Here is a 72,089-nt window from a genome sequence, read left to right on the forward strand (position 1 = left end):
AATGGATGACGGCCATGTATCAAACGGCTACCCATGAACGAGTGATTTATAACCTACAGGACCAAGCAGAACAATTTGAGGAGGTCTGGCGCCCATTCTTGAAGAGACCATGAAGCGGCTGGTGGATGACCAACGGATGATCAATGTTCAATGATCAATGATTAGGGAATATTTATTACCAATCACCCTCTGAGAATCCTAGACTCCGGAAACACATTTAATCTCCTACTGTCCCCTCTCTCTCTCCCTAGCTACGCTATCCTCTCCCCTTTCTCTCTTTTTTCTCTCTCTCTATCAATCCACAGGCCTCTAATTTTGTCATATGCACTAGACCCTGAACTAACCAACATAGTAATACAAGTCGCTTCCTAACGCAAACAAGGACTGAGAAATCAACTCACATAAGACGTAGACACTCTCTAACCGACCTTACCATATCTAACATACATACTATCTACCCCTAGATAATAACTTGCTACAGACGGAGCAGTACAGAACGATCTACTCTTAGGCCTGAACAAGCTAGTCTCAGGATACAAAGACCCCCTGCCTACCTCGAGTCTCTTCATTCTACATTCCCCCGCGATTACCCTTCCTCTTTCTTCCTCTTTCTTCCCCTTCTCTCCCCCTCCCCATTTCACATGACTATTTCGTCTCTCCCCTATACCAAGATCAACCCCTCCCACACAACCCTATCCTCGCTCCCCCTCCCTTTATCACCCCCCCACCTGTTCTCCACTTTTCTTCAAAATAAGGGTACAAAACTCAACTATGCAACTGGGAATTTTTACTTACCTGACAGTACATGCATATATGCTCACAATGGAAATAATTGTGGTAAAAGAACAAAAACAATGTTTTGAAAGCTAAACAGTTTGTTTATATGCTGTATGTATCGCCTTATATATTCTTAATAAAACTTTTGAAACTTAAAAAAAAAAAAACTCACTTGTTGGAACAGGAGATCAAGGCCTTGAAAAAGCACTGGAGGGGACAAATATTCGCCACTACCCACTCAGCGTTTGCGAGGGGAGTGTTGATATGGATCAGACCAGGCGTCCCATTACAGGTTCTCCATACCTTGATCGACACTGAGGGGAGATACGTAGTGATTTCTGGTAGATTGGACGGGAAAGAGGTAACTCTTGCGGGGCTATACGCCCCAAATCACGAATAGGGAAGATTCCTAGACAGACTATCACTGGTCATGAGCACACTTCTCACTAGCACTACATTAATAGGAGGAGACTTTAATTGTGTAATGGATACCGCAATGTACAGATCGCACCCACCATTGTCACAATCCGTAACCCATAAAACAGCACTGCACTTCCAGCAGTGGCAAAAACACTGGCAACTAACGGATTGTTGGCGCAAACTTAATCCCCCCAATAGAGAATACTCTTTTTATTCAGCAGTTCACGACCTGCATGTACGACTGGACACCTTTTTGGCATCTCCAGAGGTGCAATCTGTGGTGGCGAAGGCCGAGTATCTTGGCCGCACCATCTCAGATCATAGTCCCTTATTGATTTCTTTGGCCTGATGCGGCGAGAGACCTTTGATTCCCACTTGGCGTCTGAGAGCAGAGTCACTTGAAGACGAGGCTTTTAGAGCTCAACTGGGCACGCAGATCACGGAATTCTTTGAGAACAATGCTGGAACTGCTTCGTCCAGATCTGTCGAATGGGAATCCTTTAAAACAGTGATCAGGGGATATTGTATTAGCACAACTGTGGGAGTACGGATGGTGTTAGAGATAGAACTAGGCATCTCGAGAACTCCCTTAAGGATCTCGAACGTAAGCACCCAACACAACCTGACCTTTCAACACAACTAGAAGAGACAAGGGCTAGAATAACAGAAACTAACACTAGATTGTCTTGTTTCGATTACAAGCAATTCTTGCAGAAGCAACATACAGATGGCGACAGTGCAGGTGCCCTACTGGCCTGGTTGGCCAAACCACCACAACATCAAACTATAGTGGTGGAGTTAGAGACCACCCCGGGTATTAAAGTATATGGACAGAAGGAGATCAATGCCACCTTTCTTAAATATTACTCAGAGCTATATGCCCCTCCCACCGGAGTACTCAGCGACGCTCAATTACAAGATCTGGGGAGCCTCAACCTCCCGGCTCTGAGAGGGGAAGATAGAATAGCCCTGGCGACTCCCATATTGCTTACAGAAATAAAGACTGCAATCCAGAGTATGGCAAGGGGCAAGGTACCAGGAGCAGATGGTCTCCCCTTGGAGTTCTACCTTACATATCAGGATTCATTAACCTCCCAGCTCAGCATATTATATGCAGAGGCTTGGAATAACAACAGCTTGCCTCCTTCCACTACAGAAGCCATAATGATTCCCCTTCTGAAACCCACCAAATCCCCCACAGAAGTTCGATCATACCACCCACTATCAATGTTGAACTTAGATTATAAAATACTAAGCAGGGTGCTAGCTAACAGACTTTTACCATAAATGTCCTCATTGATCCATCAGGACCAATCGGGATTCATTCCACAGCGAAGCACTGCCCAAAATATCCGTCGATTGATTTCACTCCTTCATGCCCTGCCCTCTGACGCAACTAGAGCAGTAATCATCTCGATGGATGTCGAGAAGGCTTTTGAAGCCTACGTTGGGACTACCTAGAACAAGTGATGTTGCAGCTAGGACTAGGGGAAGGGTTTGTCAAATGGACGTGGCTTCTCTATACAAACCCCACAGCGAGAGTACGCACTGGTCGTACAATATCCCCTTCCTTTGCCATAGGTAGGGGCACAATATAGGGCTGCCCGCTATCACCTTTGCTTTTTGCGTTGGCAGTTGAGACTCTCGCCCAATCAGCTAGGTACCAGAGGTTCTACGAAGGCATTACAATCAATGCTTGGACACATCATATTGCTCTATATGTGGATGACATGTTACTCTTTCTCCGGAACACAGAGACCGGTCTACCAGGAGCAATGACAATGTTAGACAACTTTGGGGCTGCATCTGGGCTCCGGATAAACTGGGGGAAGTCGTCCATTTTCCAGTTACTAGGGGCATCGAAGAACCAATGGACAATCGGGGTCTCCCATGGTCCCCATCCACATTCAAATACTTAGGGGTTAATATCTATCACACCGCTGAGGATCTACTAGAAGGGAACATACAGAGCACGATTAGGAGTATCAAAAACAGCATGGTATTCTGGCAGACCCTTCCACTAGCGGTCACTGGGAGAGTTGGACTGATTAAGATGATAGTATTACCTAGAGTCTTATATTACTTCGCAACCATCCCACTCATTATACTGAGGGTGGTATTTAAAACAATTTCGTCCTTGATCACAGGATTTATATGGGGAACCAACAGACAAAGGATAGCATTGCGCACCCTCCAGAGAACAACAGCAGAGGGTGGTTTGGCTGTTCCTGACTTTGAATTATGCTATTGGGCGAGCCAACTCCAATGGCTGGCGCGATTCATCAGAGCACCCCCAGTGGGGGAAGCACTGAGAGCCCCTCTCCACTGCTCCCGAGATAGAATTCTGGGCATTCTGCTAAACCCCAAGAAACAGAATAAACCGCTTCCGATAGAATGGGAGGCATTGCGTCACTGCTGGGAACAATACCTAAAACGAACACACACCAGAACACCATACTCACCAGAGGCCCCCCTGATCTGTATGGGAGCCGTCGCAGGAAATCACGTGATAAGGGGTATCACCCAATTCATGGCACTTCAGATTGACACCATAGGGGCTCTATATAATAATGGGAAACTGTGCTCCTATGCGGAACTGCAGGAAAGGTTCCAGCTACCACCAGGGCTGTTCCTAACCTTTAACGCAATTGCCAGAACTCTTCGTAGACAATGGGGCACAGGACTAGAAGAACCCCCCAGACATACTACCTGTGACCAAATATGCACTATAGGAGACCAAGGGAGGTTGATATCAAGGATATATACATCTCTACTAACCAGCATATGCCTTCCCTTAAATAAACTTAGGACCAAATGGCAGGGGGAACTAGAGGTTACAATAGATGACGCACAGTGGACCAGAATAACCTCACACATATATACAGTTTCCAGAAATGCCAGGTTTAAATTAATAAACTTATATGTCTTTCACAGGGCTTACCTAACCCCCTATATGATATCAAAGATTTATGGTGTAGAAAATGCCAGCTGCCCTTGATGTGCAGAACTAACAGCAGAGTTTTCGCACATGCTCTGGAGTTGCCCACTAATCGGGGAATACTGGACGGGGATATTTGAGGCACTCTCCACTTGCACGGGCAGAACATTACCCCGATCAGCCATGGTGGCGGTTTTGGGAGATTTCCCTCGCCCTAGCAAGCATAAAATTACAAACTGATTCATAGACCTGGCCCTGATACTAGCAAGGAGAGAAATAACCTCACACTGGAAAGACCCGAATGGCCCACAGATAAATCGTTGGAGAAATGCATTAATTAAGTGGGCGGAAATTGAAGGGACAGTACTACTAAGGGAAACACTCAGGGGCCTAGGAACTAGAGACAATGCTCAGCATTGGAACACGATACTGGACAATTTTAGAACACCCGACACTTCTAACTCTGATGCAGAGGCAAATTTATCAGAACCAGATCATGTATAGCTGACTAAGATATTCCTGTTGAAGATTGTACAAGAGACCAAATAAGTAATTCATTTGTGAACCGAACAAACACCTTTATATAATTGATGGAAAGTGCAAAAGGGAAGAGGGAAGGGGAGGGGGGTCACAAAAAGATGTGAAGGTTTGTTGTTCTGTATGCATTTTCATGCAATTATAAAGCAATAAAAGAGATCTTAAAAAAAAAAAAAAACATTCAAGACAAACCTCAGCTACGCAAACTTAACAAAATATACAAATCATGAATCAGAAAAGTTTTCAAAAGGTACTACTCAGACAGAATTCAAAATGCTGTATCTGCAAATAAAGATTTTTTTAAAATTCTCAAAAAAAATTGAAAACCTAAATGCATGGAAGGAACTCATCCCATTACTCAAGAATTCACAGACAAACTGTCAAATCATTACAAAACCAAGTCAAACACACTAGACTCCTCTTTAAAACAAAGGAAAATTGCCAGCACCAACCTGTTTCCAAAAATCCCCTCCAAGAGTAAGTCAACCCAGCCCCTGCATTCTTCAAACAAATATCAAAAAGTGAGTTTATGGACCTGGTCAAGGGAAGCAGGACTCCCGTCTGCCCTTCCACCCCTTGCTCACCACACTTTATTATGAACATTCATTTATCAACCTCTGCTGCCACACCATTAGGAAGAATCATCAATAATTCTCTAACTACAACAATCTTTTCCCAAGGCCTTAAAAAGGCATACATACGCCCATTATTAAAGAAAACAAACCTGGAGCTGTATGACCCCAACAACTACAGACCAATGATAAATTGACTTTTCTTGGGCAAACTGATAGAAAGAGCAGAGCACACTTCATTGAAGATAGCTCCATACTTTCAGACTACCCAACTTGATTTCCCCTAGGAAGAAGCACTGCATCTGCCCTCATCGCCATCTGGGATGATCTTAAAACCACAATAGACTGCAATGGAGTTGCTACACTTCTCCTCCTGGAGCTCGCAGCTCCCTCTGACACAGTTGACCCTAATACAAAGACTCTGTGATGCTACCAGAGAGGGGACTTCTCTTGACTGGATCATATCCTTCATCGAAACAGAACAAATGTTATCCATACTCCCCCTTTCTTGTTCAAACCCTACTTCACAAAAGCAGGGGTCCCTGAAGGTTCAATTATCTCACCCATGCTTTTCAACATCTACATGATGTCATTAACGACTATGATCAATACATTTCAACTCACATGCTACAATTATGCAGATGACACACAAATACTCCTTAAACTAGAATGCCTCAAAGACATTGGAAACTCACAACTCTTCAGTTGCTTCAGAGCCGTTACTTGGTCAATGATGTAGAGCTATCTCAAACTGAATGCTTCCAAAACTGAAACACTTATATGTGGCGACTGGAAAAATGATGACCCACTCTGCGCCTGGCCTGACGATCTGGTATCACTTCCTAAAGTATCTAAGGAAGTTAGAAACAGTGGAATTACCATAGACTCCAAATTAACCATGAATAATCAAGTGGACAAATGAGCAAGATCAAGCTTCATCACTATTAAAACTCTACACGCATCTCCCCCACCTTAGATTTCCACACAAGGTGCAGGTTGCTATCTCTCTTGTAATATCTAATCTGGATTACGCCAAAGGCCTATTCCATGGATTATCTCTATCTACTATGAAACAACTACATCAAATTCAGAGCTTGGCTACCAGACTACTCCTACATGTAAAGCCACAAGCCCACATCTCCCCTGCCTTGAGGGCAGTGCATTGGTTACTCGTTTCCATAAGATCCACCTCCAAGCTGCTTTGTATCACCGATACCCCATACAAGCAAAAGACAATATGTGGTACATCATTCTCTGTTCAAGTGGCAAAACTATGCAACTCCTAACCCCAAATATAAGATTCACGGATAACTATCTTATCTTCAGAAGACTTCTCGAGAGTTTACTCTTTCCTACATGACCACCATACTCAAACAGAAATGGACTGCATATCTCTGTGTATGTAAACATCTATAATTTGATTAAATGTATATATCTAGACATGTGCATTTATTTGTTCAAATATGTATAAGAACTATTTTATCTTAAAATATGTACATACTCTTTAGGCCTGTTTACCAAATGTATGTTTTACTTACACTTAACTGTGTATAATATATGTATTCATATGATACAGCTTTAAATCTCAATATGTTATATCCTTAAACATATATGTCCTTACTATGTAATCATGCATCTATATATTTACTACTTTAGTCCTACTATACGGGAGGAAAGAAAATACTCCCCTGAAAGCTTCACTCTGTCTTACCATCACCCTATACCTCTATCAATCTATCTTCCATCTCCTCTCTGTGACCCATCTCAAATCCATTCTACTACTATTATCTCCAAAATAACCCTTACTACCCTCCTCCACCCCTCCTGGCTCACCCCAAGTCTCAGTTTACTACTATGATCTATCAAACAATCCTACTAAGTTCCTCCTCATTTGTCTCTCCTTTGACTCATTCCAAACCCCATTTTAGTACTATGGTCTCCCTAATCCCCTTCTACAGACTCTTCCCTCCTCCATATCGCCTTTACTCATCCCAAACCTCATCTTACTACTATTATCTCCCAATTGACACTTTCTGGATTCTTCTCTTTTCTATCCTTCCATTATTCTATTCAATCCAACTTACAGACTCACATGTCCACCGCTCAAATGAACTCATATTTCACTACACTTATACTAATACTAATAATAATACTAATACAACTTGTATATTTCCCTATACTAATCCACCACTAATCTTTTTGGTTAACGGAGTAGCATGCTACTCACTGAACAGCACTTTGACTTCAGCACTATATAAATACAATTACAATTGTAATTGCAATTACAATAACATACCATAAAATAATATAACGTAACATTACATAACATAACATAACACAACAATACATAACATAACATAGCAATACTTCTGATGGATTTAATTCAATTATTTTCCATCTTTCTGGATAAACTGAAAAACAATATCATGACAGCATTTCAGAACCTTTCACCCGCCTCCGCTCCACCGGGATCCAAGGCCAGGCCCTGGACTGGATCGCCTCCTTCCTCTCAAACCGTTCCCAAAGAGTTTACCTCCCTCCGTTTCGCTCAGAACCCACCGAGATCATCTGCGGCGTACCCCAAGGCCCGACACTCTTCAATGTCTACATGAGCCCCCTCGCCAACATCGTACGCAAGCACGACATCATCATCACCTCCTACGCCGACGACACCCAACTTATACTCTCCCTCACTGAGGACCCCGCCAGCGCCAAGACCAACCTACAAGAGGGTATGAAGGACGTCGCAGATTGGATGAGGCTCAGCCGCCTAAAGCTGAACTCTGAAAAAACGGAAGTCCTCATCCTCGGCAACACCCCGTCCGCCTGGGACGACTCCTGGTGGCCCACGGCCCTCGGCACCGCACCGACCCCCACAGACCACGCCCGCAACCTCGGCTTCATCTTGGACCCTCTTCTCACCATGACCAAGCAAGTCAACGCCGTGTCCTCCGCCTGCTTCCTCACCCTCCGCATGCTCCGCAAGATCTTCCGCTGGATCCCCGCCGACACCAGAAAAACTGTGACCCACGCCCTCGTCACGAGCCGCCTGGACTACGGCAACACCCTCTACGCCGGGACCACAGCCAAACTCCAAAATCGCCTGCAACGCATTCAAAACGCCTCGGCCCGCCTCATCCTCGACATACCCCGCAGCAGCCACATCTCCGCACACCTGAGACACCTGCATTGGCTCCCTGTCAGCAAAAGGATCACCTTCCGACTTCTCACCCACGCACACAAAGCCCTCTACAACAAGGGACCGGAATACCTCAACAGACGCCTCAGCTTCTACGTCCCCACCCACCTCCTCCGCTCCTCTGGCCTCGCACTCGCTGCTGTCCCTCGCATCCGCCGCTCCACGGCGGGTGGGAGATCTTTCTCCTTCCTGGCGGCCAAGACCTGGAACTCCCTCCCCACCAGCCTCAGGACCACCCAGGACCACTCCGCTTTCGGGAGACTCCTAAAGACCTGGCTGTTCGAACAGCGATAACCCCCCCCCTTTTTCCCCTAGCGCCTTGAGACCCGCACGGGTGAGTAGCGCGCTTCATAAATGTTAATGATTTGATTTGATTTGAACCTTTCACTACATCGCTTTAGAATGCACATATGATTTGCAATCTTTCTGTCGTAAATGACCTTCTGCTTGGTAATGCTTTGGTTCTCTATTAATTTGACCCAGAATTTCCTTGGCAAGTGGAATTACCTTAGCTTGCTCCTATTAGTTAACAACACGTAGCAACTCAATTTATGTATATAAAAGGATACGTTAAAAATCAACATCTGCATGTTTTTAGTATCTGGTCTTGACAGTGCATCAGCTTTACCATTCATATGACCTTCATGCGAATAGCTGTTTTAGAGGCAGAAACCTAATGCAAGAATCACATAGAGTATGCAGAAGTGGTCAATCTGCCTAATTTGATTTGAATGCTTATCCTATTGACAACCATGCGCATGTCTATGAGGCAAGCCTATCTGCGCCCATCTGCACCTGTACTGTGCCCAGAGCCATGATCACTGACCCTCCCACCCACTGAAGATACACCATCTCTGCGCACTATGCCCTCGACCCCTGATGCCATAGCAAACACTGCCACCGCACTGATCAACACCCCATGGTAGGACCTTCCATCTCCACCCACTGCTTCTTCACCTGCCACCGTACGCACAACAGTCCCACCCCAACCACATCACACCCACCATCTGAACAAAAGCACCAACTTGCACGCACTCTTCCCAACACATGCTCACTATGTAAACACACCACTGAGATTTGGGACCTCATCTCTGCCCTCACACCTGACGTCCTCTTCCTCATCTGAGATTTGGCTCAACACCATTTCCGCGCCTACCAGGCCCACTGCAATACCCAAAGGATAGAAGATGAACCACCTCAACCATATCAACAAGTCTGGCAGAGGTATCGCCATCATACGTGAGGGAATCAATCCAATGCTTTACCACAAATGACATCACCCCAGTCATGGTACACCTCAACTTCTGACTCCAAACAGACAGCAAAACTAGCACTTGGGACACCCTTGTCCACTTTCTTCTAGGTCCACATCTAGACTTTTGCAACTTCATCACTAACTTCATCACCCCCCTTGCCATGGACTCCAACAACTACATTTTCCTTGATGACTTCAACGTCTGTCTCATCAACCACAATGATAGTAATACTACCTTTCTCTTTGACAGCATGAACAACATTGGACTCACCCAACTCATCCACGACCATATGCCCCACGCAGCAACTCCATAGTTCCCATTTCACCACCAGTGACCACATCAGGTACAGCCACACAAAGGATCTCATCTGGCCTGACTACTGCATTGTTCACTTCAAGACCACTCATCCTGCCCAGTGCCCCCTACAGCAGCTGGAGCAAAGCCTCAAAGGGTAATTGGATCAACACCCTCAACACCACCCATCCCATTTCCTCCAACAACCTAGACCAGAATGTCAGACACTTCAACAATTGAGCTGCAACAGACAATATCTACAAAAACTTCAAACCCCAGCCCAAGGCCACCAACAACTCATCTACCACCGCAGACACCCAACTAACCAAATAAAGCCAGCTCACCCCACTAGTCACTGCCTCCATCATGAACCCGGTCAACTCAGGGGGACCTAATCTCACCACATCTTCCACCTAGGTGAAGCCAGAGTCAGCCATATACTCATCACCTTGTTCAACACCTCATTTGCAATGGGCACCTTCCTTGAGGTCTGAAAACACACAGACGCCAACATCCTACTAGAGAACCATGAGCAGAACCCAGGGAACTCATCAACCACAGACTAATCTCTTTGCTCCAGTTCCCTTCCAAAGTATTCAAAAAACCCATCAACCACTGAGACAGCCCTCATCACAGTTACAGACAACATCCAAGCCCTACTGAACTGAGGAGAAACTGCAACTCTGATCCTCCTAGACATCTTGGCAGCCTCTATATGGTCGCCCTCCACACACTCATCACAAAATTGCATATGTCTCCCGAGAAGGTTCCCTCAGATGGATCGCCTCTTTCCTCCCCAGAAGAAAGCAAAATGTCTGCCCTCCCCCATCACCTCTAGACCCAAGGAAATCATCTGTGGAGTACCCCAAACATCCTTGCTCAGCTCCACCATCTTCTACACTAATGGGACACCTCTGGCCAGCATTGCCAAAATCCACAGTCTTAACATCATATCCTATGCTGACAAAACACAGTTCATCCTCTCCCTCTCCAGAGACACCACCAACACTAACTTCCGCAACAGCATGACAGACATCACCAACTGGATGAAGGACACCTGCCTGAAGCTCAACACAGATAAGGCAGAGGTTCTGATTTTCTTCCATACCCACTGACCAGGCTAGCAACCTAGGCATCATTCTGTGCAACAAGTTAACCATGACGACTCATGTCAACCCTTGCCCATTTCCTGATTCTTTATCTTGCACATGCTTCATAAGGTATTCTACTGGCTACCCCAAAAGTACCAGACACACCTTCACGCAGGCCCTCACCTCCAGTCAATTGGACTATGGCAATGCTCTCTATTCAGGGATTGCAGCTCACATCCGGCCACAACAGACCACACAGATCTCTACAGCCAGATTCATCCTGGATTCCCCTAAATGAAACCACATCACTCAGTACCTCATGGAATTCCACTGCCTCCCTGTGCAGAAAAGTTGGTATTTTAAGCTCCTTGAACCACACCTGAACTTCTCTGAGCCCACTAGACACTTCTGTGTCCTTTTCTCTAACCCTCACTTCCGCATTTAGATGCAGTGCTCAAACCTTCCCTCTACCTAGCAGCAAAGACACTGGGCAACCTACCCTTTCATCTACATACCTCCCCATCCCTTTCACACGTCTGAAAGCCCATGAAGAACTGACTATTTGGCTAATCAGCTGGACACTGCCAGTTCCTAGATACCCTCATGGGTGGCAAGTAGCGCTCTACAAATCTACTGATTGAGTGAAGTGACTTCAACACTAATCTTGATAAATCTGTCAACAAGTAGTCCAAGTGAATATGAGATCAGACACTAAATCAGTTCAAGTAATGATTATGGGCCAGTCTAGAACATGGTGGACAAACCTTTGTTCCTCTGTCACGGCAGAATTGCTCGGTTCATTTGGCCGTCATTTACTTGCCTATTGTGTTTAGGGCTTTGGCTCAGATAGGCCACCATGGAGGAAGGTTTAGTGACTGTCTTTCAGAACTCTGTTATTAGTTCCCTCATCCTCTGTTGACAAAAAGCTTTATGTCAGTGTTGATATTGTGGATATATTCAGAGTTGTCCACTATCAGAGTGAGATGGATGACCCTTGTGATGGAGGATAGCATTGGAGCATGTGGTTTTCAATGGAGGATGCATTTGTCAACTTCGAAGGACACCTTCATCAACACACACTGTGATGATGGATGAGAAAATTAGGGTTGAGTCCCAGAATTTTGGAACACAATCCAGACAACATCCCTGTGCCAGAGAAGGATAAAGTGGGCCAGAATCATGGATAAGGTGATTGCTATTTCCAATACCATATGCTCAAAGGAGGACTTCCACAAGTGGTGGAACAACTTGAAAGGGTGAGTCTATTCCCTCACTTCAAGAGAGTACCTAGATTCCCTGGCAACTGGTGGTGGGTGTCACGCGCCCTTCAGCTCAAGTGCTGGGAGGAGAAGGTGTTGTTCATACTGTACACTGATGTCATTTTGAGAATTTCAGGTTGAGTGGACACTAGTAAGTACAAACATAATCTCAACCTTACTAACAAATTCAGTCGCTTCACACTCTGACACCTCAGTTCCCTAACACAAATCTCTGCATTGTCAACCTATTCACACAAGTATACTACCTGATGTTTGTCACAAGACAAAACAGTCCCTATTTATCACAAGTTAACATTTCCTGACTCTCACATCATTTTCCTTCACAACTCACAAAAAAGAATCCATTCAAATTGGTGTAACATCACATTTTGACTGCAACTCACACCCTCCCTTCTATAATGGAAACATCTACCCAGCTGCTCACCCCATTGTAAGGTACACCAATACTTATCATATTCAGAAAACACATGGTAACTCTCAGGGGCCACTTCAATGCTATATCAGAACTAGCTAGGATTGCTAGGGTGGCCAGATGAATCCACGTCTTTCCCTTAGCATATCATTGCATCATTTTTCCTTTCAATTTTAAAATTGTCTATTAAAATAACACACAAGCCTAATGATACATAAAAGCAGATTCAAGCAAAGGAAAAAACAGGTGTCACTGTGATGTGAACCCATCCTTTCAACTAAATAAAATATTACTGTGATACACATCGTTTTCACCCATAACAGTGGGTAAGTTGTGGCTTGAAAAATGAGAAAACAACTAATATCCACTGCCCAATCTACTCTGAAATGGGAATACAGTGATATACACAAATGTCCCTCCGGGACAATGCAAAATGGCCTGCAGCTGCTGACCAGATATGCCTGGACAATGCAAAGTGGTTTGCACCTGCTGCAGCTGTGGTATAACTGTGTCACTCAACTGTTGCATACCATACCTCTGGCAACAACAGACTCTAAGGCCCGTATTTATACTCTGTTTGCGTCAGATTTGCGTAATTTGTTTTACGCAAATTCGGCGCAAAGTTAATTCCATATTTATACTTTATAAAATTTATGGAGTTTGAGTCATTTTTTGTATGTGAAAACCTACAGTGCGCTAATGACATGCAAAGTAGATGTTCCAGTGCAAAAAATGACTCTAAGGCATGTGCGTTTTATTTATCCTCCGGCATCAAAATGACGCACAGGAGGAGGCAGGCCTTAAAACATGGCGCCCAGCTGGATTTGTGCTGTTTTTTAACACCTGGGTGAGGGCAGGCGTTAAGGGACCTGTGGGATCATTTCCATGGTGGGAGACCATGGAAGCAGTCCACAGGTGCCCTTCCCTGCACCCAGGATCACCCCCTGTCAGCCTCGCCCACCCCTGGAGGACACCCATGGATGGGGACCCATCCATGGTGAGTGCAGGTAAGTTTTTTTTAAGTGGCATGGTGGGCCTACCTTGAGCCCCCTTACATGCCACTGTGCCCAATGCTCATGCCCAGGGGTCAGAAGTCCCCTGGGCATGGCCATTGGGCATGGGGGCATGACTCCTGTCTTAGCTAAGACAGGAGTAATTTCCATGGGGGTTGTGTGTCACAAAATGGTGCAAGTCAGGTTATAGCCAATATTTTTGACTCTAACCTGACTTGCACCATTCTTTGGCGCACACCCCCGAGTCTTCCCTTCTCCTCCGCTGCGAGGTTAGAGTAATTTATTTTGACGCTAACCAGGCCGCAGCACCTGATAACGTCATTCCATAAATAAGGCGCCTAGCTGGCGCGGTGGAATGGCGTTAGCCGGCTGTAAACTTTTTGATGCAACTCTGCTCAAGCGCTGATTTGTGTTAAAACGTATAAATATGGGCCTAAGTGTAAGGGACACTGTGTCCTTATGATGGCTAGAGACTGCATGAGAGTCTGTAGCAAAAATACAGTCACAGATACGATGTAAAATCTGAGGGGTAATGCTATACTTGCACTGTGTATCTTGCCTAATAGATCTTACACTACAAAAGAGGTTGGGTCAAGGCAAAGGTAATTAGGGGAGAGATGTATGAAAAAGGCCTTTTGCAAATCAGAAATAGCGATTTTTAAGAAATCGCTATTTCTGATTCGCAAAATGCAATGTATCACATTTGCGATTCGGTAATAGCGATTTCTTAAAAATCGCAAATTCTATTACCGAATCGCAAATTGCGATACCGGCCCCCATTCGCACCTATGGGCCTGCAGGCCCATATTTGCAAATCTTTTGCATTTCCAAAATTGCGAAAACTGGAATTCACAATTTTTGGAAATGCAAAGTCCAGGGTGCTGTGGGCCTTAGGCCCCCTCTGCTGCATCCCAAAATATTTTTTTTACAACATGTAAGGTGCACACATGCCAAAAGGGCATGTGTGCCTTACATGTAAATTTTAAAAATGCATTTTAAATGCATTTTTTAAATTTGCACATGGTTACCACCAAGTTCAACTTGGTGGTAAATAGCGATTCCTTAATGCCCAATTCGCATTAAGGAATTGCTTGTTACATGTGCTTTAGAAATCGCAAATAAGGATTCCTTATTTGTGATTTCTTATTTAGAGAGTCGCAATTTGTGACTCTCTAAACAGGGTCGCAATTTTAAGGAATCACTATTTTAGCGATTCCTCAAAATTGCATTCAGAATGCCTTTGATACATTCAGAATTCTTTTTTGCATTTGCAAACGGGCATTTGCACCGTTTGCGAATGCAAAAAGCTTCGATACATCTGGCCCTACATTACTAGATGCTGTTTTTGGATATCTGATTTCACTTCTTGTTAGAGTATAATTGTGTTTTATTTCAGCATAAAGGGCCCGATTTAAAGTTTGACATTTAGTAATTAAATTATTTCATAAGATGTATTGTTACAATAATTTTTTTATTCCTAAAGGTTATTAAAATAAACAAATTAAAACAGATGTACTGTACTAATATATTGTTTAATATTAAATTATATTTATTTATATATTTAATTTAATTTAACATTATTTCCTACTGGACTTTATTTTAAGTCCTTACTACCATTATTTTCTATCAGAAAACGGCTGTCAGTGGTTGGCCATGTGGGGTGGTGGATTTACTTCAGCTCTCAGCTGTAGTAATTGACTACTGTTTTAGGTCCTTTTTTAACTGCAGTAACTTTAGAAGCGCAGTTTGTGAGTAGCAATGGTCTTACCCTTTTCTCGGTGGGTACTAATCCCGGTCCAAATCTCTCCCTCATTCTTACTTATCCCTTCCTTACTCCTCCCTATTGCCCTTCACTTTAGTAGTTTATATTCCTAATTTTTCAGCCACTCCCCTGTCCCTCCAACATTTGCTAATAAAACATATACTTAAGTCTGCGGGGTCTATGCAGTTGTGGTCAAGATCTCTGTATAGAAAAAGATTGGGTAGGCAGAGGCATAACAACGTCTTACCAAGGATTGTGCATACCATTTTATAAAACATTTGTAACACCATTATAATACTCCAAGACCTACTACAAATACTGTTTGTGAATAGGCCCCTATATCTACAACACAATACACACAAAACAAGGAAGGAAACTCAAAGAATATTTGACATTTTCAGAAATGTAAGTGCTCCATAAACTCAAACGTGGAAGGTACCTGAGTAATAATTGGCCACACGAATAGCAAACACAGATTTGCGTCAAAAAGTATAGGGCTGGCTTGCGTCATTCCAGAGCGCCAGCTGGGTCCAAAATTTATGGAATCCCGCAGGCTGGCGCAAATGGTGGGCTTATGTGTGGTAAAATGACGTTAGCCGATGTGGGTGGCCGTATGGGGAAGGGGGTTTTGCACCAAAGAATGATGTTATGCTGGTTAGGGGCAAAAAAAACTAAATGCCTTTAACCAGCCTTGCATCATCCCAATGGCCAGCACAGGGGACAAGGGTCCCCTGGGTATGGCCATTGCACCCAGTGCCATGTAGGGGGCCCCATTTCAGGGCCCCCAATGACACTTAAAAAAAAAATAGTTACCTCTACTTACCCTACGTACCTGAGACAGGGTCCCCCATCCTGTGATGTCCCTCTGGTGTGGGTGGGAGTGTTCCTGAAGCTTGGGGTGGGCACCTGTGGGCTCCTTCCATGGTGTGTGACCATGGAAATGGGTCCACAGATCCCCTAAAGTCTGCCCTGACCCATGCATTAAATAATGGCGCTAAGCAGGCTTAGCGCCATTATTTAGGCCCCCCCCTCCCTGATAAATAAGGCACTAGGGCCATAGAGTCATTTTTTGGACGGAATGTCTCCCTTGCATCTCGTTGACGCAGGGTGGTTTCACCCATCCAAAAAATGACTTTAACTCCAATATTTTGGCGCAAGACGGGTCTAGCATCAAAATATAAATATGGAATTAAAACAATGATGCTAATTCAGCACAAACAGTGAATAAATTTGAGCCTTTGTATATTAATTAAAATTAAATGTAGGCCGCTCCATTCCATCAGTAGGTTGAGGAAAATATTGCTGACATTATTAAAGGGCCAAATTTCAATAGTTTACCTTTGCAACTCAGGTTACGTATATGTTTTTGTTTTTCAAGGTGACCACAAAGATTGCAGTTATTGGCCTCTACAGACTATTCATCCTTCCTGAGAATACAAGATCCCAAACCATCAGTACCAGTACCACTCCTGCTGATGATTAATCTCTTGAACATCTGCCTGACCCATTGGCTGGCTAGTGCCCTAGACTTTCCCCTTTTTCTGAGAGCACAAGATCTACAACATACAGCAAAGTCCCTTGTTATCAACATAATTGTCCCCACAAGGCCCTTGTAGCCCACCTCCCAACAACTGTGATGACTTCTGTCCTGGCTCCTGTACCAACCACAGTCATAATATGTGCTGTGCAGCTAGAACAGACTACACCTTATGCCACCAAGTCAAGACCAAAGGGTGGTTAGGATAGAGCAAGGGCAGGTCCACCTAGCATATAAACTAAATGCACTCAAATCATTTTAGGCCCTGTGTTTGCCAGAAAAACACAGCCCACAGCAATCTCTGCTCTACAGACTGGTTTGACATCTGATCAGGCACCACAACCTGGGTGGATGTTAGATCCTGGTAAGTATACCTAATAATGGTTTCACAAAATGCTCATGTTCTTACATATTGGATGATATGTCAGCAGTATGCAGTGTGTCTAATATCCCTATTGTCACTCATCTCCATATACTCAGGTATGGCTCATAAGAGCATACTAATTCATAACATGTTGGCTAATGATAGAATGACTCTACATTTATGTTACATTAATACAGTATGTACCAAATTGCTTATATTTTCTCATCTAAAGAGGAGTAGACACAACTGGGTTGAAAGACTATAACATGGATACTCGCAAACATTTTCTCAGGAACAAAAATGAATGGGTAATGATGTGTCCGAAGACCACACTGATGCCAGCAGGGTGGAGGTTAGTGCTTGAGGGGGGAGGGATGTTGGCTGTAAGGTAGGTGTAAGGGAAGTGAATCATATACATCTGATGGCTGAACTGCACATTGTAAAACCAGAAAATCTGTGATTTATCCCAGTTTCTCCACTTAATCAAATTATGAGATCCTCGACAATTGTTTCCTACCTTGTTCATCATAATCATATGTCAGAGACCCTTAAAATACATGGCTTGAAATTTACCTTTCAATTCACCACTGGCATTGTTGTCAGAGTAGGCTGGGGGTTAGTGGAAGCATGAATACAACCACATTCATGACTGAGAAATATTTATTTTAAAAAACTATACTGCAATGCACAATATAATCTGATGTACTAAAGTGAAACAGTTCTGCATGTTAATGAAATACCCTGTTAGAAAATTGAAGAGACAATCATACCTTTGCACATAGGCTACAAGATGTCTTTACAAATGAAGGTGCAGTTCACCCAAGTTACTTCAGTTCTTTACCCTAAATTAACCCTCAAATACATGTTTGCCTTTTTATTTAACATATTTCCAATGTTAGTGCTGTGTTGAGTTACCAGCAGCCAAGTGCTGGTGTTGATCAAGGGGCCTCATATAAAGGTCAGGAGAGCAGCATGTGGCCTTCGGGCCCTACTTGGAGTATCACTGGTCTATACCCATGAAATATATATATATCATTCTTTGTATTGAAATATGGATATATATGACACATTACAGCTGCTGTCAGGACCTCCTCTGTGATCCAGACAACACCATACATGGGTTTGGGAGACATCCTGGCTGCAGCAGTCAAACCCACTACCAGCCGCCCATTAGGTAATTTTGACATATAGGGGGTCATTCCGACCTGGCGGTCCATGACCGCCAGGGCCGGGGACCGCGGAAGCACCGCCAACAGGCTGGCGGTGCTTCCAGGGCCATTCTGACGCGGCGGTAAAGCCGCGGTCAGAAAAGGGCAACCGGCGGTTTCCCGCCGGTTTACCCCTGGCCCAAGGAATCCGCCATGGCGGCACTGCTTGCAGCACCGCCATGGGGATTCCGACCCCCTTCCCGCCATCCTGGTCCTGGCGGTAAATACCGCCAGGAACAGGATGGCGGGAACGGGTGTCGTGGGGCCCCTGGGGGCCCCTGCACTGCCCATGCCACAGGCATGGGCAGTGCAGGGGCCCCCTAACAGGGACCCATAAAGATTTTCAGTGTCTGCTGTGCAGACACTGAAAATCGCGACGGGTGCCACTGCACCCGTCGCACCCCTTCAACTCCGCCGGCTCCATTCGGAGCCGGCTTCATTGTTGAAGGGGCTTTTCCGCTGGGCCGGCGGGCGGCCTTCTGGCGGTCGCCCGCCGGCCCAGCGGGAAAGTCAGAATGACCGCTGCGGTCATTTGACCGCGGTACGGTCTTTTGGCGGTTCCCCGCCGGGGTCGGAATGACCCCCATAGTGTTGTACACTATTGATTCCCAAATTGTGCACAATAACCAATTTGTTGTGAAAGCATATTAGCAGATGTTGCCACTTTTGAAGTTGGTGTGTAATATGTTCCTAATGTAATCAGTGATGTCTGTGTTAATTTTGCATGCTCACATGTAAATCATGCTGAACATTAATTATAGTGTCACTATCTTTTGAAGCTGCTGGATCGAGGACCAAATCTTCCGCAACACACTTGAGGAACCAGGTTCAGCAGCTGACATTGCGGCAGATCTCAATACCACACAGAGGTGTGGCTGAAGCTGGTAAATTTGATTTTGCAGTGCACATCTGCATTGAACACCTCAAAGTTACAGTGTGAGCTGTCATGTGTAGGTTTACACAAACAAGGTTGCATGTGGGCATCAAATAGATACAAAGATTATTTGACACAGACCTTGAGTTGTAGCTCATGATATGCTAAGGCAAATACTTGCAACCTATGTCTTTCAGGTGCTGAGGGTGAAGAGCAGCTTAAAGAAGCTGCACCATCCACCCACCAGTGGAGGGTGATGGGCAATCTAAGGAGAGAACCCATTCCTCCTCCAAGCAGCTATGTCAGCTGCCAGCACTGCACAAGAAGAGGAGAGTGAGGTCGAAAGAAGATGAGAATGAGGAGGAGAAGAGGAGGATGAAGAAGGTGATCTGGCACTGGTCGAGGAGGAGAAGTCAGAGTCTCTGGAGTGCATTGTTTGCCCACAGGGCAAAACACCAAAGCCTACACCAGGTCCAGCCAGCATTGCTCCTCCCACTTCACCTCTGAGGATTGCCCATTCGCCACAGTCAGCAAACTAGCCACAGCATTCACCTACCCCAACACAACCATCAACTCCTCACAGCCCTCATGCCCATATCAGACATCTCTGGTGAGGAGCAGGAATCCCTGAGGCACAAATCTCTTTCCCACAGCCTCCCAAGTGCCAACCCTCCCCGTGCTGGTAGACCTGATCATTGTATGAGAGGCCGTCCCAAGCAAAGGAGTCTGGCAGATGGTCAGGAGTGGGAGGAGGATTTTTTCCAACAGTAGGCTGATTTGAGGTAGTACATTTGTGCCATAGGGGCTACTCTGTCTGACATTCCAGACTCACTACAGGACATACCCTAAATCCCTCAGATGATTGACAGGCAAACATGTGTCTTGGATAGGATTGCAAAATCTTGCCAAGACATGGAAGGAGGCAAAATGGCATCATAGCTATCTACAGGGAAGAGAGTGCAAGACCCATGCCTTGGCCATGAAGATGATGAAGTGCATGTTGAAACTGTAGCAAAGTCTTCCTTCACACTCAATGTAGGGAGGGGGACCAACACACCTACCTGCACCACAACCTGCACAGGCATTCCTGTTATCCACAGGGACCACCCCTGCACGTGCCCTCCCATGCCCAGTCAAATCCCCCACCTGGACAGGTACCTACTCCACCTGTACAGCCGCCAGCACCCCCTGTATAGGTACCTGCCCCCCTGTACAGCCATCCTCTGCTCCTGTACATTCACCTGCCCCACTTGTACAGCCACCCTCATCCCTGTGCAGGCACCTGCACCATCTGTATTGCCACTCTTACCCCCTATACAGGCACCTGCTCCACCTGTACATCCACCCTCATCCTCAGCACAGGTACACCCAACAGCTGTACAAGCATATGCACCATACCCACCCACATATTGGCAAAACTGCTGTAAATGCACTTAACAAAGATCCTTACCATCACAATTCAGAAGTCACAAGAAAGATCCCCCATGATCACTGTAAATATGTATACCATCAACATATGTAAATAAAAAGATATATTTCACAAGTCAATACCTAGTTGTGTAATAATTGTGATGAGCAATTGGTTACTCTGGTTGTAGGCCTTATATGTGACAAGAAATGTGTGTGAGTGAGACATGTAGATTTTTAGGACCATCTGTGTAACAAGGTATATTGTTGAACGTGTAGCGATACACCTACCAATTTTGACTTTCATGTCATAGACTAGCATATATGATGAACAACACAAGACAAAGATGGTGTTTAAGAATAATATTTTGTATTCAGAAGCAAATAACCACTGGAAAGGTATGTACACAGAAGACACATTCTTGCGCTGATATCCATTGAGCACGAGGTGACCTGCGGAACATATAGCTGTAATGTGTACTGCCTCGGAACACTGCATGTACCTCAATAAAGCAGTCACTGCCATCAAAAACACCTGTAAGTTGATGGAGTGCCAGCAGTGTCTGCTGCAGGAGATATATGCATTGTGGCGAGGTGGCTGAAGAGCCACGTGGGTGCAATCAATTTCACATATCACACATGGGAAGCGGGAAAAGAGGTAGAAATCCCTAGCAACCTTTTGCCTTCCTTTCAGTGCATGGGGCACACATATGTGGAGATGCGCTCTCCTAGTGATGCAGCTCAGTACCTGATGTAAGCATCAGGAATGGCTTGCCTGAGAGATGCCCACAATGTCACCAGACACCCTCTGGAAAGACCCTGAAGTAAAGAAATGGGGAGCTGCTAAGGTCTTGACACAGGCTAGGATGGCATGGGAGCGACATGACACAGAGTCAAGATACTGCTCCCACTCACAAAGCATCTCCAAGATGATATCGGGACAAACAGTATCTGGACCTGACACCTGGGCTGGAGAACCCAAACAGGTTGATCCTTTGTCTAAAGATCCTTTCAGCTCTCATTCTCCTTCTCCTCAAATCATTCTGTCACATGATAAGTGGCAAACCGACAAAAACATTCAGTGACATTTTGAAAGGCTGAAAGGGATTGTTTGTGGGAGCTCTAAATTTATGTATGCAACCAGGCTGGGATTAGCTGTTGGGGTAGGGACTTTCGGCAGGAGCTGGGTGGAGGGCTTAGGTAGGCACTCACACAGGTGTGTCAGAATGAAAGTAAACTTACTCCACCTTGAGTGCAGACATTCAACCCCGATTGCAGAGATTCTGCCCTGAGTGTGGAAACTCCTCCAAGCTCTGCGGACACTCCCCCCCCCCACGAGTGTGGACATAAAGATACTACACGTAACTCACCTTTGTGAATACTGAAAGTAATAAACTTTGGGGCAGATTTAAAAGAAAGTAGTGCATCATTCATGATGTGCCACTTTTCTTGCACCCCACTATGGGCACCTAATGTCACCATAGTTGCGCCGTATTTAAAAAAAATTGGCTGTATTTGAATATTTTTAAAGTTATTGTGGCTCTTTGCTACCCTAACGTCAAAACGTCTGACACTAGTGCAGCAAAACAGAGGCAGGCCCTTTGAATATAATGGGTGTTTCTTTTTAATGCCTGCTCTGAGCAGGCATTAAAAATGATGGAAAAAATGAGGCAGTAAAATTTTGTAAATTCAACTGCCATTTTTTCGGGCCTCCCTGTGCCGGAGTGCCCCTTGCATACATTATGCCTGACGGAGGCATATTGTGGCATAAGGGGTTACAAAGCGATGCAATGAATGCACTGCGCTACTTTGTAAATATGGCGCAGGGAAATTGCCTCCTCCACATTTGCATAAAAATATTATGCTGGTGTTGTGCAGGGAGGTGCAAGAGGCTTGTAAATATGCTCCTTAAACGGTTGTTCTAAGTTTACCTTTGTGAATCTAGTCCCATAATTCTATCTGCTCCCTTCAAAAGGTATCACTTTTAAAATGTAATCAAATACAGTTAAGGAACCCATAGTTAGTCAACGGGACTACTTGAACTAGTAAACATAACTTAGAAGTTTTCACTGGCAGGTCATGAAAAACTTAAATCCACATGTCTTACATTACAAGTACAATGCACCCTGCCCTATGAGACTTTAGGGCCTACTCTAGGGTGACTTATATTTATTAAAAATAAAGGTTTAGGAATCACTGGAGGTTAATTTTACCAAGCCAAACTTGCAGTTTAAAAATTCACAGCAGGCTAAAGTGTTTAAAAGGGTTACAATTAATGTTACAGCTATCTGCTCGATAGTAGCAGTTAATTTTTAGGGCATGGTAACATGTGGAACTACTTTACTGGGGTCTTACAAGTAAATTAAATGTGCCAATTAGATATAGTCCAATTCTACCATGTATTCATGAGAGCTCTTTAACACTGGTTGGCAGGGTGCCAAAGCAAACAAATATGAATTCATCAAAACAGGAGTGGTGGAAGCAAAATGTTTGGGAGGGCTACTACCCAAGGACATCAAGCTCTAACATTGCTTTTCTGATATTAATGATCAATGCTTTAATTTTTCAGTAGATCCCGTATTAGTCAGATCAAGTTTATCTACAAATTTTCTTTGGGTCCTCTTGCCTAAGCATGATCTACAGTGTGGTGCAAGGTGATTCAAGCTGACCTGATGATGGTCTGACACAATGCACACAGAAGATGTGAGAATTAAGGGCCAGATGTAGCAAAATTTTGCGAGTCGCAAATGGCCAGAATCGCAATTTGCAACCCCGCAAAATCGGAAGTGGGATGCAAAAACTCAATTTCTGAATCGCAAATTGCGCCACAAGCCATTACAGACTCGCAAAAATTGCGACCCCTTTGTGCAACCCGCAAATAGGAAGTCGCAATTTGCGAGTCGCAAACCATATGAAAAAGCCACTCGCAAATTGCGACTAGTCGCAAAAAGCCCATTTTGCACACCCAATTTACCACTAACTCAGAGCAGGTGGTAACCAGAACCAAAGTATAAAAGGAGACCCAGAAGGCACCTGGGTTACTCAAGATGGCGGAGATATATGTGATAGCAAGGAGGAGGAGAGCCCACGCCGCACAGCAGATGAGAAGGAGGAGCCAGAGACAGGAGAAGATACACAGAACCAGACAGACACTTTTCCAACAAACTGAGGAGGAGATATATGATAAATACAGACTTAGCAGTGCAGCAATATTAGAATTAATAGATCTACTCAATCCGCAGCTTCAACGCCAGACTGTGCGCGGCAGCGCCATCCCCACACATGTGCAAGTGCTATGCTCACTGCACATCTTGGCCTCGGGTAGCTATCAGGGGGTCATTGCTGTGGCAGGTGAGGTATCTCAAAGTGCACTCTCACGGTTCTTCAGAGCATTCCTAGATGCCATACTCACACACATGCCCAGATACATAAACCTACCCAGGAATGAGGCAGAAATCAACAGCACCAAGTTGGAATTCTACAGGATTGCCAACTTTCCGCATGTAATAGGGTGTGTAGACGGGACACATATACAAATATGCCCTCTTGCAAATCTGGAATATCTGTTCTGCAACTGGAAGTCTACCCACTCACTGAACATCCAGGTGGTATGTGACGCCCATTATGTCATCACTGACATGGTAGCCAAATTTCCAGGGAGTACACATGACTCTTACATTTTCAGGCACAGTGGGATACACCAACGCCTAGAACGTGGGGAGTTTAAAGATGGATATCCCTAGGTATAGCTGAATACACCTTGCAGACATACACACAGGTCAATGTGGAACCCATCCATGCCCAGCTAACATTGTTCATTTTTGCCAGCAGGTGACAGTGCATATGCACTAGGACCATGAATACTTACCCCGTACTTAACACCCAGCAATGAGACAGAGAGGCGATACAACAGTGCACATAGGAGGACCCAAAATGTTATAGAGAGGACCTTTGGACTGTTGAAGGCAAGATTCAGATGCCTCCACAGAAGTGGAGGTGCCCTCCAGTATGCCCCAATAACAGCATTCAAGATCGTTGGCGCATGTGCTATACTGCACAACATTGCCACCAGACGTGGGCTACATTTCACCCCTGATGACCCAGATTCGGAGGATGACGAGCAAGAGCTACCACATCACCATCGTGAAGATAGAAGCATTGCAAATCAAGGCAGACAGAGACGGGACCACATTGCAAACCAATACTTTGGAAGGTATGTGCTGCCTGTCACCACACACACGAATGTCACACGCAAAGAGCCCAGGTGTGAAGTGGAACAAACAAGAACTTTAATGAAGTGAACCAAAAAACTATAGAACTGAACTATTGATCAGGGGCTGTAAATGTCCACCTATATGAGGTCACATTAACCTCATGTGCCTCAATTGTTTGTAAGTGCGTAGCTCAAATCCTACGCCTGGGATGCCCAGCATGGCTAGTGCCTGGAGTGTCTGCAGATCCCTGCCGTGCACTGCCACTACGCAATACCCTGGTGTCTGTGGCAGATGCACTACTGATAGTAGAGCCCTCCTTGCTGTCTTGCGGCGTGTCTGCTGTGCCCCTAGCCACCTGCCTTGCCTCCATCATGTCCACAGCGTGGCTTATCCGTCCCAGGCCGCGACCCACATCACTGGCAAAGTGGCCCATGTCAACCTGTAAACTGACTGTGCGACGTGACAGCCCTGTAGTATTCACAGCCAGGCGGACGATGGAGGCAGCCATGCGGCCTAAACGGTGGATTAGTTGGCGTTCATGGCGCCTTGCACTCTCTCTCTCTCCGTAACAAGTTCAGTCACTAGTTGCCTGATGGAGAGCTCAAGGTCACCTACATGACTGTTCAGGTTTTGAAGGTCTGTGTGGACCTGTGCCAGCCTTGTTGTCTGATTCCTCTCCATTCGCCGCATGGCCCCTGATATCAGTCTCATTTGCCTTGTCTGCAGGCGCTGACCTTCGATGAGTGCTACCTCGGCGGCGCACATGGAGGAGTCCCCTACATCTCCCTGGGACACTGCAGGGACATGGACACGTCGTCTGCGACGTGATGGAGCATCAGTGTCCTGTTTGCTGGCACTGTGGCTGGGACCGGGTGTTGGGTCAATCTCCACTATGGCCACTGGTGCATCTGGAGGGGACTGTGGTCGGGTGATGCAGGTCCCTGTGGTGGCTGCTCCTGGGTTCTTTGCTGCCTGGTGGCTGACCTCTGCACCCTGGACGGTGTGGCTGGTGGTGGTGTCTTGTGGGAGACCTGTGGGACATAGGGAACACTGTCAGTATCTACCATCTGTTGTATGCTTCCTAATAAACTGTTGCCTATCAGCTGCCTACTGGACTACATTGCCCATAATGCACCATTCTAGTGGTTGCTACTCTGAAATGGAGCTATTTTGGTTGTGCATGCTGCTGTGTACTAGTTGGGTGGGGGCATGGCAGATATGGGTGTACATGCATGTTTCATGGTACTCACTGGTTGATGGTCCTGGCGCTGACGTGTCCAGCTCTCCTATTCCAGACACTGCCTCTTGCTCCAGGGTCTCTTGCACTCGTTCCTCCATGGGTGTGGGTGGTGGAACGGTAGATGGGCTTCCTCCAGTGCCCCTCATCTCCCGGAGGCGCTCTGCCACCCTCTCCTTGGTCCTGCAGCGCAGGTCATACCATCTTTTTTTCAGTTCGTTTATGCTCCTGTGGCTCACCCCAATTGCATTCACCTTCTCCTGGATTTCTGTCCAAATCCTCCTTTTGTCCAACTCAGGCACACTGAGGGCTGCTCTTCCAAAAAGTTGATCATGGCTCTGGCAGCATTCATCTGTCAGCACCTCCAGTTCCTTTTCAGAAAATTTGATTTTCCTCTTTCTGTCTGATTCCTCCATTGTTGCAGCTGTTCCTCCTGTTGGTTGTTCAGCAGTTGGAAATGGGTGCGGTCCTCCCTCCTCCCAGGTGTATTTGTAAACTTCCTGGCTGTGATATCATCATCAAGAGCCAGGAAGTGTTTTCCAGAGTGTTCTGCTGAACCTGCATGCAATTTGCGGCACAGTCACAATTTGCGACACCCACTCGCAATTTGCGTGTTTGTTTTTAGTGAGGTCGCAAAAAGTGACCTCGCAAACAGCTGACTCGCAATCTGCGGTGCAACTTCATTTGCGAGTCGCAAAATCAAGTCGCTTCTTCTTGTTGGATACCTGTTTGCGAGTCGGAAATTGCGAGTCGCAAAGACTCGCAATTTCCGACTCGCACATTTTTTGCTACCTACATCTCGCCCAAAATGCCTACAGCCAGCCGCCTGATAATAGCACAGTCCATACTAGCTGTGCATTTCAAGCTTTGCTTTTCAGAGCTCTAGGTGGTTGCGGTCTAGAACTTCAATGACTTATAAATCCATAGATGCTCTCCTCCATTTAAGTTTGCTATGTTGCATTGCCTACAGGTGTAGTGAACATTTATTTTCAGGATATGCATCTTTGGACGTGTTTGCTAAATAAAATATATAAGGTACGTCATGCTGGCACTCGTTACAAGCTGATCCTGAATAACGGGAGGCGATACTGGCCACAAAATTATTAATAAAGTGGCCATCAGAAATAAGGCAAGAAATTATTCATTGTGAGTTCTTCCACAATAGGTCATATTGAATGGGGAATAACATGCTGAAATCTAGATTACCAGTCTGATTTCTGTATGCTTTTCCTAAATTCAAGGTCATAGCAGATGGATAACGTTCCTGTGTTTTTAACCGTAAAGGTAGTTCTTACTATCAAGAGGTTTTTTCAGTCTATAGGAAAAAATGCATTGTTAAAGCATATCATTCTCAGCTCTAGAAGGACGTCTATTGGCTTCACAACAGCTTGTTGCTTCTTATATTCATACACATGCGTCAAGACAGAAGTGCACAATACACATGGCGAACAGTTTTGCAAAGGGTTTTCTATTAAAGGATCTTGAGGCTGGCCAGGTTAGATCTCTTTTTGTATTGACCATGCACTCCCATTACTGGTGCCAGTTTCTCGAACTGCGATGAAACCTCAAGATATGAAATAAGATAGTCCAGTCCTGGCACTTATCTTTTTTCTCCTGTTCTGCGCCTAGGATCTCTTTTATGTGTGTTTTAAGGGAGATGGAAGCTAGCTCCCTATCCCTACAGTTGCCATCATCTCTTTTATGGCATAGACATCTGTAGACAAGAAAGAATCCAATAACAGTGCAATTATCAGCAGCCATGCAAAAGTATGGCAATGCTTCCATCATGCACTTGGGGATCTCCCACCTTCAATTATCTGTAAGTGGTGGACTTTTCCATAGCAGGTCAAGTCAGTGGGCCGTTTCGGATTCACATGGGGAAGAATTCAGCTAAAAATGAACACTTACACATGTTAAGGGGGGTGTAGGAAGAGAGAACCATGTTATAGTGCACTAACCCCAATACTCGTCTACCTTGTGCATAATGCAAGTAAGTTGAAATCTTCCACACCATGTAAAACATCCTTTTCAGTACCATAGTCACATTTTGAGCAAATTGAGGCTCAAATTCCATAGGGTTCAGAGGTTTTCTCTCCTATGTTTCTTATCTGTATTTTGGGAAGTGCTTATTCATTCTGCTTTAGTTCTGGATTTTGTCCACGTTCACTATTTCCATATCTTTCATTTTCAACGTACACTATTTCTCCATAATCCACAAAAACCTGACAATATTTTAAAATTAAAATGTTCGTAGGTTTAGCAGTTTCATGCAGTATCAGAAAAACATTGCAAATGCTACCATGGCCTAAAGAGGACAGTAGCTGGATTGTCACATATTGATGCCCATCCCCCTTCTAAGCTCACAGCCACATCAGATCTCCTGCCCACAGCGGAATTGCACCCTTCTAAATTGTTCCCTGATCCTTCCATATTTGATCTTCTACAAAGGCCCTACCTTCAAGACACCCAAGATCACATGCCCTGATGTTTAGACCCCCTTGATGCACCAGAACCCACCTGTATACCAAACTATCCCTTGATCCATTCACTCTATTCCTTGAAAGCCTTTCCCAGATGCAGAATCTCCTACCTTTCATAGGTGAGGTATCCTGTGGCTTCACCTTAATCCATGCCTAACTTGCTTAGGTAGAAGATGTACTCTATCTACTAGAGGCCCGATTTATATGTTGGTAGTATGTATGCTCTGTCAGAATGGCAATTGAGCATACATACTGTCAAGATAAAGATCCACCCACCAAATTTAAAAACGGGTGGATCTTAGGTTTAATCACATCGTAGACTACTCCATCTCCTTTGTGTCTAAACTCCTCAGATGGCCCCGTGTAGTAAAGGCTGTTAGAGGCAGACCTCTAATTCCTCCCACTTAATTTAGATGGATGGAACTAGAGGTCAGTTTTAACTTCTGTCACCCCCAAGAAATCCCTAGTGGTAAAGGCAGTAAAAACTGCTGAATCCTTCCTTCACCATGGCAGAAGACTCTCACAGCAGGGGGGGCATTTTAATTTTAATTTTCAAAAAGACAATCCCACTTTGGGATTTTCTTCTTGAAAAGAAAAAAGAAAACATGTTGGTGCAGGACTCCTTCATTATGATTGAGCCCTGCACTAAAGTGCGAACAGCATTGATAGGCACTGCCATGACAGCAGTTTCTGCCAATGACTGCCAACTTGCTGGTTAGTTTTACATTAGGTGGGTGGCACCACAGTAAGGTCAATAGAGTAATTTACTCTGTGTTATTGACAAAGAAATGGGCTGCCCCCTGCATATAAATTAGGCCCTAAATTGCAGCTTTTGGCACAAGACAAATTGGGCCCAAACCCATATTCTCTTGACCAAATTGAGTTAACCTCTGCAAACCACTATCTCCCTGTGCCTTACTTTTTTTCCTCCAAAAATTGGAGCACTAAAGGGCCCTTAGTTTTGCAATGTGCACTTTAATAGATCATGACGTCAACACTTGTCCCCTTTCACAGTGGGGCAGAAGCAGAGGGGATTATAGACCTAAAAGCATTTCCCCATTATATTTTCAAATGATAAGGAAGGTCAATGAAAGCACTGTAAACCACATCATTGGCCAGACATTATTTTATATATATATATATATATATATATATATATATATATATATATATATATATATATATATATATATGTGTGTGTGTGTGTGTGTGTATATATATATATAGCAGCAATTGCTCAGCTGTGCTTGTGAGAGGTTAAGCAGGATGGATGCAGGTAAAACATACTCATTCTTATGGTGAATAAAGTGGATTTTCAGACTGCAAAGGTGTATAGATTTAAATACAAGTGAAAACAACTGTATGCACTGTTGTGTTACCCTCTCTAAGACTGCACTATTTCCTTAGATTTGAAAATTAAAGACCAAATGGGTTTCCCTCCTGCCACTCACCTACCTTGGAATATTGCACTTTCATCCATTGCAAGCCTCTTGTGTACTGCAATGCATCCTTTGGAAGTTCGGATACTAATATGGAGGGGATGTCAGTTGGACAAAATCAAAAGCATCCAAACACCATGTGATACTATCAAATAAAATGTTACATGGCTTGTGTTGTACTTACAAAAGGACTTTCTCTTCTCCTAACATTCAACTCATCCTTAACTTCTCAACTTCTGTACCCAGAGGATCATTTAAATTACTTGGTTGAGCTGGAATTTGACTCCAAATCACACAGATCTTCTGGTATGAACATTATTTGTTTTTATTTAAACTTCTGAAAATATTTGTTAATTAAATTTAATATATAAAAATAATTACATTTAACTTAAAATTAAGTTAAAAGTGATAACACTTTTCTTTTTTGTTCTGCATTAAAAAATATATATAATGTCCATTTGCATTAATGTTTAACACAAAAATATTCATTAATTTATTACAGGTTTGATAAAGTTTTTAACCATAGGGAGATCTCTGCCACTAGGGCATACAAATTACTGGCATAAATGAGGGCTGAAACTAAATTCATCCATTGAGGGCTTTATTTCTTTAGATGTTTTCCAGATTGGGCATTGTTATAGTATCCAAATGTTGTTTCATTGCATTATGGAACGTTCAGATCTGTTTTCTAAATTAAAAAAACAGTAATACAACAGGTTCTAAACAAAAAAGAAAATTCATGACTGTATAAGGTATTCCTGACCGGGATAGCTTGAGTGATCTTTAAATGGGTGTAACCTTTCATGTAAATCATAGAATACAATACCTGCAAATAAATGTTCAATTGATAGGATCATTCACACCTGCAGTCGTATACTTCTGAATGGTCATTAACTCCTTGGAATGCAAAGCTAGGGTAACGTATCCCATATTTACGAAGGATTACAAAGGCTACCTTATATGAAGGATAAAAACATATTTAGTTGTACTTCTTGAATCCTATGGCAGTCGGGAAAAATTACAGCTAAGCACCAGCTTTTCTGAAAACCTTATTATTCACCCAGGACATGTATAGAATTTTTCTCCAAATTTAACATTTTGCAAATAGTATTTCACAGTGCTAAAGAAATATAACATTATGGTATTTCCAATTATGCCTTATGGACATAAAATATGGCAGCCATAATATTACAAATTATAATTGTTTGAAAAATATCAAATTTAAGGCACAAGGCCTAAGAAAATGTAGGACATTTGAGAGGTATCTGTTTTAGGATAAATTTCAAATTTTCCGTAAATTTTTGCAAACTAAATTCCACTTTAAATAATCTAAAAGTGTTTACTCGTACTTGTTCGAATTTGCAGGCCAAATTGTATTCTGTACGACAAATCTGGCCTTATATCTCAGTTTTGGTGCCAATAATGTCCTTTGGTATAAGAAGCCTAATCATGTGTGATGTTTGTGGCTGTAGACATCTAGAGAAATCCGGAGCACTTTGTCCTCCAAAACGTAAAGGCAATATCTTGTGTCAACAGATTGCTTCCGTTTTTATTATTCAGAAGGGTTGAGGTTTTGGCAACATTTGCAGCACACTCTCAAGACTCATCTTTACTTACTGCATTTCATCTTCCTTTAAAATCTGCAGACTGTGAAAAGTGAGGAGGAACATCTAGAGGAGAGCCTTTAAGTATGTATTTCTGTCAAGAATAAATATTGAATATGTTCGTTCTCATTTTCAGCCAAATTCACTTTTTACTTTACGTAATTATGTCTGTACGTTGTGAGTTCTAACGTGATGAAATGTTACACATCCATTCTTGCCGATAAATGCAGTGCGATTAAAATGTTATTTTCCTTTTATAGGAAAAAGGATGCTGTATTTTTCATTTTCAATGGGTTAATAAATCATTTTGTTTGTTAAGTGGTATTCTTTGTGACTATCACTACCACCAAGTTAATTTTTCAGATATATGCGTCAATACAAGAAAGTTCTAAATGAAAACAGCTTATCCCAGGTCCTCATCCTTCAGCTATTGAAGTTTCCCATCCTGTGTGTGATTACTAAACATCAAAATGTGCTATGCATATGTTTAAAAGCATTACAACACAAAGGAGTTACTTATATGTCTAAAGAGCAACCTTATTGTGAATTTAATTTATATAATGTAGCTGTTACCTAAAAATGAAAGAGAGGAGCTGTTGATCCTTATGTAGTGTGAAAGAAAGGTCAGCCTGAAGAGATTGACTGCTAGGTAGGTCAACTCACATGTGTCAAAGCCCAACTTGACTTGATTTTTTAATTTATGTTTTAGTGAAAGGGGCTTTCCAGCCTCTCATCTTCTTTCTTTTTTTTTGCTTATACCACATGTCAAGTGTCTTCATTTATGTAAGGGTTACCTTAGAAATGAGTAATTACAGGTGGAAGCTGTAATTCTGGGACATATTCCCATGGTAATTCCTAATTTTCCCCTAGATTTACACATTGAAATTTGAGCTGCTTTCAACTGTGTGGGATTCATAATTCTGATGAGGCCGGTGACTGTTGTTACTGACCTCATTAGAATTTAAAGGCTACTCATAATGGGATGCTTTTGTGTTTTCCACAGGCTAATGTTGCCCATATTTCCCCTCACATATAGGGATGGAAGACTGTTTCTCATACAAATTCCAGCATCTATGCACTGTCACATGTTTTTTCTCTTTCTGCTTTTGAAACAGAATACTGGAATCTAGGAGAATACAAAACCCTCCTTCTGTCATTGTGTGTTCCACAGACCTCTGCTGTGGATAAGTCCTCCTCATCCCGCACTGATTAGCAAGTGAAAACATTGTCTGATCTGTAGAGTGCAGAAGATGCTGTTTACAGATAGATCTGGGGTTGCTGTAGAGAAATGACAAGATCCAATTTTAAATGGAGAATATATTGTGGACCGCAACTGAAACTGTACAGAACAACTTCAAATCTAACCTATGTAATTGTATCTGCAGAACCATCCCTGAAAAATTGAAAACTTCGCATCAAGGAACATTTTAATAAGTATATTGGTTGCTACACGTGAATAGAACATTTAGGACCAAATTTAAGAAAAGTGGGGCTTCATTATATGCAGCGCCACTTGTCTTGCACCCATCAGCGTCCCCTTAATGCCACCATGTGTGCGCCATAATAAACATATGGTGCACTAAGTGCAGGTTAGGGATAATAGTGTCATAATGCTTTAGCTTTTGTAGTACATTGCAGGATTAGCACAAAAAATGTTTGTGCTAATCCTGCAAGTTACATAGGAGTCCATGCCGGAATAACGGTGTGCCCTCTTTTAATGCCTCCTCTGTGCAGGTGTTAAAAATAGCTTGTGAAAATGGCACAGGGGAATCTCGTAGATGCCAAAACAGAAAAAAAGAAGGGCTAGTCTAGTGGGAGATTATACAAGTGTTCCTGTGCAAAATACCCCCATATAACCAATAAAAAATGGATGCACAGTTCCACAGTGGAGGTGATTAATCTCTACCCAGTCTGGGAGATATCAATAGGTCCCTGTGAGTGTTCAAGACTGGGAAGAGCCCTCACTCACCTTTTGGTGACATGCTTCATCATCAGGCTTTGCTCCTTCTGAGGCCGACACTGCAATGCCTGACGAGGCCCTCAAGGGGATTCTTTGCCTGTGATCTTTTAGAAATAGTTGCCAGTGGTGAATGCAGTTATGTGGGATTGGTGGAATTAAACTGTTAAAATTAACTAGAGGAACCATATAGTTAATATTTATTGAGAATGTGAACCTCTGTCAAGGTTAAAAAAGAAAAAGGTAAGGGGAGAGTAAGAGTAATCTCTATGTTTCCATACTCAAATGTGGTGTCTTGTGTCAAGAACCCTATCATCTAGTATTTGGTTGTAGAGGGCAGAGTTGGAAGTCCCTACACTGCCTGACATGGAAATGTCAACATGTTTCTCGCTATGCTAGTCATAAACATCTGAGGGCGATTCATCAGGACTTAGAAAAAAATCATATCTAATTCTCATTGTCACAATAAACTATGTGGTATATGTGAAACAGGAACCCTCCTCAATTTAAAGGAAGGGCCCCAAAGGGATAACGACGGGCTTTCATGATCCAGCAAATGTATTAATTTGTTGGTAAATCCTAGAGCTTGTCAGCACCTACCCATGCTCCCTGGACCTACTGATCTCTCCCAGACTGGGTAGAGATTAATCACCTCCACTGTGGAACTGTGCATCCATTTTTTATTGAATCTCATACTGCACCATTTTTGCGATCCCCTAACGGGGGAAGCCCCCCTTGAATACATTATACCTGGCGCAGGCATAATGCGGCGCAAGGTGTTACAAAGTGGCGCAATGTATGCATTGCACCACTTTGTAAATCTGGTACTGCCAAGTTGGCCTCGTTGAGCCTCATTAAAGTCACAAAAAAGTGATGCAATTGTGGCTCAAGGAGGTGCTAGGCCTTCTTAAATCTGGGCCTTACTTTCTAATTGCAAAGATCAAATAAAAAAATCTCAGCCAAGCCAGCTGCTAAAGGCCACTGCTTTTCTGATTCACAATTGCTTTTCTCATTCAGAACTTCTTCTGTGCTTGCCAGTTTCCTTGTTCAGATCTAACAGCTGCCGCATACATCATGCTTCTGTGGCAGAAATCAGTTCTGCAGTGCAAGAAGCTTCACTGTTCTTGTTCCATACTGGTGGAATGCTCTTCCATCATATCTTCATGTGATCCCTTTAACCAACGTTTAAGAAGGTGCTGCAAAATTGGATGTTTTCTTGAATGCTTGCTTGCGATTGTAATTTCTCAGTGTTCCTTGAGTTAGTGCCTTTAAAGCCTCAGTGAGCTATATATATATCAATAAATATGCCAGCATATGACATAATATACAGCACAACGTAACACTCATTGCAAAAGCGTCACATGAATTTTGTTGAAGTAAGCTCCCAGCTTTCATCTTGAGCCAAATTACTAACGTTGAGCCAGGGATTTTGTGCAGAAATGAGTTTATTAGGAGGAATATGATGGTTATGAGGAATCTGATTGAGATTTTGGGAGTCAAGTCTCAGCTAACACCAATAATGTTGCCACTTTCACCATTGTTTAACACCACAAACAGAAATAAGCTGTTGTGTGAGTATGATATTTTGTTGAACTACACCTTTGTAGAGATGGGCTTTTTGTCAACCCTTGGAAGCATTCAATAATCCTGAACGGAAATGACTAAAAACAGTTTAGTGATTGTGAAACGCTGTGTCCCATTGCTATCAAATGTTGCAAATAGTACATTTAAACTTGAATCACTTTTCAAATATTACTGAGCTGGGGACTGCCTTGATCCCCAAATACATGTTTCCAGGGTTGACTTAATCATCATAGATTTGCCATTTGATGATGGCTGAGGTTTAATTTCCCACATTTCCATGGTCCTTAATGCATGAGACACAGAAGCATGCCTTGACAAGTGGATCAGGTCTTGTCACTACTATCAAGATCTGCTCATTTGACTGCTCACACAAGAAAAGGTACATGTCTACTAAACCTTTAAAGAAGAGCTCACTGACAAATATGTTGGGATAACTGAGACCTCTGACAAAATGCCCTGCATGCCAAGTCATGTACTTGGAGAACCACAAGTACAGAACATACAGTTTATGGGCAGTATAAGGCAATACTTCATAGTCAGTGTGGGATACTTATTTGTTCTTTTTTTAAAGTTTCTTCAAGGTCTCATGTCGCTAGCATTAGCTAATGTTTCATTTATAAGGGAGCAAGCAGCCAGGCAGAATGCATTGAATCTGCTCCCTTGATTGAACAAATTGCCTGAGTTACAATAAAAGGATCATTTAATTTTTTATTACTGAACTTACATTCCACACTACACATATTTTTGGGAACACATGAACATTAAAAATGTAGTGTTCAAATGATTTGTGCAACAGATACTCCTTGAAACCACACATATCCAATTCCAATGTGAGGACATAAAGACAGACTTTTTGCTGCTTAAGATACACAGGTTAATTGATGTTCGAAATACACAATAACTGAATAATTCAATTCTCATTAAGTGAATTGATTTCATGTATATATATATACACACACACACACACATATATATATAAAAACTATACATATATATATATATTTATTTATATATATATATATATATATATATACATATATCCATATATATGTGTATATATATATATATATATATATATATATATATATATATATACACAAAACCGAGGTAGTTATAGTTAGGACCATGTTTCCATAGAAAAAAAAGTTTTTTGACTTGCCTATATCTTTGGTGGCGCCTGACAAATCTTAAAAATAATTTCCATAAAAAGTGTGCTGTTGATTCTTATTGAGCACAGAAGGTTTTGGAGTTATCTGTCAAGTGAGGGCCGAAAAAAAGGGAAGTTAAAAAACATGCATTTCCCATGTTAATTCCCATAGGAGTTTTGAACACAACTACAGCCCAAACTCTAGAACGGAATTACACCAAATTTGGCAGAAAGGTAGCTTTCGGTGCACAAACTAAACTTTCAGATATTTGGTGTAAATCAGTTCAGTAGTTATCGAGAAATTTAAGGAAATCCACATTTGTATATCTGCGGCCATGACAACTTTGCAATTAATAATAACAAGCTTGTGCAGAGATCTGCAGAGCTTGGATTAGCTGCCAACACTTCAATCAGGAAGTGTTGGCAGATATCTTGGGACTTCAACTGAGTCCCAAGAAAAAAGTTAAAAAAACAAGAAAAAGGGCCAGGGTAGAGACATCCTGACCCCTTAGCTCTGGTGCTGGGGTCTCAGAGGGACCCCACCGGGACTTTAAAACACTTATCTGTTTTGCCATGATTTTACAACAATATTCCAAATTTACAGGAACATTTTTTATTTTAAAAAACAAGTGTGGTCTCCTGCTTTTTGTTTTAGGAAACCCTGTGTGGGCCAGATCTCAGGGGTATGTAAAACTTAAGGTGGGGACGCATAAGATCCCTTCTGAGGGCAGCTTTATGCCCCAGAAATGCCACCTCCCTTGGGATAAACTATTTATCTATGATAAATATATATTTATCCATGTGGGGGGTGCAGCCCCCCCGCGGCCCCAGGAACCATCACCACCCCAGGACCAGTGGGAAACTATATGCGGTGTGGGCCACACATCCCTCTCACAGCCCGGAGAATGCCACTTCCCTGGAACTTTATTCAATCAGAATGTGGCGGGGGCACAAGTCCCCCCCCGCAGCCCCAGGTACTGACACCTCCCCGGGGCAAACAATCAGTTGGGAGTGAGGGGCTGTACGGAGCCCCGGGGGCCACCACCTCCCCAGCGCTTTAGTCAAATACAATGCGGAGAAGGCTATGTGGCCCCCTGTAGTCCAGGTACTACCACCTACCCAGGGCTTTAATCAAATGCAATGCGAGGGGACAACCACCTCCCTGGGGCTATTTCACATTGGAGGGGGCAACACAGCCCTTCTTTGAAGAGCCATAGATGGCCGTGAGGACCCCCCCAGGGATGGCTCCTGCTATGTTCTGGGGTGCCAATCCCTGGGACATTGCTGTTTGCTCTGACTTGGCGGGAGAATTCAGAGCAAACACTTAACTTTCTGCAAGTGAGAGCTGTCAAACAGCTCTCACTTGCAGAAAGTGACGTTTTCATCTGTTTCCCTGCACACAAATGTGCGTGCGGGGAAACAGATGAAAACATTGCTCCCACAAGCAGGAAGCTGCTATTTAAAGCAGTTCCCTGCTTGTGGGAGCAATGTCGTCCTCGGCAGGATGTGGAGAGCTGGCAATGACCTTGGGGGCCTTCATAAAAGGATAGATGAGAGAGAGAGATTGCTTTTGCAATGGTCTCTCCATACAGTGACTTCAAAGCGTCAGACTAGCAAGATGTTAGGTAAGAATATTATAGTAATAGTTGGATGCAAAGCATAACAGAGTCACTTCTCATCTAATGGTCAAGGACTTGTCCTCTCACTCAGTAGGCTGAAGGTTCAAATACTAGTATCGCTTGGTCGTGTGTCTGTTCATTTTCTAGTGTTTTTACTGTTAAACATTCCTAGTGATGGAACAGTGAAGAATTGTTCTTTTCAAAGTCTGTGGGTAAAATGTCATAGCTAAGTCTGGACACCGCACGGTAAGGAGTCACCTATGGCCTTGTGTTTAAAGTCTCAGACATATATACTCAAGGTTAGAAATATTTAAGTTACGCAATGAAAAGTGATCTCAATCTTTTTAAGTGACAAAAACATTTTTCTTTTCGCTTTGTCTGGAAATATCTCATTCTAAGTCACTCTCTCTTTCTCAATCTCTCACCTTCTCACCCTCTCTCCCGGGTTTGGGTGGTTAGGGGGGGTTGGCCGCAGGGACTGGTCACAGGTCAGGCCGTGCGGCCAACCCCACCACGCAATGCCATCGGCAGAGGGCGGCGCAATGTTGGGGGGTTATAGGGGGTTGGCTACAGATCCTAGCTGCAGGCTAGGCCCTGCGGCAAACTGCTGCTGCTCATGGGCAAAGGTTATGTGCAGCGGTGGTTAGATTAACTTATAGTAATGAACATTACTTTACGTAAAAAAAAAAAAAAGAAATTCCCCCTCAAAAAACAACAGCTACAGGGACGTTATAGTTAGGAAATAGAATGTAAAAAACATAGAAAATCACTTAAAAAAACAAAGGTTACAGAAATTTTATAGATAGGCTCCCATTTTAAATGTATAAAACAATAGAAATTCACCTGTTAGAGTTATCTCAAGTAACTGTAACTTGTGCCCTAAGGTAACAATAATTCTCACCCTTACCATGAACTGCTAATGACCCCACAAATTGTGGCACTCATGATATCTTTGAAAACATCATTGATTATATCAATGTAATATTTGCAGTACAATGTTTGACAAAAAACTGTGTGCATGGCAGGGGCCCCAGCTATAGTTACCTTAGTGCACAAGTTGTAGTTACTAACATTTGTATTAAGAACAGCCCAGTTGACCAAGAACCAATTATAATAATGAACAAAACAAGCCAAGTCATTCAATCCAGTCATTATTTTTATACCATGGTCATGCGTATCATACATGGGCTATAAACTACAAGTATTTGCTTTTGATTTTAAATATTATCCACCACCTCAATGTGTGCATGCTTTCCTTTGCAACTCAATTTTTTTATATGCGTGAAAAATGCTAATGGAATGAGAATCCTTAACATTTTGAAAACAATGTACTGACTAGCAAGAATGCACATTCTTCCTTCTTAGCACTATAATATGTTTCTTCTCTAAAATGCAAAACAGTCGCAGCTCTGTAACTAAAAAAACAGATATGCTGCTGTATACTTTACGTATAGAAATACTGTGGACTCAGTACTTTTTGAAACACTTGTTAGATACATTTCCCAGCATTTATTTCAGCATTTATAGATAGAGCCATTAAGCATAATAATAAACACGAGAACGAGATAATAATAACACTCTATAGGTGCTAGAATATTTTTTAAATGTTCAAAGAAGTACGTTTTTATTGTTTTGCCAAGCTTTCAGTACTTTTAAATTGTTCCAGATTGCTCTAAATTCATATTAATTGTTCATTTACTATGATGCATAAGCCACTTTACTGACCTTGCCAGGTAAACCGTTAGAGACCTGATCCATCTTCATGCAGTCTCCAAAAACCACTGCAACAATAGAGGGCTGTTTGCTAAATTCTGAAATTTATGGTGATTGTTTTTATAAATATGTTTTCAGCTATATTCTGACACTGCTGTCTCGTCATTCCTCATACTTTAACTATTCTCCCAACAAGAGAGCATCATTATCTTGGTTGGCTATTTTGGTGTTCACTTCTGCATCTGGTCATTAAGGAGCCAAACGGGACACATTTTATTTAGAAAAATGTCTGCTTTTGCGAGCACATCAGTATCTTCAGGGCTTAAACAGCAATCTATCCTAATGGTACCAGAATAAATCAAACAGCCTACATGCAGGTATGTTTGCAATAAAGTTTGTGCAATGTCTGTATTTCTTGTCTAATTTCTTTATGATTTAGGGATGCGTATTTAGGTGCTTGCGTTCAAAGGATGTTTGTGTGTTCTTGCGTGTGCATGTTTTAGTTATACAATCACACCCACACGCGTGCACACACCCACGTACATGCATAGGAACAACAGATGTGTAGAACACGTTTGACTCAATTGAACAGTTCAGCTATAGGGCAGAGTTATAAATGGCATGGGTGGCAAACAGTCACACTTGCAGATCGGTGTTTAATTGGCATACTTCGGCTTGTGGGCCCCTGCATTCTTACGTGTATTAAAAAGGGAGAAGTTTAAAGACGACTCTGACAGGAAAGGGGTAACTAAGGGCTGCAAATTAAACATGTCAAAGACATCTACAATGGAATGTTGCTTATGGTGCAAGACTTTCAAGCTATGCCCTCCAGCCACTGCAGTCCTGGGAAGTCCCTTCAGGAATCCGAATAAAAACGAAAGAATTTAGGATGTGAATTAGGGTTATTCAACCTTCATTATAACCACTACTTCCAACTGCTGAGAAGTCATTACTCTGCTCATAAAAGACATCCCAGATATGCTTTAAATCGTACTTGGATATTAGATGTGTATTTCACTATTATATAATAACATGCTATGAAAATTAATACATTTTAACCAACTGTATTATTTATGCAATACATTTAATTTATAATTTCAAAACTATCTATCAGGTTTTAAAATGGTGTAGGGATGTAATACTTTTATAAGGAAAAAGCCAGAATTAAAACACGTGTCCATTTTATTCTTTCGTTTTTTTAATAGAGACCTACTATGTATTTATGCAAATTGTTATATTGAAAGTGTATTGAAGGCTACCGCCATGGTATTTAACAATTCCAAATATACAGATGTTTATGTTTTTCTTTTTTTTGTTGGCGGTGGTAGATGGGAGATTTAAGAGCCAGATGTACAAAGGTTTTTGGAGGTCGCAAACTCTTTGCGACCGCAAAAAACTTTTTCCAAGGTGCAAATGGCAAATTGCGATACTGTAAGCGAATCTCAATTTACATTTGCTACCAAGTACCGATGTGGTATTTAGAATCAGTATACCTTCCAAATACCGAATCAGAATGTAATGTTTAATGTTTTGCACCCGAATTCCAGTCGCAAAACATTAATCTTTTATAGACTACAAACAAGTAGTAGAAACCTATTGGCAAATTGGAAGCTTTTGAGTATGTTAAGCAAATTATTTTAGAGAGCGGGCAGCAATGGCACAGACCATATCCTTCATTTAAAAAAATGTGAGTTAAATGTTTAATTTTCTGTTTTTGAAACACATCAGCTTTTCTTTTAGGGAAAACGGCCTGCACGTCAAAAAAAAAAAAGATTGCTTTATTAAAAATCTGTGACAGGCATGGTGGTCTGCTGACCCCATCAGGTCTCCTTCCTTGTGATGCCTGTGATTCATAAAGGGTTGCAAATTGCAGCCTACCTCATTCATATTCATGAGGTAGGTCGATTTGTGACCCACAAGGAATCACTGTTTTAAAATAAACATTTCATACATTAGCAATAGTGATTTCCTAATTGTGATTCAGAGATGATTGCATTTCTAATGTTAGTACATCTGGCCCTTAGTTCTTTAAAGGATGACTGACATCAAACCCCTAACCCCAGTAATGATTTTTTTACTCTAGTCTCGCCGAAAATGTTAATTTAAGTGTTTTTTTTGTTCTTTCTTCCAGCTGCTTTTAGCCAGCTTTACAGAATATGTATGCTTATCTTTATGTGATATAGACAGTATTAAGGCCCACATTACAAAAATTGCTCTTGAAGGGTAGTTGGGCCTTTTGTTAAAGTGCTCAACAGAGTAATGTAAGTCCTACAAAACAGCCATGTAAGTAAGAATCCCTATCTACATGCGTAGGTGGTAAAATGGACCTCAGCTCATTCTGTAACCAGCATGTGTGATTTCTGCCGGCACCACAGTAAAGCCCCAGATAGGGTCAGAGTGGTCAGCAGTATGTTTTCAGTGTAGGGCCACACTCCTTACTTTTTTTAGAGGAGCTTCCTAAGTCGAAGCCAAGTGCTCCATTCAATTCTCCTCTTGCCCCTTGTTGGATATTAGGCTTCTTCTCAAGTGATCCCCTCTATACATACATGCACTTCAATTCCCACTTGTTTAACCAAAACCTTATAATATAGTGGATAAAGTACCCCTCCTATAGATTGTGAGGATGTTGAAAGCCACAAAGAAGCTCCGTAGTCACATAGCAGAATTAGGCAGAAGGTTGACTTTCATTATGAAATTTGGAACTCCTAATAGACTCTATAGTGCAAATATGTCACACCTAAAACAGCTAGTAATTTGTTGAAAAGTTATTGGCGTTTGTTTAAAGTAAGTCAGGTAAAAAATGCTGTACCTCATGATATCTGGAAATAAGCAGAGAGAATATGACTTGGCTGTAATGAACTAAAGCAAGCAATAAATACATCTGTAGTTATATAAATCTCAATTCTGCTCATCACCGATCATTTTAGAAATCACATTAGAAGAATGAAAAGCCGGTTCATATTTTCTTTGTGTAAGTGTCATCTGCTCCATGATTTTCCTTTCACTGTGGCTGTTTGCTCTGGCAGTATACTTTAGAAGTCACAACTCAACTATAATAAGTCACTGCACGTGAGCAACTATGTGAGTTTGTTGTATAGCTATGTTAGCCATATTTTATATGTGTTATTCTAGCAAACTAGGCTGACAAACTAGGCCTGACATTGTGCACGTTGGACCAGTTACATTTTATTCCTTATTGCTTTGTTTTTCTAGCATGAGCCACATTTGCAGTGTTGTTTTATATTTTCTATCTAAATGTTCTTTCGCCTAGGAAAGCATCATGTTCTTAGTATTGCATTCATTTCACTTTGTGCGTTCTTCAAGGCTTCAGTCAGATAGGATTGTCGAAAAAAGTGGTACACTGTGTCTCCGACATACACAGAAAGATACACATCCTTACGTGGGGACATTTACCTAGAACATCAGTTGTTTTATTATGAAACACTTCTTTGTCCCAAACACGTCAGAGGGAGATTTCAGCCAGATGACCATGACTGCATGCTGATTGCTTATCGCCTTTGCTACAGCGGCTTGCTTGGAATTCCAAATCACTGCCCTATATGAGGACGGTGTCTTTTTAGACAACAGGCTTCCCTACACAGGTATGGGGGATAATGTCTTCCTGGGGGAAAACTGAAGGGTAGATTAGGGTTTATCAAGCTGTGCTCTAACATAGCTTAGGTAGGAAAGATATATATCACTCCCAGTGACAGTGGGGTGGGACTGTTTTTATGTTTCACTCTCCTTGTGACAATCTTGCTTCTATTGTGTTTTATCATCCTAGTTATTGCAATACATGTAATTTTATCTAAGATGCAGTTACTTCAATAAACCCCTATTGAACTATATTCTACCTCTGTTTGTCTTTGCTTTTGTGAGACTAATGACACAGAGAGAAAGGGGTGAGACCTGATCGACCACGATTCTCCTGAGGAGTCTTTCTTGTCATGCGCCCGGTTGCCACAATTATCCCTGCTCTTGGACAGAGATGAGGCACTGCTAGTTAGCCAGAAAACTCGGATGAGGCTGATAGGTGTCACATGGTTTGGGATTGTACTCAGTATCCCATGTTTCAGGTGATTCTTCCCCCCGAATCCAGTAGCCTCATTAGGATAATGAGCACTTATGCGACAATTTCTTCAATACTGATGACTTGAGATGTTACAACTCCGAGTGTAATAAGGAAATTAAAGCTACATTTTTATACAGGGATTGCAGCTCCCAGATATTATAATACTATCAGAAATGCAGTTCTACACATATGTGTGATCAGATTCATTTTTAAACTATTACAGCATGGCCTATTTGTGTACCCTTAATGTATCTGTTCAAGAACTTTCATTTCAAGCAAAAAGATTATTCTTTTAATTTTGCTGCTTAATGTTAGTAAGGTCTATCAGCACTTGATATTTTTGCTTCAGCATTAGTGGTCAAAAGATCCACACCATCATTAGTATGGAGAATAATGAAGAGAGCTCTATTAAAGCTAGTTCTGAAGCTAGGCCAATGGGTCACAAACGGTCTATCGATCGCTGTCTTATGATGTCCCTGCTGGGTCAGCCAGCACCGACAGAGCGGCGGCATTGGCTTTGGTTCAGGGAGAGCCGAGGCCAATGCCACTGCAATATCACTGCCGGGAGCACACTCGGAATGCGCACTGTCTGCCATGGCAGACAGTGCGCATTCCTATGGTGCTGACAAGGGGACTCCTGCAGTGCCCATAACATGGTCATGGACATTGCAGGGGCTCCTCTGTGGCCCCATCTCTGCCTTTCTGCCAGCCTTTTCACCGTGGTGACCTCCTGATGGTCTGACCACTAGCATCGTAATCGGGTGATCTGACCACCAAGATTGGAGTGGTTGGGCCGCCACCACGAGTACAGCAGCCATCATGTTGGCAGTCGGACCATCATATTATGAGTCATGCGGGCCTATGAAGCAAAGACCACCGCCATTGTGTTGGAGGTCAGACCACCATATTATGAGTCATGCGGACCTATGGGGCAAAGACTGCTGCAATCCCACTGGCACCATCAGGTAGCACAGACTGCCGCAGTCACAAGGCTGCACAACAGGCCGGCTGTAATCATAATTAATGCTGTACTCATAAGTAGGCCCTATATTTGAGGAATAAATCTGAATTGAGTTACATCAGATTCCAAACCGTTTGGTGAGATCATCGGTTACTTGAGTTGCCTCTAATTACAATTTGTTTGTGACACATAGAAGTAACTCTCACTTATCAATGACATTTGCTTGGATGACATACATTTTGGGAAAAGTAAAGGATAAATGTTGAAACGTGGACAATCATTATAACTATCAATATGGGAACTCCTATTACAAAGTGGTGGGTGGGGACATGAAAAGGATACCCCTGGCAGGCAAACCCCATTCAAATATCATTTCATTTCAACTTTTCTAGAGACACACTTCATTATTGCAGCGATCTCCTTTGATGCACTGGCACAGCACACGCGCAAATAAGCGCTGTGTGTTTTGCTTTTTGCTGTTACTGTCAGCGTCGTGTCATTGTTTTCCTCAGACCATCGTTCTCTATGCCTAACTATTTCAATTGATTTCAGAACACATTCTTTGTCTTGAAACGGTCTACGCTTTCCTGAGCGGGCCGTCCATTATTTATTTCATTAAATCCCCAGCTAATATTTTCCAACTACAAATAAACCAAGAACCATTAGTTTTACTAAAGTTCGTTCGTACCAACATCACACCTAAAATGTGTGCCAGTTGGAATTCCCTGATTTCAACAACTAAGGGGACATTTTTGTTTTTTTTGTTTTTCATATCTCCTTCTCTTATGGCCATTTGCAGAATTGGCAACAGTGAATAAACTTTCTACAAGGTGGAAAGACAAACCTGTCCCTTTCTTCAGGAATAATTATAAATATATTTTTTGAATTTATTTAATTGTTCTTGACTCTGACAATTTGGTTTTCAGAGCCTAGCCCACAAATTATATTTTACTTTTCTTTTTTCGCATGGCCCTTTTTTTTCTTTACATTTCAGACCTATCATGGTCTTCGGATATTCTTCTTAGTTCATGCCATTTTATCTCGCAGAAACCATTGACTATTGGAGTTTGACAACGCAACTTGATACTCCCACAAGTTGGAAGTATGTCTGCTTCGTTTTTGGACACAATCTTTCCATTCACTACTATAATTGTACACAGAATGTGGTTGGAACTTTTAACATGGGGTATGAACCATAGTGTGTTTTTTTTTTTTTTCTTCTTTCTTTTTTCTTTTTTCTTGTTTCTTTTGATTCTGTACTTTCACTGTTTTTTGCTTGCCAACACACATCTTCATATTATGGCACTGGCACTTCTGTAGCCAACATAATTCACACACTAGTCATTGGAACGTGTTCACTTTCACTGGTGTTATAGAAAGATTATACTCTTATTCATGGTCTAAACAAGATATACCATTAATCTGCGGCATCGGGCCTCTCTTTTTACGCACAATACTCATCTCTACTCCAGCTCACACTTGGTTTTGTATTATTTGACCACACTAGCAATATTTGTGACTGACGTATTCCACCTGCATATGTTCACAGCCTTGAAAAAGTCAATTCTGACGAAACACGTGTCGGCTGTTGTTTTTCCGAATATGAGAATTATATTGGCCTTTGGACACCATGCCCACTGTGTCTTACTGGGTCAGGTGATGTGCTTCCTGAGACACCATAGAGGAATAAATTGAAATCTCTATGTACCTGTGATGTGCCATGGTTTTTCTTATTTTTACAAATGAATTGTGGCCTTTCCAGGCGACAACCTTCGCACCCTGTGGCTGGGTGCCAAACCACTTGGGCACTCCTTCATTCAATATAGACTTTATTGCCATGGACTTTGCACATATATGTTAGCTCAATTTCTGGAAGTGCGCACCATCTTCACACAGCCACTTTTTTTTTTTATAAATAGCATTACCGTTGCCAAAAAGTATTTACATTTTTTGCCAGATTGAAGGGCCAGTAAAATGTCAACAAACACCACTGAGATCGAGAAATGGAGGTTAAACATGTCCATCACTTATAAAGCACTCTGATGTCATCTGAAATGGAGTCTGCTCTACAGAAAGAGCCTACACAAAAATGAATTAAAAAACTAATGGTGGATCTCATGGAGCAAGGGGTTGAGACTCACTCATCCAGCAAATAGGGAAGAGGAGCTTGTGGATACCCATCCTTAGTGGAAACATATGATGATACAAACATTGATCGCTCTGCTTTCTGTTAGTATTCCAATGATTAAGAGCAGGATCACACCTGACTGTTCTATCATAATATTGCATTGTCAGGGATTTTCTGCTATAGGCTCTTTCTCCCCATGAATACTGCCATGCACTAAACATGGTATAAAGAGAACCTAGTGTCATGTTCCACATTCTCCAAATATCTAACAAATGATAAAGTTCAATGATGACCAAGGGCCTCATTACTAGTTTGGCTGTCCGTGGACCGCCATGGTGGTGTTGGCGGTCCGACGGCCATCATGTTGGCGGTCGGACCACCATATTATGAGTCATGCGGGCCTATGGAGCAAAGACCGCCGCAATCCCACTGACACCATCAGGCAGCAAAGACTGCTGCAGTCACAAGGCTGCACAACAGGCTGGCGGAGTGTTGCTGCTAGACACATTATTAGGTTGCACAATGCCAATGTGACCATGGTGGTCCAACCACCACATCTCAGCAGGCAGAAATGGGGACTATAAAGGGAGACACTCATCTGCAGACAGCCTCACACATCCAGGAGCCCATCACACAGATCCTGACCCTGTTGTTGATCATGATGGAGCACAAAATCCATGCCACCGGGGGTGCAACTGACCATAAGTAGACACACCTACCTGTGTCATTGCGCTCAACAATTGTTTGTCTCGTTGTCAGCCACATTATATGGGGGTCACGCTATGGGCACCAAGTACACTTGTCATTGTGTCCCGCATCAGAATGATACACAAAGAAGAACACATTCACAGTCATAAAAATTCCCCCTTTGGGCAGTCACTAACAGTGCAAAAACACATGTCTGCTCACCTCAGGCATAGGGGCAGTGAAGTAGGGGGTGACTGGCTGCCATCAGTGTGGAGGCCAGAGCCTGAAAAGATCTCTGTAGGCCATACATTGAACCATGAAGGTCTTCCAGGAATGCACTTGTCTGCTGGAGTTGGGTTGCCAATCCTTGGATGACATTCACAATGGCTGCCTGACTCACAGAGATACTTCTCAGGAGATCAACAACCTCCTCACTGAGGGCAGCAGGCTAACAGGGGCTGGGCTGGAGATTTCTGTGGCAAAGGAGATGCCCACCCTCATGGGTGAATGGGCACGGCCAACTGGGAGGAGAGCAACAGGAAGGGTGGTAATAGAATGGGGTGGCTGACAAAGATACAGAGGTATGCCTTGAAGGGTCCACCACCACCAGGGAGTGTCCACCGGAGGAAAATTCCGATAATGATGATGTTCTTGTTTCTGCCATGGCACTCCCCTCACCCTCCGGGCCACTGGGTCCCTCTGTGTCCATGACCTCTTGACTCAAGGTCCTGTGGCCAGATACGTCCGAACTCGGCTGCGACCTGTCTCCTTCAATTGCTGGTGCTGATGCTGCAAATACAAAGAGAACTAGGGTCATCACATGTCCATGATCACACTTCTACAAAAGCTCTGATTAGCAAACATTACCATGATGTCAAGTAGGCCCAGGCAAAGAAATGCAACTAGGTAGCCCATACATGTGCCATGCCATGGGAACTGCCAACAGTTGTTCAAAGGAAAATCAGGAACTCACACAACTACAATTTCATGGCTGAGCAATCACAGTAGCCATTGAACTAGTAGCAGACCTCATCACACTCAAAGCTTTGCCCCATAGAGCAGACCTCAGTTACCTGTTGTTATACAATAGTAGGTTAATGCCAAATGCATTCCCACAGATCCTACACAAGGTCATGCACACATCTATTTGTCACATAAATAAGGACCCAACAATAAGAAATGATGCTCCAAAATACTGCTGCGTTGCTGACAAAAATTCAATAGCCTGGTGAAGGTGACACTGAAATACTCATGTCACACTGGAAGCAGTTCCACAATGCACACTTCACCAAGTGATATTTGTCCCTTTAGAGTCATGGAGGTAGTACTAATGTTGCTCGGATAGTCCGCCCATGTGGCTATTAAATGGACACTGTAGACATCATGTACAATATGTCAAGGAGACATGTCCCCAAAATCTACAGCACAATTAATCAGCAAGCCCCAGGGTAACCACCACTACTGTCTGGTACTCCTTACAGTGACATACTCTGAGTGCATCAGTAGACACCGTTAGTCTCTTGGATGTTGGAGAGGCCCTGAGATTGGCAAGTGCTTTTTGAAGGCCTCAACATGGTGCCCTATAGGAAGCTACAACATTGTCTCCCTAGATGTCTCTCTGTGGATGAATGATTGTACCCAAACACATGTGATTTCAATATAATTGCAAGTCACTCCATGATGCATCCAACAGTCAGGTTACAAACCTTACCCATTACACATGTGCAGTGTACTTTGCTACATGCTGCCACTGCCATTGCACATGCCAAATGACATGGTATGATGCATGAGAGAATGTGTCAGCCAGTAAACAATGGTGACACACTCCTGTATATGGCACAACATGAAATGTACCCCCATTGTATATGGCTTATTCCACACACAGGTTGCCATGCACATATATGTGGGGGAATACAAACATCATCCCATCAACACAGGTAGGTCATGCATGAAACAACAGTTTAAAATGTTTTGCTAATGTGAAAGTGACAAATGCTGACATGTATGCACAAGGAATGTTTACAATAGTGATGGCACATAAATCATGTCAATGGACATTCTCCACTTACCAAGGAATAATATTGATCTGCAGCTGCACCCAAAGTGCAATGTATGCTCTGTCACATGTATGATGGTCATCTTCACATTACAGACTGTAGTGAGGCACCAGCACCCGTCATACACTAAATAAAACTAGCCTCCAGGCGGCAGATGCCAATATACTCATTTACCCAGACACATGGCTAAGAACAGTGTTCCATCAATTCCCTACCCTTGGCCTGTAACATTGAGGATTAGTGGTCTGTTGGACTTACACCCACTACAACAAACAGTACTTGATTGATCAATGTACACAGCCATATGCCGTCCTTGAAGAGCAAGTGGTTTGTACGCATTTGTGTCATAGGTCCCTGGGCCAATAGCCAAGGCACATCATGATACAACCCATGACATGTCTACACAAACTATCTTTCATCAACTCTGTTACACATGGCTCATGTCTAATTGTCAGGGAAAGCTGTCAGAACCTAACACATTAATTTGGCAATGTGACAGGCACGAGTATGCACTGTACTCAGCCCCTTGTGGCTGCTGTGCTGTCCTCAAATGCCCCTCAAGGTCTGGGTAGGCCACCACCAGAATGCAGGCATTAGGGAGGGCTTGGTCTGAGGACCAACCCGCCCACACTGGGAAGACAGCCCCAGCTGGACCTCTGATTTTCTGGGCCGAGAGTCTCAAGTCCTCCCACCTTTTCCAACAGTGGGCATTTCGCCATCTGCGGACTCCAAGGGTCCCACATTTTTGGCAATGGCTCTTCATAGTTCCTTCTTTTGATGGGCATTGACATTCGTGGATACAAAAGACAAATCAAGAGATTATAATCACAGGTTTCACCACAAATGGTTGAGTCACATACATGTCAGTAACATTAAGCTAGGACGTTTCTATTTGTCAATACGTCACAGGTGTGAAACACACAAGCCAATAATTACAGGCACATGACTACAGACGTATATATTTCCATCTCCAGACTAACCCACTATACTGTTCCGCACCTACAGTGGCTAAACAAGCTTACTGACGTCAGGTAGCTCATACTCTAGCAAACTGTACTATGATGTGAGCCACCATGAAACACTACATACCTGTGGGTTCTGAAGGGTAAACACCTTAGGCATGAATGGACCAACACATTCACACTCTGTGAGAATGACTCCCTACATTCAGTCCATACAGGCAAGTTCCAGAGTGCAAACTCTAACAATGCACATGAGTAACAATCATAGGGCTGGCATGCTTGGCACAGAAAGTGTCTTCCTTCTCCATGTATGTACATGTGGCCTAAGAAATGCAGGCTCACACCACTTCAGGGTGTGGTGTTCTGTGCTATGTACCTCAACCACCGAACACTCTTTAGGACATTTGCGTCTATCCTACAGAAGTGGCATACAACAAACAAAGGTATTGATTGTACAGTTTCTTCTATGTGACCAAGCTACTGAGCCACAAATCATGGCCTCCCAGGAATCAACACACTGCTGCACTATGGGACTGTCAGTTATACAATACACCTGCACAGGACAAATATGACCTGTGTAAAGGTGACAACACAGTCGGTGGAGTAAGGGCGTGTCATGAGTCTAAGACACACGTTGACAATGTGATGCTAAATGCATATATGGACTAGATTAATGATTTACCTCTGAACGGAATGAGGCATGACAGTACATTATGTAGCCAATAGCAATTTGTCATGTGGTGTGTGTGGCAACCTGAAGGGCAGAATGACTCATGATATGTCTTCTACACAACATTTACCAAGGCCAAATATGGGTTGAAAGATCTGTGGCACTCTACCAGTTGCTCAAATGACTCTCAAATGACTCATACAGCATGCAGGCACAGCTCCTGTTGTCATGCACATACATGCTGTCTGACATTTACAGCAATCATGAGGAAAGAGATGGCAGTGGAAGGCAGTAATGTCTCCTTACTAGTTATGTGCATCACACAACACAATGTGACTGAACCTAACATATGGTGCTGGCCACCAATACCTCCACATTGTCCATCTCATTGATGACACACAGACTGTAGCAACAGGCACACAGGTCATCTAACTGGCATACATGGGCACATTCTAGCCTGTGAGGAGGAAAGGTATGGTGAGTGCATATAAAATTGTGCCACTGAGGTACTTACCTGCTCCTCTAATGAGCCATAGAGCTGTTCATACACGGGTCGGACCTCATTAACTGGCCTCTCTGGCTGCTCTAGAGGGAAGGCAGGGGCCTATCCCCTGCTGGACTTGGCATGATTTCTCCCAGAGGTGGTTCAAAGCAGCTCATGTTGTGGAGGTATTGATGGCAACAGTGTCAGAAGTCAAGTGAGTGAATCTGCAGAACATGGCTGTCAGATCGCCACGTACGTGGTTGTCACCGCCAGCGGACACAGCCATTGGCCCGCGACCGCAACTGGCAACAACGTTAGTGTATGGCTGTGTCCATTGCGGTTGCAACCGCCTACCGCCATGACTCCTTTCCCCAGTGGTCACAGGCAGTTCCTAATGTCTAGTGGAGTAGGTCAGACAGCAGCCATTTTGATGCCATGAAACGCTGTATAGGGCTGTTTAAACTGTGCCACAAGTCCGGAAATTCATTTCTAACCTCTCAAACATGCTTATCCTATCTTGTCATGTAGGTCCTACTACTCAAACACCATTGTAGTATGTTGCAGGACACAGATGGCATTTAACAGTGCAGCACCATTCCACCACTGCCGACGGTCATTTTGCAGGTGGGATATCCAGTCACATTACAAGGGGCAATTGTGTTGCACATCTTTGAGTTTGGTTCATATACATGTTGTGACCACACGTGGGGAAAACTATGGTGACCTCATGTGGGGAAAACTATGGTGACCACATGTGACCTTTGTGTTATTTGCAGCAATGATGTGTTCTATCTGCCATGTCGATCCATTCAGAAATACCTTGTCACATGATATCATTGACATGCCTCATGTCATGTACACTGACTAATGTAAAAAATCATGTCTTGTCATACATAGGTACCAAGGGAGAGGGAGGATGCGACAACCTCCTGTCTACCATCCACTGCCAGACCTTCAGACCATGGAAGAACGACACATCATACTGCTCTACCATCTAAATAGGTAAACAATAGTGGACATATGCTGTCTGTTGGAGCCAGATCTGATGCCAGATATTAATTATCCAACCAGCATACCACCCATTATACAAGTCATGTTAGTATCAAACTTCCTAGCCTCAGAGTCCATCCAACATACAGTGGCACTATCTGCTGTTATGTCCCAACCTATGTTCCGTCTGGTGTTGAAGGATTTCCTCTCAGCAGTGGTGAAACACCTTGACAGCTATACCTAGTTTCCCCGATGTGAGGATTTAGCCCATGTGAAGGCTGATTTTTATGGTTTTGCACGCATCCCACATGTGGTGGAGGCCATTGATGACACACATGTTGGCTTGTTTCCACAACATGCCAGTGAGCAAGTATACCACAACAGAAAGAACTTCCATTCTAACAATGTGCAATTTGCCTGTTTGGTGGATCTCTACATTTCACGTCTGTGCCTGTTATGTGGGTTAAGTATATGGTTCCTTCATAGTGCTGAACAGCACCATAACCCAGCTGATGTCACATCTGTACCCAGAGAGGGACTGTCTGGCTGGTAAGTCACATCTATCCTGTTTAAGTGTGCAAGGTCTTGTTCTACAATCATGAAGTGAGTGACTCATTGTTGCACATATGTCCAATTCCTTAACAGGAGACTCCACATAGCCAAACCGCCCTTGGTTGTTGACACTACTAAGGAATATTACTACGGCAAGGGAGGCCTGCTTTCATGAGGCCCCTGGAAAAACAGGGTGGGTAGTTGAGCGTGGTATTGGGCTCCTGAAGGCCATATTTAGGTGTCTTCACTGGTCTGGTGGATCCCTCCTCTACTCACCCGGAAAAGTGTGTCAGATTACTGTGGCATGATCCATGCTCCACAACATCGCCCTGCAGAGGACTATCCCGCACATTTTAGAAGAGGAGAAGCCTGCAGTGCCACCAGGTGAGAATCCTGAAATGCCAAGTGAGGATGACACTGGTGAAGAGGAAGGAGCTGATGTGCGGGAAGATCTCATCAACAGCTACTTTACATGAGTGTAAGTATGTCATGTGATGTAATGACTGTGACTGTACAATGATCTGTAGTAATGATAATGTGAGGAGTTGAGTGTTTTGGAAACAACTAGAGAGCTGATACCCTGCAAACATTTAGCAAAAGGCTGCTTGAAGAGTTAGCCTTTGACATATCCCCACCTGATATTGTTTCATTTGTGTCAATTTCCTTGCAATGTAATTACATTTCAAGTAGCTTCCTAATTGATTTGTGTAATAGGTATATTTTCAAGCCTTTACTCCTTGTTTTTTGTTTGTTGTGCAGGTACCTTCACCATGACATCCTAATGTGGGCATTTCAGAGTTGTGACTTTGGCAAGTATTTGATTCTGTTCTGACATACAAAGTGGACATGAATTGTTCTAGGTAGTGTAGGTCACAGATTTGGGGGTGTATGAGACCTGTGTCAAAGCAGCTTGCACAGTGTTTGGGTGGAAGGTCAGAAGTGCACAATGGACTTGTTTTGTGTGCTATGGTGGGCCGATTGCATCATGTGTGTGCATGGGGGCATGAAATATGTAGTTTGCTAGCAAGTCATTCATCCTTCACATTGGCTAAACACTATTCTTGTATGAACTGTATGTAGCTATAGACGTGTTTTATAACTGTAGGCCACAGTGCCTGTGCCACAACACTTACATATGTTTGTGTCATACCACCAGATGCATGTTCACTGGATTCTGATGGGCCTGTGATCAGGGACTGCTGTGCTGCCATCTGTCTGTATCTTGGATTATGTGATGTTGGATTAATTTGGTATGCTATGTGATAAGGCTCAAACTGCTGACAACACCCACTTTAATGTTTGCCTATTCTACAGGACATTGTTTGACAAATCCCTCCCTTCCGTGGTCTGGGGGGACTGTATCCTGGGATATGTACTTCAACTAAGTATGAGTCACACATTCTTTGTCACAAAGGTCCTGGACAGCCTATGTGTTGTACATTGGACTAAAATGCTTGGTGTGACTAGACACTTGTACTGATGTGTTTGTGTGTAATGGTTGTGATCCTGAGCCGAAAACTGTGTACCTGCAACACAGCCCTCCTTGCAAAAGTAATTTATATCTTCATCATATGGTTCACATGGTCTTACATCTTCATATAGCAAAATGTTGAAATTAAATAAGCAGACAATCAGTTTGTGATGTGTGAATTTATTACAATGCTGATGCAGTAAATAAAATGTGGACAGAAAAGAAGAAAAAATAAAGTGTAGGTGTCAGTCATGGTGAATGAAATCATTGGCGTAGATGCCAAACCCTTGGGAATCCAAAATCCAGAGTACTCCTCCCATTGGAACTGGTGTGTAGATCAGGATCAGTCAAGAGAGTGAATGTGTGGCATGCAAACGAGTCCCTCTAGGAAGCGGTCACTTGGTGGCATTGGTGGGTGCTTTGCCTTCAACAGCTCAGGGATTCTTCGCTAACGTCCCTGGTTGCATGGTTGGGGGGATCTGCTGCTACAGAGGCAGGGGTGTCTGGGTATTGGTTCTCTGGCTGGGCCTCCCTTCCAGTGGTTGGCATGTATGAAGAAGGGCCTAGCATTAATGTGCCAAAGGAAGGGACATAGTGGTGTTGTAAAGCCCTGCTCAGAGTGGTGTTATTGTCCCTCATCACCCCTGTTAGGGAAGCCATGTTGGTATTGTGAGCCTCCCACTGTTCACCCATTTCCCTGTGCAGGTCCCTCTGTAGCTGCCTTTCTTCCTGGAGTTCGGTTACTATCTGGGCCATCACACATTGGGACTCCTGATAGACCCCCAAGATATGGCTGATAGTGTCCTGGCCATGAGCAGCCCCAGTGGCCTCACCCTGCTGGCCCACAGCATCCCTCTCATGTACCCTACCCCGATGGGGATCTGCCCTTGGCACAGGGTGCCCTCTCCCATTGGGTCCTGGACCCTCTTTGTCGAAGAATTGTGCTGCAACTCAGGACTCAGACTGGGGGCACAAGATGGTAGACACTGTGCTCACTACACATGTTGGTGGGTGAATGGTTGCCTGTGATGTTGAGGCAACCAGGCTGGGATGTGATGATGTGTCCACAGTGAGACTCACTGTTGGTGTCTGACCAGGTTGCCCAGATGGGTCAGAACCATCCTCCACATGAAGACTTCCAGGATTGTCTTCTTCACTGAGGGCTTCATCCAGGGAGGTAGTGGCAGTCTCTTCTGTGCCCTCTGTGTGCCCCGTGGCAGCTTGACCTGTTGATGTGAAAGATACAATGTGACTGGTTGTATTGTGACATCCACCTCCAACAATTTAGGGTTACATTAGGCATAGATCTTGTACAAAGTAATTTTGCAATTAATCTCATTGTGGCACATAGCCATGAGATTGGTTGTATTGAAGCATGCCAATTCCATCCAAGTCAAGCAGCTGCTAAAATGTGCAGATTATTAGACCTTGAGAAGATGGTCTGTGAAATGTCATCTTGCCACCGGTGCAAGAAAAACAGTGGCTCAGCAAGCTATGTCTTCGTCCATTTTGAAGCCTAGTTGAATTCTATGCAGGCAGATCCAGATGTTTGTTATATATGTGACTGGAGTCATCGTGTAGTCAGTGCATAGTGAATGTGTCTTCTGCCAATACCATTCTGGTGATGCATCTTGAGGCCTTTGGGGTTATTGTTTTGCACACTGGGTAAGCTCTCCTTCTTGTCCTCAATAGTTTAATCTTGGGTTAGATGATCTGCATCTCGGTCCCTCCCAGGTGAGTAGACTTCAAGTGAGAGTTAGCAGCAAAGGTATTTCGACAAGAATCCACTGTCCTTGTGTATGGAGTTACTGAAACAGTGCCTCTTGGGAGTTGCAGTCATGTCACTGTCCATACTATACTCACTTGACAAATGTTATCCTGCCAGGAGAATAAACGTCAATTGAGAGTTCATAAATAGATACATTTGGGCAAGTGAAAATTGTTTTTGTGGTTGGAGTTAGAGCAACAGGGCCTTATGGGGTTAGCATTCTGGTCACTCCCTCTACTTCCCACAACCATACAAATAATATCTTCCCAGATAAGTAAACTTCATTTGAGAGTTAAGACTCAGGGGTATTTGGGCATGAGAACACTGGGCTTGTGCTTGGAATTGGCAAGGCAGAGCCTCCTGGTCTTGGCAGTCATGTCACTCCCTGTACTTTACACACTTGATAAATGTAATCTCCCCAGGTGAGGACACATCATGTGTGAGTTACCAAACAGAAGTCTTTGGAGAAAAAGACACTGGGCTGGTCATTGGAGTGACAGAAACTGAACCTCCTGTATGTTGCAGTCACTTAACTCCCTGTACCACAGACACTATGCAAATATCATCCTCCCAGGTGAGTACACTTCAATAGAGAGTTAAGACACAGGGGTCTTTGGACGAGGGAAGACTGTGCTGGAGTTTGGAGTTAATGAAACAGGGCCTCCTGGGAGTTGCAGTCATCTCAGTCCCTGTACGACACACATTATACAAATACCAACCTCCCAGGTGAGTGCACTTCAATAGAGAGTTAAGACACAGGGGCCTTTGGAGAAGAGAACACTGGGCTGGTGTTTGGAGTTAGAGAAATAGGACCTCCTGGGAGTTGCAGTCAGGTCACTCTCACTATTCCCCAATACATGACAAATGTTATCCCCCCAAGTGAGAAAATGGAAATTGACAAACAGTGGTCTTTGGACAAGTCGGTAGGGGTTACTAAAACAGGGCCTGCTGGGTGTTGCAGTCATGTCAGTCCCTGTACTACACACACTATACAAATATCATCCTCCCAGATAAGTATACTTAAATAGAGAGTTAAGACACAGGGGTCCTTGGAGAAGAGAACACTAGGGTGGTGTTTGGAGTTGGAGAAACAGGGCCTCCTGTAGTCAGGTCACTCTCACTACACTCCAATACTTGACAAATGTTATCCCCCCAGGTGAGTAAACCTAATTCGGAAATTGAGAAACGTTGGGATTTGGACAAGCGTACACTGGGCTGGTGATTGAAGTTACAGCAACAGGGCCTCCTGGGAGTTGCAGTCATGTCACTCTCACTGCTTCCAACTCTTGAAAAAAGGTATCCCCCCAAGTGGGTAAACATCATTTGGGATTTGACAAACAGTGGTCTTTGGACAAGAAAACACTGGGCTGGTGGTTGGAGTTACTGGAACAGAGCATGCTGGGAGTTGTAGTCAGGTAACTGTCACTACTCACCAGCACTTGTCAAATGGTATCCCCCTCCCAGGTGAGTAAATGTAATTTGGGAACTGACAAACAGTGGTCTTTGGACAAGTGAACACTGGACTGGTGGTTGGAGTTACTGAAACAGGGCCTGCTGCGAATTGCAGTCAGGTCACTCTCACTATTCCCCAATTCTTGACAAATGGTATCCCCCAAGATGAGTAAACTTCATTTGCATTGCCAAACAGGGGACCTTTGACAAGAGAACACTGTGCTGGTGTTTGGAGTTACAAGACTAGTGCCTGCTGGGAGTTGCTGTAATGTCAGTCCCTGTACTTCACACTATGCAAATATCATCCTCCCAGATACTTCAATAGAGTGTTGAGACACAGGGGTCTTTGGACAAGAGAACACTGTGCTGGTGTTTGGAGTTATTTAAACAGGGCCTCCTGGGAGTTGCAGTCATTCTAGTCCCTGTACTACATACACTATGGCCCTCATTACAACCCTGGCGGTCAGCGGAGAAGCGGCGGTCTTACTGCCAACAGGCTGGCGGTAAAAGTTTTGGAATTATGACCATGGCGGTTACCGCCATGGTCATCCACCACTTCTCCGATCCGACCGCTGGGCTGGAAACCTGGGTCTCCAGCCCGGCGGTCGTCACAATACCACTGGCGGTATCATGACCCGGCTGACTGCCATGGATTTCATGAGGTTTGGAACCGCCATGAAATCCATGGCGGTGAGCACTATCAGTGCCAGGGAATTCCTTCCCTGGCACTGATAGGGGTCTCCCCCACCCCCCACCCCCACCCCGAGTCCTTAACCTACACCCCCCACCACCCCTGCCACCCCCAAAGGTGGCAGGACCCTCCTCGCCACCCCTACCCCCAACATTACATTACACATTCACACCCGACACGCACGCAGGCACCACCAACACACATACCTGCACACATACCAACATACATGCCAACAGCCACACACACAGTCATACGCACACACCCACATTCAGACATACACACACACATCCATACAGACATACATACAGACAGACACGCACTCATTTCCAAACACACAACACCCCCGCATGCATACACGCACTCACACACCCCCTCTGCATACACACACGCACACCCCCATGCATGCACACAACACACAATAACCCCCCCACCCCCTCCCCTAACGGACTATCAACTTACCTGGTCCGTTGATCCTCCGGGATGGGACGGGATCCATGGGGGCTGCTCCACCACCACCACACCGTCAACAGAACACCGCCACGCCGAATCACAGAACGTGATTCGGTGGCCGGTGTTCTGTTGACGTGGCGGTGGAGGTGGTGCAACCTCCACTTCCCCGCCGCCCGCCAGTATGGCTGCTGGCGGCTCTCCGTCCGAAAAAGGACGGAGGGCTGCCAGCAGTCATAATACACCGAGTGGAAAACCGCCACCACTGGCGGTCTTAAGCACGGCGGTCCCTTGGCGGTCTTGCCAAAAGACCGCCGAGGTCGAAATGACCCCCTATATACATATCATCGTCCAAGGTGGGTACACTTCAATAGAGATTTGAGACACAGGGGTCCTTTGACAAGAGAACACTGTGCTCGTGTCTGGAATTACAGATATGGGGACTCCTGGGAGTTGCAGTCATATCATGCTCTCTAGTACACACACTATACAAATATTATTCCCCCAAGTGTGTATACTTCATGTGTGAGTTACCAAGCAGGAGTATTTGGGTAAGAGAACATTGGACTGGTGGTTGGAGTCACAGTAAGAGAGCCTCCTGTGACCTGCAGTCATGTAATTCCCTGTAGTATCCACACTGGACAAATGTTCTTACCCCAGGAGAGTCCACTTCAATTGAGAGTTCACTAACAGATGTACTGTAGCATGTGACCACTGTGCTAGTGTTTGTAGGTACAGGACTAGTGCCTGCTAGGAGTAGTGGTAATATCAGTGCATGTACTACATACACTGTACAAATGTCCCCAGGTGTGCACCCTTACCCTGGGGTATGTGAAGAAATGACCACTGGCCTGGCGTTTGGAGATATAGAACAGTGCCTGCTGGGATCTGGATCCATGTCTATCCCTGTACCATACAGACTATACAAATGTCATCTCCCCAGGTAGTACACTTCAAATGTGAGTTGCACAACAGAGATCTTTGGACATGTAAACACCGGGCTGGGGAGTTGAGTAACAGTAAATGAGGCAAAAGATGAGCTATGAGCATGCATGACATGGCATTTTTGTGACATATTTAGTGTTGTGACTTACCAGACTTCACATCCCGAGGTACTTCTGGCAAGCCCTCAGGATGCAAGATGGCCAAGAACTTCTCCTCCCACAGAAAGAGATGTGATGGGGCACTGGGAGGGCCACCACTAGTCTTCTTGGCCTGCAACGATGCCTCGAGATCAGGGAACAGACCTTGCCCCTGAGGTCATTTCACCTCTTTCTAAAGTCCTCTCTTGTGTGCAAGGTGGTGCCTATAGCATTGATTTTTTCGACAATCCTGTCCAACATATCTTTTTTTCTACTGAGAGGAGCATGCTGGACTTGTGCTTCAAACAATTGTGGCTCTACTCTTACAATTTTATCCACCATGATTCTTAACTCATCTTCTGAGAAACAGGGATTTTTAAATGTGCCATGGTGGAAAAAATAAAATAAAAAATAAAACGGGTGACAGTGACTTGCTAAAGAGGAGAAGTGCAAAATGGTGTGACTGGACAAAAGTGCGTGCAGAGTGTTGTATGGGATGGTGAAAAAAAGTATTGCCTAGTATCTGTACTGTGTGGTAAATAATTTGCTCTGGCTTGTATGTGTTGCAGTGTAAATACAAAGGATTGTGGTGTGTGAAGCGGTGTGTTTATAAGTGTTCTTTGCTGGTGTGATCAGTGTGGCAATGTGCGTCAGCTGTGTTGTTTTCAAATTCATCCAATATGCAGTTGTATATTACTTTGGTGAACGTGGACTGCTGTGGTTGCTAACTGCCATTGGCTGACAATCCTAGGTGTATCCTATGGCGACTGTGTGCTTGTAATACGGTTAGTGGTTGGCCACAGTGGGGTGGCCTTTTTTGCTTGACAGTCATCAGTCCTGCCTGTATAACTCATAATAGGAAGGTCTAAAAGACCACCAACATGGCTGTCTTTTCAGGACCACCAACATGGCTGTCTAGTCATCCGACCGCCAAATCCGTAAGGAGGCCCTAACTCTTTCAAAATCTGTTACACAAACCTTTTATCTAATTTTCCTTTCCACTGGGCACTTCAAAAATGACTACTTATTGGAAGATTAACATATGTGATAAACTAGCCCATACTGTATATTATCAGCTTAGTGCAAGTCACAAGGCCATTTAAACCATTTAGAGAGACAAAGCCTTAGGGCCAGTGTCTTTACAAGGTCATTGAAATCCAAGGTAAATTGCATTATTCTTTTTGATAAAAATATAGGCGGGTTCCCTATACTATGTGAACTCTTCATCTTTTCAAATGTTTTGTTTAAATGGCCTATCCTAAAGCCCTTAAATTTATTTCTGTAGAGGAAAGCAGAAAGGTTACCAGATGACTCCATGTCACTAACAATGCGACTCTCCATTCCTTTGATTCCCTTTTTACAGATCCTTATTTTCAGATGTCTTAGTGTAATTAGCTCCATTGAGCAAGCACTACAACTGCCACTAAGTATTATTTTATTAAAGGAAAGCCAGAAGATAGTGTCATTGATGGTGTGAAGTAACTTACTAACTTTTGAAGGGTTGCCTAACTCCTCTGCTCCTTTGTCCCCTTTTCAGATATGATGTTTGTCTTTGTGTGGCTGGTCACTCCTCCGTAACTAGTTTTGGCTTGACAATGTAGCTGAAAAACAGTGCTTGTTTTGTACCACTTATGATCACTAAAGTAGGACTGGTTTGGTTAAGATGACAAGTCAGTGATCGAGACTGCATGTGTGAGGGGTTCATTAAGAAAAGTTGTGTCAGATGCCATGAGTCTAATCTCTTTATTATGAAATGTATTACAAAGACAATAAGCCTGCATTATTTACTTTCAAAAGTATTTGTTAAATACAAATCACTTTTATGAAACTCAAATCCAAAAAACATTTGAAATAGCTTTACAGTGTGAACTCTAAAACAAATAAAATAAGGATGGATGTTACTTTGTGTGGCCAATGCAATGGAAATGGGGTTAGTAAAACGGTCGGTTTTTAGGTCTGACCAAGGTAAAATAGGTGTTTCTTGGTGACAACTTTATGTTCATGTCAATGAATAAGTTGGGGCTGTCCAAAATAATTGATCTGTTTTATTTTAGCACAGACCACATTGTCATATGCTCATGTTAAAGCCAAGATATGTATTTAGTTATTTTATGCATGTGATGGCAAAGGCAGCAAGCCTCTCAATTACATTTTGAATTACTTGCCAAGTGTGTAGGCCTGCCTTTGCTTACTGTGAAATATTTTGTTTATTACAACAATCCCACTTCCAAGTATTGCTTGTTTTTAGGGTTAGAGCCTGCAGATGCACAATTTAACACATGGGCCCATTGAGGTTTTGAGAAAATAGTAGATGTAACAGTTTATTTAGCCCATATGATATTTGTATGCACATTGCCATTCTGTGAGACCCTTGCATGAGGGGTTTCAATTTGTAACTCCATATTTGTAAATATTAGAAATTTTGTGCATAGTATTTAGGTGTGTATTATTGACGGTACTTTTTCTTTTTTTAGAAAGTATTGGCTGGAAATTGATTTGATGCTATTTTTGTGCACTACTGAGTTTCGGTATTCTAGTCAACATCACCTTTGCATATTCACCCAAAAGATCAAGTGCTAGTTTGAGTTGGCACTTCAGTGCCCAGTTTGGGAGACCTGCAAAGAGGAGTTCAAGGACACCATAGATGAACCACTGTTAACACAGTTAGGGCACTGTAACAAATGATTGCCCTTGAAAATCCCAAACATGACTTCTCAAGTACATTTGGAGGTGTTTGGACAAAATATCAAATTAAAAGTATCGTGATATAGAAATATTGTGTCAAGAATTTAAAAATATTGATATTCTAAATATTTTTGTATATAATAGTGTTTTTTAGTTTTAAATAGTCTATTATGAAATCCCTTGTAGTTAAATGTTTATTATTATTATTTTTTTAGAGTTTGTTTTGTTTATGGTATTTTCAAAGTTTAAATGCTTGAATGTTTTAATGTATATTAATTAATTTTATAAAAATATATTTAATAGCAAGATGCTGAGTTAATAGGGGATAAGGCTGGAGAGAATTTTTTTAAAATGTAAGTTTGAGTTTTTAAATTTAATGCAATGATTTGTTGTGCATTCTTAATTAATGCGTATGTTAATTACTTTTTAATCTGTACATTTTATTTTAATAATTTTTTGAGAAATAGTTTGATGTTTTGGAAATTACATTTATAATAAAAACATTTTATAAAGGTCATTAAAAATAAGTAAGTTAATATATTGGTGAAATCTTTGGAAATGAAAAAAATAGAATTTATAAATATATATATATATTTTTTTTTAATCATTTTCATTTAATTAAAAAAAATGTGGACAATATTAATTTATAAAATTTCCTGCAATTTAGTATAAATTGTTGCAATAAAATATTTTAGAATGGTAAGGTATGGTATTTATATATTTTCAATATTTATTTACTATATTATTTATATAAATATCTAAACTATTTTTATAGATATATTAGTTAAAATAGCTGTTTACTAATTATTATTTTTTACTATTTATATATTTACTAAAGTTAGATCTTTGGTATATTTAACTGTGTTTTTTTAATATAATAATTAAATTAAAATGTGGAGTTAATCATTATTAAATAAAATGTATGTTATATTTTTCAGTACATTTAAAAAGTTAATTTATATTGGGTTGGGGATAGTAAATGTCACACCATTGGTGTCCAACACCTTCCCTGAGTTGGTTTAGATTGGAGTGGGAATAGTAAAAGTTACCCTTTTCGGAGGTCTTTACGAGTTTGGCTGTTGAATGGTAGGAACGTCACAGTGATGGTCACCAAAAGACCACCATGTTGGCAATGAGCCGACAGCCGTGTTAAGAGTCACACAGCGAAGTCTGCAAAAAAACAGCCAAAAATAAGAAAACAACGGGACACTGGAGAACGGAAAAGAGAAGGTTACACCACCATCACCGCCAGCCCAACAAAAACACCTCAGATCATATACTATTCTCAAATCACGAGAGTCATTATTCCATGGCGGAAAACCATTGGCGGTGTGAACTGCAGCAGTCTGAACTCACATCAGTCAGAACACCACACCACATTGGAAGGTATGAATACCCCACACCTCACACACATCCACACACCCGACACACCTACTACACTGCAATGTATCAGAAACCCCAACACAACCCAAAATCCTTTGCAACCAGAATGCCACGCACAGCCAGAGACAAGACAAAAATTAAAGATATAGCAAAATAAAAAATAGGCCCCCAAACACATTTCAGTCAGCACTCATCCAACACCTGCACAACATACACAACACACAATTTAGTATCCCACACAATACATAATAATCATCAGCCACACCTCATCACGAAAAATATTTTTCCCCTGTTTTGCACTACCTCACCGCCTCTTCCATCACTTCCATGTCCCCACAAAAAATCCACGTTTCACTGATGATGAGTTGAAGGTCATGGTGTACGAAATTGTCAGAGGAGAGCCATACCGTTTTGGAACCCAGGCCCAGCAACCTTCAATAGAAAAGAAAATGGATTTGTGGCAAAAGATAGTCGACAGGGTGAATTCTGTAGGTAGTTACCTACGCACAAGGGACAACATCAGGAAAAGGTGGAATGACCTCAGGGGGAAGATATGTTTCTTGGCTGCCAAGCACCAGCTGACGGTCCTCAAGACTGACGGTGGGCCCCCACCTCCTCCCCCTTACTTTCAAATCATGGGAGGAGAAGCTCTTGGACATCCTGCATCCTGAGGGCCTAACAGAAATACCTGGGGGAGTGGAGTAGGGTAAGTCACTACACCATTCATGTCACCAAACAGTTTTGTCTTGCATGCTCACAGATCACCTTTCCCCACCTCAATGAGCAAACCACACACCACCCTTGTGTGTTAAAATGTTTAAATACACCTCTTTGGCATGCCACATGTCATCTAAACTCACCTGGGGCCACAGTTACAGGGACTGACAGCACTATAACTCCCAGCAGGCACTGTTTTACCTGTAAGAAAACAAGAACAGTATAGCATTTTAAAATGTTGTGCATGTGAAACTAACAATCAACGCAACCCCTCCTGAATGCACAACAGTTTATCAGTCCATGGAAATGACATCAATGCTATTGGCCACTACTATTATTATTACAAGCTAAACACAGCTACAGCTGTGCTGTGTCCCCCACCAAACTGGTCTTTGAGAAAACTTCCCAAACAAGGTGATATACTCACCTGGGGGGAAAACTATATGGCAAACTGGATGTGTTTGTAGTATATCCCTACAGAGGTCCAGATCAAATGGTAACTCCCATACTGTTTGCCATCTCTGTCACCATTGTGCAATGTCAAGCTGTTAGTTGAATCTATGATGCCATACACCTTACTAAGAGAAAAACATACAAGGTCATGTCTTAACTCAGACAAGATATGAAGGTATCAGTAGTCATCTAAAGAACAACATACTCCAAGAGCTTAGAGCATGCTGTATGCAATTACAACTCTCTTTGTCTCACATTGCTGTAACCCAGAATTTGAAATGTTGTCTTTGTCATATGAGGGGATCTTATAAAGGCAGTGTGTGCATGTCACCTAGCATGTCTAGTTGTCAATTGTGAGTATCTCTTGTTGCATCACTTACAGCAACTGTGTGTTCCACTTCTCCTACAGGTAACTTTTCCATTCTAACCATGGAGAGGATACCAGGGACTGCCAATACCCCTCTGGATGAAGGCCCCAGTGAGGAAAACACCCCTGGATGTTTGGACACTGAGCATGAAGATGGCCCATCAGGGACACCTGGCCAGTCAACAACTGTCAGCCTCACCATCCCCACATCAACTCCTTCCAGCCCTGTTGCATCCACATCACAGGCAACCATTCGCCCCCAAACCAGTGTCCCAAGGTCCATGCCTTCCATTGTGTGCCCCCTAGAATAGGTACCTGAGTATCCTGTTGTCACCCCTGACAATGATGGTCCTGCCACCAGTGGGTGTGGGCACACTGTGTCAGGGGCACAGGTATGGTGTGTGGGAGGGATAGTGCAGACCAGGGGATAGGGGCTTCATGGGACAAAACTGACACTATCTCCTAACATTCACAAAGTGTGATGGGCCAGGTACTTACCATGATGGGGGAGATCCAACAGCTGCAGAGGGACAACCACCAGGATACTTCATGGTCCATATTACATATTTGGTGGCAAAATTAATACAATAAATTTCTCTGACGCACAGGAATTCATGAATGATTTTTTTTTTTTTGTTTAGATGATGCCTGCATGACTAATTGGAATTTAAATGTGTTTAAACAATTTAGAATTTGTATCCTGTTTTCACTTTAATCATTTGTTCTTTCTAATTTTGAAACACTAACCCCGTTAATCAAACGAAATTAGATTGTGTATATTACAGATGTAGTTATTTTTTCATTTATTTCAGCCCTGACGAAGTCTTTAAGATTATTATCTTACTGGACGAAACACGTGTTGGCGTTTGGCTGTTGTTGATTCATGAATATTGGATCGATGAACGTCTTCATTTTCCGAAATGATCTGCTCTTCTGAAAGAATAAATTGAGTTTCTTTTCATTCATGAATTCCTGTGCGTCAGAGAAATTTATTGTATTAATTTTGGCACCAAATATGTAATATGGACCATGAAGTATTCACTTCAATATTAAGATTGATACACGAGTGCCGTGACAGCTGTTCTTATTGCTATTAGTTTCCTAGGAAACACCAGAGGAGATAAGAAGATCCTCTTGCCATGAGCACCGTGCCTGCAATGTTTGTCATGTAATATTGTGGAGATTTTTCTGTGAGCGCTTAGTTCCTATGTGATTCTTCCTATTGTGTGTATGTCTTTTAAAGGCTAAAAATGTCATACTGGCATCCATTGCTAGGGTGCTGAGTGACATGAATACCACCCTGAGTAGGTTTTGTACCCAACATCAAGCCTCTTCCACTAGCAATGAAACATCAGGCCCTTCTACATCTGTGGTTGTTAGTGGAATTGAGGCCCTGCCAGGGGGAGGGAATGCCTCAGACAACCCACCCGCTGTAGCAGAAGAACCCCCTGCAAATGTGGACGTCCACCCAGTCATCCAAGAGGATCAAATGCCAAGATCAAACCCACTGCCAGGAAGTGAACCTCCACTGATTGGTTCCCCTTGAGTGCCACAGATACACCCTGTTGAATGTTCTGAAATTTATCTCCATTTTCCTATGGTAGAGAGACACTAGACTTCGTCTTCAAATGGTGTAGCAGCTACCCTGATGATTTTATCCACCATGACTTAACGCTTCACTGTTTACTTTGTGTTTTTTTTATTGTTATCACTCATTTTGCTGTGCACACCCCAAACAATACTACTTAACCACAGATCATGTGTTAGTGTGATTCATCAACCATGTACAACTGTAATGTATGACAACTCTTGTACCAAAATGTTCCTCTCCAATGTAAAACCTTTGTCATGATCATTACACATTTCCTGTATAACCAGGATACATATCACATTAACAATGTATTACATATATGACACAAATAATTTGTAATGTACATTCCCACATATTTTTTGGAGAATGCCAATTACCACATGGAGAAGTACTGCTGCGAACTTCAGTGTTTCAACATAGTTGTCATACACTACCAACGCACAGACTTCTGAAGTTAGGGACATGTCAGTCGTTCACTATCCCAGGAGGCAAACAGACTGCTACAATGTATCATCAGCTAAAGCCTTATCACATCCCCATGCTATAGCTTCCAAATGTCCATACCCTATGAACAGAGGTCAGTACTAATGTCCCCAGTCATGGAACCTTCCACTTACCATGGTCAGGTATCTGTAGGCTTGCCACTCACCTATGTCAGTCTTCAGACACATGCACTTTGGTTTGCAAAGTGGAAACACACTGACAGCTATGTATAAGTTAGTTTACATACAACACAAACCATTATGATGTTAGAGGGTTTGGATACCACATTACGACATGTGTCTTAGACATGTGAACACACACATGGCACCATTGGCCCCACCTACATTACCAAACAGGTCTTTAGTATGTAAAAAGACACTACCATCCCACTGTCCTGACAGTCTAGACATAGAACTCACACACCACAAATTACATGCCAGACAGTTCCTGGTTTAATCCATGTTAACTTCACTTGTCAGTCTGCAAATCCCATCTGCCTGTGACACTGTCTGATATTGCCAAATGAGGATGAGCCAAAAGTCAATCTGCAATCTGCAATTGACAAACATAAGGCATAGGACAAATTTATAAGTGAACATTACACCGCCAAATCATATTTTTAAATGTGACTTTGTTTGTGCAATTTGAAAACATTTGACTATGTACATAACTGTTCTGTCCACAAATCCAACTAGCAATCTGCATGCATATCTGTGTCGTGGGCTTTGGAGCCACTGAGGGATATATTTATACTTGTTTTGTGCCAAATTTGCGTCATTTTTTTTTTAACGCAAATTCAGTGCAAAACAAACTCCATATTTATACTATGGCGCTAGACCCATCTAGCGCCAAAGTTATGGAGTTAAAGTAATTTTGTGAATGTGAAAACCTACCTTGCGTCAATGAGATACAAGGTAGGCATTCCCGTGCAAAAAATAACTCTATGGCCTTAGCGCCATATTTATCCCCCATGCTAAAATCACGCACGGGGGAGGAGGGGTCAAATAATGGTGCAAACCTTGCTTTGCACCATCATTTAACGCCTGGGTCAGGGCAGGCGTTAGGGGACCTGTGGGCCTATTTCATGGTGGAACACCATGGAATGGGCCCATAGGCACCCTCCCCAGGCTGCAGGGACACCCCCACCCACACCAGAGGGACAGCAGAGGATGGGGACCCCATCCCAGGTTAGTGTAGGTAAGTACAGGTAAGTATTTTTTTCAAAGTGTCACTGGGAGCCCTGAAATGGGCCCCCCTACATGGCACTGGGTCCCCTGTGCTGGCCATTTGGGTGGTGGGCATGACTCCTGTCTTTTCTAAGACAGGAGTCATGTGGTATGAATGGTTTTGTGTCAAAAAATGACACTAGGCTGGTTAGGGTCATTTTATTTTACTCACCTGCCTAAAGTCATTTTTGGTGCAAAACCCACTTCTCCCATACCACCACCCCCACTATGCTAACATAATTTATTTTTTACGCTAGCCTACCCATTGCGCCGGCTTGCACCATTCTATAAATATGGTGCCTGTCTGGCGCACAAGAATGGTGCAAGCTGGTGCAAAACCTTTTGATGCAAAACTGTGTTAATGCATTTTTGCACCAAAAAGTGTAAATATGCACCTTATAACCTATCTGAGGGTAATAATGAGTAGCTTATCTGGCATTCCTAACCTCACCAATATCCCACTGAATCACTTTTGTCACATCACACCACAAACCTTGTGTCAGTTGAAGTACTGATTGATGAGATCAGCCCTGATGTCTCCAGCTTCATCCTTCTCATGCTCATCCTCACTTAGCAAATTTGCATTTCCACTCACAGGATCTGTTAGCTCCCCCTCAACTGGTATGAATGGTACCTGACATCTTAGGGTAAAGTTGTGGAGCATGCAGCAGGCAACAATAATTTGACAAACCTTGTAGGGTGAGTAGAGGAGTGCTCCTCTTGACTTGTCAATTTTGCAAAATCTTGCCTTCAAGAGACCTAAGGTATGCTCCATGACATGTCTTGTCCTTCTGTGGGCCTCACTGAAGTGGATTTCCCTTGGCGTGGTTGGGTACCTCACTTGGGTCAATAACCAAGGACAGTTTGGGTAGCCAGAGTCCCTTGTAAGGTATAGTTACGCCAATCTAAACATTATACTTGGGCATCCACATATATGGTATCAGAAAAAAGGTACAGACTTACCAATCGGATAGGCCCTCTCTGTGAACTGTTGTGTCATCAGCAGTGGGATATTGCTGTTCCGCATGATGAAGGAATCATGGACTGCCCCAGGATTTAGCACAAACTTGTGAAATGCAGAGGTCAGCCAAATAGACCACTTGGACTTTGATGGAGTGGAAGTGCTTCCTGTTTCCATATACCTGTTCATTGGCACTTTAGGGAATCATGGATACATGGGTGCCATCTATGGCTCCAACAACATGTGGAATGTGTCCCAGAGTATAAAAATCAGCCTTCACATGGGCAAAATCCTCATGTTGGGGAAATCTGATGTAGCTGTCCAGGCGTTTTAACAATCCAGACAGTACAGCCTTCATAACCAGACTGAACATGGGCTGAGACATCCCTGCTGTTAGGGCCACTGTATTTTGAAAGGACCCAGTGGCTAGTAAGTGTAGCACTGACATGGCTTGGACAATGGGAGGTATGCTATTGGGATTACAAATGGCAGGCATCAGATCTGGCTCAAACTGTTGACAGAGATCCATGGTTGTCTGCCTATTGAGGAGGTATATTTGGATAACATGTCACTCCTCCATAGTGTGCAGGTCTGCTAGTGGATGGTACACTAGAGTTTGTCTTACTCTTCTCATGCCAGGGTAACTATGTGGTACAGCACCAGAATGTATGTGAATGATCCAATCTATACATCATAAGTATAATCACATAAACGTCACACATAAATCTACATTATGTCACATGAAATAGTGAAAAAGTTGTATTCATCACATACCTAGGCAACATTTGACTGATTATTACCCTCAGATCCCGTAACCCCTGGCATGTTCTTTTAATGGAGAAACATGTCTCTGACAGAAAAGTGACGCCAACTTACTTAACATGTGAAACATATTTGGTACACACCTATACTATGTTCAGATTGTCATTAGTCTGCTGACAATACTGTTTCATTTACATAACTCAGGAAACAGAAATGTAATATCCTCTACAAATGACATGCACATTACTACATGTTTGCATTAAGCCAGCAGTTAACACAATATCATAAATACGATTTTTAGAAAACAATGCACCTTTCATAACCTTAACATATATATCTGAGCCTTAAAATGGCACCTGCCTGACCTACTGTACTGGACATCAGGAAGTAACCTACCTCCGCCGGCGGATGTTGTCATGGTAGTAGGCAGTCATTACCGAGGTGGGCATTACCATTGAAACACATTGCTGCCTTTGGCAGACTTGGGCCAGTGGCGACGTCCGCCGGAGGTGACTGTCCTATAAGTGGCGGACGTGACCGACATCTTCTACTGAATCCCTCACTTGACTCCTGACACTGCTGCCAGCAAGATCTCCATGACCTGAGCTGCTGCTTACCACCCCTGGGAGCAATCATGCCAGTCCTACAGGTGATAGGGCCCCTGCCTTCCCTCCAAAGAGCTGGACAAGCTTGAGGAGGAGGTCCCACTCCTGTAAGACCAGCTCTATGATGCACCAGAGGAGCAGGTAAGTGCACTGCAATACCAATGGTTGAAATGTAGATTGTATGATGATTTAGATGAAATGTGCTAGAATGAAGGATTGAGATAATATGTGTGGGTAGATGGATATTTGCACATGTGCATAGAAAGATTTTGAGCCCTGATACATAGTAGGGAGTGTGTGATATATGTACCCTGATCTACAAAAATACTTTACAAGATTATAATTGATGGTGGTGTTAAAAATAGTTTTTACTTATCTTATTTTAAAGACATGCTTGTGGTCTGGTCATATGTTTGAGGCCAACACCTGGTACTGGATATGCATGTT

Source organism: Pleurodeles waltl, chromosome 11, assembly GCF_031143425.1.
Source record: "Pleurodeles waltl isolate 20211129_DDA chromosome 11, aPleWal1.hap1.20221129, whole genome shotgun sequence".
Lineage (NCBI taxonomy): Eukaryota > Metazoa > Chordata > Amphibia > Caudata > Salamandridae > Pleurodeles > Pleurodeles waltl.